The sequence below is a fragment of the Oncorhynchus kisutch genome, linkage group LG1, assembly GCF_002021735.2.
Source record: "Oncorhynchus kisutch isolate 150728-3 linkage group LG1, Okis_V2, whole genome shotgun sequence".
Taxonomy (NCBI): Eukaryota; Metazoa; Chordata; class Actinopteri; order Salmoniformes; family Salmonidae; genus Oncorhynchus; species Oncorhynchus kisutch.
Genome location: NC_034174.2, coordinates 33924549 through 33985843, shown reverse-complemented (window position 1 = coordinate 33985843; position 61295 = coordinate 33924549). Strand labels below are relative to the sequence as shown.

At 42.4% G+C, this 61295-nt stretch overlaps 3 protein-coding genes across 4 annotated transcripts; 1 reads left to right on the top strand and 2 right to left on the bottom strand.

Moving 5' to 3' along the window:
• The first annotated feature begins 6588 nt into the window (after positions 1-6588).
• LOC109895720 (5'-AMP-activated protein kinase subunit gamma-1) lies at positions 6589-28107 on the top strand. Of its 2 annotated transcripts, XM_020489653.2 has the most exons (13): positions 6589-6960; positions 8845-8896; positions 24128-24228; positions 24327-24408; positions 24527-24585; positions 24816-24861; positions 24952-25006; positions 25165-25291; positions 25546-25711; positions 25822-25859; positions 26017-26163; positions 26396-26501; positions 26676-28107. In XM_020489653.2, exons 1-13 carry the CDS (start codon positions 6724-6726, stop codon positions 26684-26686), a joined length of 1227 nt encoding a protein of 408 aa, XP_020345242.1. In that variant the 5' UTR covers positions 6589-6723; the 3' UTR covers positions 26687-28107. The 2 variants fall into 2 exon arrangements, with proteins under 2 accessions (XP_020345242.1, XP_031678198.1); XM_031822338.1 differs by lacking the exon at positions 8845-8896 and having other exon boundaries at positions 6629-6960.
• A 270-nt stretch (positions 28108-28377) lies between these two features.
• On the bottom strand, positions 28378-51809 carry LOC109904641 (activin receptor type-1B). Its single transcript, XM_020501858.2, has 9 exons — positions 51639-51809; positions 34011-34256; positions 33534-33800; positions 33061-33291; positions 32733-32900; positions 32171-32327; positions 31944-32068; positions 31552-31682; positions 28378-31215 (listed from the first exon to the last, which is right to left on the bottom strand). The coding sequence occupies exons 1-9, from the start codon at positions 51727-51729 to the stop codon at positions 31090-31092; spliced, it is 1542 nt and encodes a 513-aa protein (XP_020357447.1). The 5' UTR covers positions 51730-51809; the 3' UTR covers positions 28378-31089.
• A 3709-nt stretch (positions 51810-55518) lies between these two features.
• On the bottom strand, positions 55519-60199 carry ankrd33ab (ankyrin repeat domain 33Ab). The gene is made up of 3 exons (XM_020465561.2): positions 60075-60199; positions 58879-59019; positions 55519-57229 (listed from the first exon to the last, which is right to left on the bottom strand). The coding sequence occupies exons 1-3, from the start codon at positions 60193-60195 to the stop codon at positions 56418-56420; spliced, it is 1074 nt and encodes a 357-aa protein (XP_020321150.1). The 5' UTR covers positions 60196-60199; the 3' UTR covers positions 55519-56417.
• Between the last annotated feature and the right edge of the window lie 1096 nt (positions 60200-61295).

Here is a 61295-nt window from a genome sequence, read left to right as displayed (position 1 = left end):
AATGGAGATTTCGTTTTTTGGATCAACACTGAAAATAAAGTCTCTGTTAAACAGGCTTAGGAGATCTTATATGTTTTGTTCTATGAGATCATATTCATCAGCAAATGTCACTTTTTGGAATTTTTAAGCATTTATATCAAAAAAGCACTTAAATGCTTCATAATTAATAAAGGTCATGTTAACTAACATTATCTCAGAACAAAATGTAAAAGATCGCCTAAGCCTGTGAACCTCAGACCTTATTTTTGGCTTTTATACCAAAACCCAATTCTTTCCCCATAAGAATGATGGCTGAAGGAACCAGAGGTAAATCATTTCCAGTTTTAGGACTACAAGTTGGCGCGCACCTTGATGGTCTTTACGGAGGATTGTCAACTATGGCATAAGGAGTCATTTTGATTAAGACATTCATGAGTGAGCTAGGATTGACGTAGTCAATATACAGTGCCTTGCGAAAGTATTCGGCCCCCTTGAACTTTGCGACCTTTTGTCACATTTAAGGCTTCAAACATAAAGATATAAAACTGTATTTTTTTGTGAAGAATCAACAACAAGTGGGACACAATCATGAAGTGGAACGACATTTATTGGATATTTCACACTTTTTTAACAAATCAAAAACTGAAAAATTGGGCGTGCAAAATTATTCAGCCCCTTTACTTTCAGTGCAGCAAACTCTCTCCAGAAGTTCAGTGAGGATCTCTGAATGATCCAATGTTGACCTAAATGACTAATGATGATAAATACAATCCACCTGTGTGTAATCAAGTCTCCGTATAAATGCACCTGCACTGTGATAGTCTCAGAGGTCCGTTAAAAGCGCAGAGAGCATCATGAAGAACAAGGAACACACCAGGCAGGTCCGAGATACTGTTGTGAAGAAGTTTAAAGCCGGATTTGGATACAAAAAGATTTCCCAAGCTTTAAACATCCCAAGGAGCACTGTGCAAGCGATAATATTGAAATGGAAGGAGTATCAGACCACTGCAAATCTACCAAGACCTGGCCGTCCCTCTAAACTTTCAGCTCATACAAGGAGAAGACTGATCAGAGATGCAGCCAAGAGGCCCATGATCACTCTGGATGAACTGCAGAGATCTACAGCTGAGGTGGGAGACTGTCCATAGGACAACAATCAGTCGTATATTGCACAAATCTGGCCTTTATGGAAGAGTGGCAAGAAGAAAGACATTTCTTAAAGATATCCATAAAAAGTGTTTAAAGTTTGCCACAAGCCACCTGGGAGACACACCAAACATGTGGAAGAAGGTGCTCTGGTCAGATGAAACCAAAATGGAACTTTTTGGCAACAATGCAAAACGTTATGTTTGGCGTAAAAGCAACACAGCTCATCACTCTGAACACACCATCCCCACTGTCAAACATGGTGGTGGCAGCATCATGGTTTGGGCCTGCTTTTCTTCAGCAGGGACAGGGAATATGGTTAAAATTGATGGGAAGATGGATGGAGCCAAATACAGGACCATTCTGGAAGAAAACCTGATGGAGTCTGCAAAAGACCTGAGACTGGGACGGAGATTTGTCTTCCAACAAGACAATGATCCAAAACATAAAGCAAAATCTACAATGGAATGGTTCAAAAATAAACATATCCAGGTGTTAGAATGGCCAAGTCAAAGTCCAGACCTGAATCCAATCGAGAATCTGTGGAAAGAACTGAAAACTGCTGTTCACAAATGCTCTCCATCCAACCTCACTGAGCTCGAGCTGTTTTGCAAGGAGGAATGGAAGAAAAAAAATCAGTCTCTCGATGTGCAAAACTGATAGAGACATACCCCAAGCGACTTACAGCTGTAATCGCAGCAAAAGGTGGCGCTACAAAGTATTAACTTAAGGGGGCTGAATAATTTTGCACGCCCAATTTTTCAGCTTTTGATTTGTTAAAAAAGTTTGAAATATCCAATAAATGTCGTTCCACTTCATGATCGTGTCCCACTTGTTGTTGATTCTTCACAAAAAAATACAGTTTTATATCTTTATGTTTGAAGCCTGAAATGTGGCAAAAGGTCGCAAAGTTCAAGGGGGCCGAATACTTTCGCAAGGCACTGTAACTCTATAGCACTTTTGAAATGTACAGGGACAGACTTCAGAACATTCTACTAAAAATGTCCTTTCTTAGGTCAGTTAGGATCACCACTTTATTTTAAGAATGTGAAATGTCAGAATAATAGTAGAGAGAATGATTTATTTCAGCTTTTATTTCTTTCATCACATTCCCAGTGGCTCAGAAGTTTACATACACTCAATTAGTATTTGGTAGCATTGTCTAAATTGTTTAACTTGGGTCAAATGTTTCAGGTAGCCTTCCACAAGCTTCCCACAATAAGTTGGGTGAATTTTGGCCCATTCCTCCTGACAGAGCTGGTGTAACTGAATCAGGTTTGTAGGCCTCCTTGCTCGCACATACTTTTTCAGTTCTGCCCACACATTTTCTATAGGACTGAGGTCAGGGCTTTGTGATGGCCACTCCAATACCTTGACTTTATTGTCCTTAAGCCATTTTCCCACAACTTTGGAAGTATGCTTGGGGTCATTGTCCATTTGGAAGATCCATTTGCAACCAAACTTTAACTTCCTGACTGATGTCTTGAGATGTTGCTTCAATATATCCACGTAATTTTCCATCCATATAATTTTCCTACCTTATGATGCCATCTATTTTGTGATGTGTACCAGTCCCTCCTGCAGCAAAGCACCCCCAGAACATGATGCTGCCACCCCCGTGCTTCACGGTTGGGATGGTGTTCTTTGGCTTGCAAGCTTCCCGCTTTTTCCTCCGAACATAACGATGGCCATTATGGCCAAACAGTTCTATTTTTGTTTCATTAGACCAGAAGACATTTCTCAAAATAGCACAGTCTTTGTCCCAATGTGCAGTTGCAAACCATAGTTTGGCTTTAATTTCCCGGTTTTGGAGTAGTGACTTCATCCTTGCTGAGCGGCCTTTCAGGTTATGTCAATATAGGAATTGTTTTACTGTGGATATAGATACTTTTGTACCTGTTTCCTCCAGCATCGTCACAAGGTCCTTTGCTGTTGTTATGGGATTGATTTGTACTTTTCGCACCATCGTACGTTCATCTCTAGGAGACAGAACATGTCTCCTTCCTGAACGGTATGACGGCTGCGTGGTGCCATGGTGTTTATTCTTGCGTACTATTGTTTGTACAGATGAACGTGGTACCTTCAGGCATTTGGAAATTGCTCCCAAGGATGAACCAGACTTGTGGAGGTCTACAATTGAGGTTTTGGCGGATTTATTTTGATTTTCCCATGATGTCAAGCAAAGAGGCACTGAGTTTGAAGGTAGTCCTTGAAATACATCCACAGGTACACCTCCAATTGACTCAAATGATGTCAATTAGCCTATCAGAAGCTTCTAAAGCTATGACATCTTTTTCTGGAATTTCCCTACTGTTTAAAGGCACAGTCAACTTAGTGTATGTACATTTCTGACCCACTGGAATTGTGATACAGTGAATTTTAAGTGAAATAATCTGTCTGTAAACAATTGTTGGAAAAATGACTTGTGCAATGCACAAAGTAGATGTCCTAACCGACTTGCCAAAATTCTAGTTTGTTAACAAGAAATTTGTGGAGTGGTTGAAAAACAAGTTTTAAGGACTCCAACCTAACTGTATGTAAACTTCTGACTTCAACTGTAAGCAGACAACGAAAGCTCTTACAATATTCGATGATGACATTTCTCTAAAACAGGCTATAGGCTACATGTGCACCACCAAGTCAGAACAGTATGATAAATTATTAGAGTGAGGCACATGGGCTACTAACAGCTTACTACACAACATACACTTAGTATTACTTTCTTAGCTACAGTATATATATCTCCCTGGCATATTACATAATTTATGCAGCAGCATACAATACATTTGTGGACTCACATTGCTGTGCTGTGCTCACTTGAACAGGAAGGTGGCACGGCGGTCCTTGGGCAAATTTTGTCATCAAACTTTGTCATCAAAGTTTCTCTGGATTTATGGTGCTTTCAAGACAACTGCGAGCTCTAAGAAAAAACAAGGTAAAATCATGATGATGTCAGTGATCTTCAGGTCGGAGCTCTAGAAAGAGGCCCGAGTTCCCGACTTGCAATTCTGAGATGGATGACCGTTCAAAATGTATTTTCCCAGTCGGAGCTCGTTCCTAACTCACTGAAGTCAGAGATTTCCCAGTTCCGAGTTTCCAGTTGTTTTGAGCGTGGCTGAAGTCATGCTGGATTGACAGCATGGCCAATGTTGAATGTTTATCCTTTTAAGCTTGGAAAAGAGACCCTTAATGCCAGAATTCGACCACACACCCACTACACTGAATAGCAGGCTTTGTAATGCTTGCAGTTAGCCACTGATTCCTTCCAAACAACCTATTGTTGAATTTGACATTTCCAACTTGTTGTGTCCAATGGCCGATGAGCACCGGTACGTTTTATTTACAATTTCTCTTTATCATTTCCCTTCATTTGAAAAGGATTTGCCAGTAGATTGTCAACTTGATTTATGATGATGACTGCTAGCTTGCTAGCTAAGATTTTGAAAGTATGATGTTGACATGATCAGTCCAATCATTAGCTACGGTAGATATAATGTGATTTGACGTCATTTTATCTATGGCCAATGATCTTGAGCCTTCACGGATGGGCACTTTTAATGTAACCCTATGGCAGCACCCAAGGGGCTTGAATTTTCTAGCTCTACCCGTAGATTTTGCGGTGACGTAGTGTCCCCGTGAGTGACAGAGCACAGAGCAAATCACAACGCAACTAGAGAACAATACCAACCCCTACACACCGTATTTTCCGTTGGCTGCCCCACCACCACAGAAAGCATTGAGCTAGTCTGAAACACCTGCCTTTTGGAGCTGCCTTACTCAAGAAAGCAAAAATCAGACCATGTTTGTGTGCCGCTTCATTAACCCAATCATTTATTTTCGTTTTTTCATTGTTTGCAAACTGATATGTGACATGTATAAATACCAAAATAACATTGCAAAACAGGTGGGGCTCAAAATGACGGGTCGCCATTCGCCACAGTTCTCTGCACATACGCCCATTCCCGCTCCTTACCCTAAACTCCCAACCTTACCATCTCCATACACTGATACGTCACAGCCCACCCCTCTCTTTACTCACGTTTTGTTTAGTTTGATGTTGTGTTTAGACTGCTGTTTTGTTGTGTTTCTTTTTCCTTTCTATAATTGTAAAGCGACTTTGTGTCCTTGAAATGCTCTATATAAATCCCATGTATTATTATTATTATTATATGCTGCAGATCAACATGACTTGCCTACATTTTTACAATTTGTTATGCAACAAATTTCCGTTATATTTATCCCTCCTCTCCTATTAGGAGCTGGAGTCCAGACAGGCTTTGTGAATGGACATAAGAGAGAATTAGCAAACTCACACACACCCTAAAACAGGAGTGGGCAAACTTTTTGGCTCGAGGGCCACATCAGGATTTTGGAATTCAATCGAGGGCCGCATTTGTTGGGGGACTAATTGTTTGTTAAAATCAATTTGCAGGAGCCTCCTGAGTGGCACAGCGGTCTAAGGCACTGCATCGTAGTGTTTGAGGTGTCACTACAGACCCGGGTTCGATCCTAGGCTGACTGTGACTGGGAGACACATGAGGCAGCACACAATTGTCCCGGGTTAGGAAAGGGTTTGGCAGGCTGAGATTTCCTTGTCCCATCGCGCTCTATTGACTCCTGTGGCGGGCCGGGTGCATGCATGCTGACATGGTCGCCAGGTGTACAGTGTTTCCTCCCACACATTGGTGCCGCTGGCTTCCGGATTAAGCGGGCATTGTGTCAAGAAGTAGTGCATCTTGGCTGGTTCGTGTTTCGGAGGACGCATAGCTTTTGACCTACGTCTCTCCCGAGACGGGAGAGCACACCTCAGACACACGCAAATAATATTTATCCTTTCCTAAAACCATAGGCCTATTCAAAACCTAGGCTCACCTTCAAATGTTGGCTTTGCGATCTGTTACCCATTTCAACAGCCAGGGTTTCATTAAAGGATACTTTTTTATCGCATATTTAATTAAAGTGCATTGCATTTGGGGACGTTAAACTTAAATTCATTGTCACAAAACGTGCGTCAGACAAAAAAATATGTATTTTGTTTCTGGCTGGCATATGTGGTGGTCGCCTAAAGTCACTGTATTAGGCAAGGCCTCATATATATATATAGGATAGCAAACGAATGGTGGAATAATGGCCCAGCCTATGAATTAACCTTGCGCTTCCTTACAGCGAACTGGCGGGGATGTTTGAATGGGTGAGAGCTTCTCTGGTGTTATGTGATCACATTGGCTGGTGGTAAAAATGCAATAAATGTAAATCCTCTGTTCTCCCCACGCCCAATATTTTACAATGAAATGTATTCCATTAGAATGCCCAATGTTAGAATGTTTCAAATCAAATGTATGAATTCATTTAGAACGTTTTCTTATCTGTCTAATTTCCATAAACATTGTGATTGGATGAAAGCAGGGAGGGTTATCGAAACAGGATCAAATCCACTGCTCTCCTCGAGCTCATTAATGATATAATGTTCATATTTGAAGATTGCCAAAAGGCCAGTCTCATTGGCAATGACAAGGAGTGGCAAGGAATGGAATGTTAGCTAAATAGAATGGTACCCAGGCTACCCCTTTTACCCCGTCTCACCCTTTCTTCACGGTCATGCGCAATCAGAAGGAAGTACTGTTAGAGGGGGCAATCGCAATCTCTCGCGCTTCCGGAGGAGTTCCAGTCATTCCAAGGCATCTTTCTCCTCGTTCATTTCACGCTATCAGTCCAGCTAAGTTTAATAAACCGATACCTTGGGAAAAAGTCCGGCGTGAGAAGAACATTTGGTTGTTTACTTCGCTACCTTACAGGACCAAGCAAGGACGAGACAGTGAATGGAAAATGGAGTGTGTAAGTAGCTTACACCTCGAGCAACGTTCAAGCTGACACATATTAGTTAGCTACAGCTAGCAAGTTCAACTTCGTTATCTGTGGTAGTGTTTCGTGACTGGTCAGCGTACCAAGCTCATTAGTAGTGGCTAGCTAGCGTTAATTTGTTGCATCCTTGTCGTTGTCACATTTCAGTCAGTAACGTTCACTTCTTAGCGCTAACTAGTTTACATAATGGATACTTAACATAGCCAACGATGGCCACCAATTTGGTATGTCAGCCAGCGTCCAGAAGTTTTAATCTAACGCTACGTCCAGAAGTTTTAATTTAACGCTACATTGACAGCAGGAACTGAACTGTCTAGTAACGTTATCCTAGCTAGTGTTCATTTTATTTTATTTCACCCTTATTTAACCACGTAGGCTAGTTGAAAACAAGTTCTCATTTAGTGGGATCCAGCTAAGCCTGTTGTTTGCTAACGCCTTAACTTTCTGTCCAAAGGTTCTTATATCTAAATGAGACAAGGACAGTTAGGCAATGACTCCCACGTGTTTGTTGCATATTGGGTTAGGAATAGCAAACCAACATGATTGAACCACTTTCAGACGGCAGTATGTTTGCTGGTTCATATTCCTGATATAAGGAAGGCGATGATTAGCCACGATTAACACATTGGTGGTAATATAAAAAGCACTGGGTTCCTGTAGAGGAAACATAAGTGATTTCATTTCCTTGGCATTTCTCAGCAATTACACGGAACAAAAATATAAACGCAATCTGCAACAATTATAAAGATTTTACGGAGTTATAGTTCAAATAAGGAAATCAGTCAATTGAAGTAAATTCATTAGCCCCTGATCTACGGATTAAACATGACTGGGAATACAGATATGCATCTGTTGTTCAGAGATGCCCACAAAAAGGTAGGGGCCTGGATCAGAAAACAAGTCAGTATCTGGTGTGACCATCATTTGCCTCAGGCTGTTGATTGTAGCTTGTGTAATGTTGTCCCAGTCATCTTCAATGGCTGTGCTAAGTTCCTGGACATTGGCGGGAAATGGAACACGTTGTCGTACATGTCAACCCATAGCATCCCAAACATGCTCAATGGGTGACATGTCTGGTGAGTATGCAGACCATGGAAGAACTGGGCTGTTTTCAGCTTCCTGGAATTGTGCTGATGGTGGCGGATGAGTGGCACGACAATGGGCCTCAGGATCTCATGACGGTATATCTATGTATTCAAATTGCCATCGATAAAATGCTATTGTATTCATTGTCCGTATCTTATGCATGCGCATACCATAACCCCACTGCCACCATGGGGGACTCTGTTCACAACCTTGACATCAGCAAACCGCTGTCCGGGTGGCTGGTCTCAAATGGTCCCGCAGGTGAAGAAGCCGAATGTGGAGGTCCTGAGCTGGTGTGGTTAAACATGGTCTATGGTTGTGAGGCTGTTTGGACGTACTGCCAAATTCTCTAAAACAACGTTGGAGGCAGCCAATGGTAGAGAAATTAACATTAAATTCTCTGGCATCTGCACTGGTAGACATTCCTGCAGTCAAATGCCAATTGCACACTCCCTCAACATGAGACATCTGTGGCATTGTTGTGACAAAACAACATTTTAGAGTGGCCTTTTATTGTCCCCAACACAAGGTACACCTGTGTAATAATGCTGTTTAATCAGCTTCTTGATATGCCATACCTGTCAGATGGATGGATTATTTTGGCTCACTAACAGTTGTAAATAAATTTGTGCACAAAATGAGAGAAATAAGCTTTTTTTGCATTTTTCTGGGATCTTTTATTTCAGTTTATGAAACATGGGACTGCCACTTTACAATGTGTTAAGTGTAGTTAAAATGAATCAATGAACCTATACTCTGACCCTCTTTCAGATGCCACTTTCTGTTGATGATGTGGATTGTAAAAAGGAGCCACTTCTAGAAGGTAAAGAGCCATATTTTACTTTTAATGCATAGCCTAGCTATTTATCCTTTCATTGCTGTCTGTAGCTATCCTTTAGGATAAATAGCTAGGGTATGCATGCTGGTGCAATCTTAATCCTATGCATGGTGAGAAATTGTTAAATGGATGATCCACCCTAGAAATTAAATGTGACGTGCTATGTCATAAGGTACCCGTCAATGGAGATTGTTTGTTATCCCCTATCACATTTCATAACGCTTTTAAAACAACTATCTGCACTCCAGATTGCCAAATCGGTTAAAAGATGGTATGGGCATATCTATCCGTCGATCAGCATTACAAAGTATATATTTGCTGACAACTAAACAGTGGAGCGAATTATTCAGCTCATTTATTCCTTCAAGTACCATTGCGCAATGTGTTTATCCTCCTCCCAGCTCGTCCTCTAGTCTTGAAAACCCGACCCTAGGCAACACAGTGGCTATGGTCTGGTTTCGATGATGGACTCTTTTGGCATAGAGGAACTATGTCTATGGTCATGTTTTCAAGACTACTTGTCCTCTAGCCTGGTTGCCTTTTCTGTTCAGCTATTACATTCCACTCTTGTCATTTGCCAAAGATACTGCCTTTTCGGCAGTTAAAAAAACCCGAACATTAATCATCTCGATGAGGTCAGAGGATTTGATCCGGATTTCAAAACCCCTCACAGCTATCATTTATCAATGTTTATGCAGATTAGTCTCATAGGAAAACGTTTTAACTTAATTAATACATTTGATTGGAAACATTCTAACTAGTGATGCACTGATATAACATTTTTGTCAGATACCGATATCCGATATTTTCCTTGCCTAAAAAAACAATACCGATAACCGCGACCTTTTAAGCATTCTATTACAGTTAAATAGTTAACACACCCATGGACGCAGCGGTCTAAGGCACTGCATCTCAGTGCAAGAGGCGTCAATACAGTCCCTGGTTTGATTCCAGGCTGTATCACACCCGGCCGTCATTGGGAGTTCTATGGCCCAGCGTTGTCCGGGATAGGCCGTCATTGTAAATAATAATTTGTTCACAACTGATTTGTCTAGTTAAAGGTTACACACACACACACACACCACACTGATCAAAAAGTTACTTTGTTGGCGTTTACATATGTCCCCATTACCAGTAAAACATAATCGAAACCTATTTATTTCACTTACTTGCTGTGCTGTTTTTTTCATTTGTTCAGTCGTTTCATTCTCAACCAGGATTTCTATTGGACGCCGTTGCGTGTCAAAAAAGATATATACGTCAAATAACACTATTTGACCCATCAGGACCTGACTATGACTGCACGTCACATAATAATTTAACGCGTTCATACATTTTTTTATCTAGTTATTACACATTGATTACACTCACTTGTATTTCATATGTCGCAACGATTCATCGATGCGTATGACATGATGCTGGTAAAGTTGTCATTAAAAAAATAGCTGGCTAGATCATGGATGCAGGCAATGTTCTTCCCCAAAAACATAGCAAAACAACAATCTGTTTCAGTAGCTATAGTTAGCTAGCTTACTATGTAGCTAGGTCTCATCATCTAAAATAACCCTAATTTATAAGACTGTTCTTATTGGATTAATGGTGGTCGGACCCATCTATGTGAAGCTAGCCACAATAACGATTAGCCACAATAGTGGACTTTGCGGTTAACCTTCAAAGTAAAAGTATGGCATTATTCTATTTGCATTCATTCACTGTCAATGACATGCCTTTTATTTTGAAGGCAAACCTCAAATTCCACTATTGTGCCTAATCCTTATTGTGGCTAGCTTCACAACACATAACCCGGTCCGGTTGAGCCTCACTAGCAAGATGATGCTAGCTAGCTTTGGGCAACAGGGTTAAGTAGCTGGCTGGCTATTTATTTTCATGACATGAAGTTCAATTTCAATAGGTGAACAACAAGTGGCAACCTAGCTAGTACTTACTTCAAAGATTCCTAAATCATTGCTAAGAATAATGAAAATGACTGCAGTTTCTACTGGTCATTGTTTTCAGGCTGGTTGTATTGGTGCTAGCTAGGTGCCAAAGCCAGCTACCCCAGAAGTTGCGGTCGAACAATTTATGCTTTATTACCAACGCGGTATTGTAAATATATCGTTCGTGACCAGTGTTTGCTTATTTGCAGACTTTTTTTTGTACAGCTTTGACAGTGCTACTGTATCTTTTTCGACACACAAAGTCCCAAACGGTGTTCCATAGTATGTATGTTGTGAAGCTAATAGTAGTGACGCTATTACTGTGTAACTCCGGTAGGGCAACATCTGAAAAATAGCGCACTTGGTAGTAGAGGTCGACCGATTAGGATTTTTCAACACCGATACCGATTATTGGAGGACTAAAAAAAGGCCGATTTTATTTATTTATTTGTAGTAATGACAATTACAACAATACTGAATGAACACTTATTTTAACTTCATATAATACATCAATAAAATCAATTTAGCCTTAAATAAATAATGAAACATGTTCAATTTGGTTTAAATAATGCAAAAACAAAGTGTTGAAGAAAAAAGTAAAAGTGCAATATGTGCCATGTAAGAAAGCTAACGTTTAAGTTCCTTGTTCAGAACATGAGAACATATGAAAGCTGGTGGTTCCTTTTAACACGAGTCTTCAATATTCCCAGTTAAGAAGTTTTAGGTTGTAGTTATTATAGGAATTATAGGACTATTTCTCTCCATACCATTTTGTATTTCATATACCTTTGACTATTGGATGTTCTTATAGGCACTTTAGTATTGCCAGTGTAACAGTATAGCTTCCATCCCTCTCCTCACTCTTACCTGGGCTCGAACCAGGAACACATCGACAACAGCCACCCTCGAAGCAGCGTTACCCATGCAAAGCAAGGGGAACAACCACTCCAAGTCTCAGAGCGAGTGAAGTTTGAAATGCTATTAGCGCGCACCCCGCTAACTAGCTAGCCATTTCACATCGGTTACACCAGCCTAATCTCGGGAGTTGATAGGCTTGAAGTCATAAACATCGCAAACCTTGAAGCACAGCGACGAGCTGCTGGCAAAACGCACGAAAGTGCTGTTTGAATGAATGCTTACGAGCCTGCTGGTGCCTACCACCGCTCAGTCAGACTGCTCTATCAAATCATAAACTTAATTATAACATAACACACAGAAATACGAGCCTTAAATCGTTAATATGGTCGAATCCGGAAACTATCATCTCGAAAACAAGATGTTTATTCTTTCAGTGAAATACGGAACCATTCCGTATTTTATCTAACAGGTGGCATCCATAAGTCTAAATATTCCTGTTACATTGCACAACCTTCAATGTAATGTCATAATTACTTACAATTCTGGCAAGTTAGGCAGCCCAAACTGTTGCATATACACTGACTCTGCGTGCAATGAACGCAAGAGAAGTGACACAATTTCATCTGGTTAATATTGCCTGCTAACCTGGTTTTCTTTTAGCTCAATATGCAGGTTTAAAAAATATATACTTCTCTGTATTGATTTTAAGAAAGGCATTGATGTTTATGATTAGATACACATTGGAGCATTGGACTTGATGACTGCTCGTTCCACACAGCAGACATTGGGCTATGTTTGGAATGCTGTGTTGCACAACATTTTACATTGTACCTACACTGAACTTTCATGTGCCTTAATAACAAACTTAATAAGAAACTTGTATGCCACCTGTAAATACAATTGTTAAATTGCGAGCCTAGAAGCGTGCCATGTGTATCTGCTTCTGTCTATTTGAGCTGGTCAGTATTTGTAGGTAATCCCATCTAACGCAGCTTTTAAATTAGTTTTATTGTGTAGTAAAACTGCATAAGTGTTGCTCTCCACTTTCTGGAGGACCCCGTTTTGAAATCAGTGGAATTTGAGTATGATAGCTAAGGAGATGGAGAAAACACCTGTCTCCGGATTACAGCTTCAAACTAAGGCAACCATGGCATCCGACAGGAGAAGCGTCCATCCGTGAATGATGTATATTGGTAAAATAGTCTAGCTAGCAAAATTTTCAGATATTACATAGTTCTAATTTTGACATGGGTTTCATTTCAAATTAGTTTACTGTTAGCTAGCTAGCTAACGTTAGCTTGCTAGCTAATGTTACGTTTATGATCTTATTATTTGTATCTCAGACCCATTTGCTTAGCTAGCTATAGCCTAATATTAGCGATCTAACATTGAACCTGGTTGTTTAGCTGCCTGCAGGGTAGTAACGTCATGAGTTGGGATTATAGTTCATTGGCATCCGACAGGAGATGAGTCCATCCATGAATGATAGTCTTGCTAGCTACATTTTCAGATATGACATGTTACTAATTTTGACAAAGTGTAATTACATTGTTGCCAGCAGCAGTTAGTCACCAACACTGGATAACATGAAAACAGACTAAAATTGTCAGTGGGGTGTTCTCTCATTTGTCTGGAAGTAGCTAGCAAACTAGCCAATGTTAGCCTGTTATCTTGGTTGCTTGACTGCCGTTCTGAAGTCAGAACGCTCGGATCAACCCTACTCCTCGGCCAGAGCGTCCAGTGTGCGCTCTGAATGCTCCAGGGAGCGAAACGCTCTGAATTTACAAACGGGCAATCTGATAGCACAGTTGCAGTCACCAACGTCTGGATAACATAACAGCCTAACCAGCTCGGCAAGGGCGAGTAATGTTCAGTGAGCTGTTCTCTGATTTGTATCTGTAAGTAGCTAGAAAGTTAGCTTGGGTGCTTGACTGCTGCTGTTTAGTACAGAATGCTTGGATCAACCCTTAAAGAGATTCTTCTTCGGTGGGCTTTATCGGCGGTTGGCATCCAACGTTATGGTGCATTACCGCCAGCTGGAGAGACAGGAAGAAATTATATAGACTATATCTAATGATCTTATACTCAATGTACTATTTCTAATCTAATTTCCTTTATCCCCTTCTCCCTCATACTAGATCTCAGCCTCTCTCTTTCCCTCTGATACTGCCCACACTGTAGCAATTCATGCTCCATGGTCTCTGTTTCCTGGCAATAATCACACTTTCCTGTTGGATGCTTTCTTATCACATTTAAGGACTTATTCAACTGGCAGTGTCCCACCATTAATCTTGTAAAAATAGCTTCTTCTGTCCCTTCCTGCTGTCCTTTCCTCTGTACTTGAAATAAATGCCTGCCCTTAGTATCTCTATTCTCCCTTAAAGAGATGGGTAGGGCTAAACCTTAAGGGGGTGTGAACGTTGCCGAATGGGTGTAGGACAAAGAACGTCTCTCCAATAGTAGTACCAAAATATTAAAAGGCAATTTTTTTCAAAAGTGAGTTTACAAGTTTATCAACTTTAAAATCAGAATTACTTTCCCATTGTTCCTCAACTGTAGTGTATGCTGTACCATTTTGTAGCTCAGAGTTTCTACTGTTATCCAATGTAAAAAACACAATTTCAAATTTTCCTACATAAGACCGATTTGAGCCGGTCTGTCACATTTTGGCTCCCTTCATTGTTCCTTCTATCCTTACCAGTCTCCCAGTCCCTGCCTCTGGAAAGCATCCCCATAGCATTATGCTTCCACCACCATGCTTCACGATAGGGATGGCGTTAGATGGGTGATGAGCTGTGGCTGTTTTTTTTCCAGACATAGTGCTTTGCATTCAGGCTATAGAGTTACATTTGTCATCAGACCACAGAATATTTTGCCTTATGCTCAGTCATCCATGTTCCTTTTTGCATACTCCAGGCGTGCTGTCGTGCCTTTTTTTCAGGAGTGGCTTCTGTCTGGCGACTTTCCCATAAAGCCCAGATTGGTGAAGTGCTGTAGAGACTGTTGAGGGTCTGTAGTGACGCCTCTAGCACTGAGATGCAGTACCTTAGACCGCTGCGCCATTCGGGAGCCCCTGTATGTTGACATGCATTGTCAAAAATCTAATTTATTTATATAGCCCTTTGTAAATCAGCTGATATCCCAAAGTGCTGTACAGAAACCCAGCCTAAAACCCCAAACAGCAAGCAATGCAGGTGTTGAAGCACGTTGGCTAGGAAAAATTCCCTAGAAAGGCCGAAACCTAGAGAGGAACCAGTCTATGAGGAGTGGCCAGTCCTCTTCTGGCTGCGCCGGGTGGAGATTATAACAGAACATGGCCAAGTGTTCATAAATGATCAGCATGGTCAAATAATAGGTCTGGGACAGGTAGCACGTCCGGTGAACAGGTCAGGATTCCATAGCTGCAGGCAGAACAGTTGAAACTGGAACAGCAGCACGGCCAGGTGGACGGGGACAGCAAGGAGTCATCATGCCAGGTAGTCCTGAGGCATGGTCCTAGGGCTCAGGTCCTCTGAGAGAGAGAGAAAGAGAGAATTAGAGAGAGCATACTTAAATTCACACAGGACACCGGATAAGACAGGAGAAGTACTCCAGATATAACAAACTGACCCTAGCCCCCCGACACAAACTACTGCAGCATAAATACTGGAGGCTGAGACCGGAGGGGTCAGGAGACACTGTGGCCCCATCCGATGATACCCCCGGACAGGGCCAAACAGCAAGGATATAACCCCACCCACTTTCCATCCTGAGACAAGGCCGAGTATAGCCCACAAAGATCTCCGCCACGGCACAACCCACGTGGGGTGCCAACCCAGACAGGAAGATCACATCAGTTTGTCAACCCACTCAAGTGATGCACCCCTCCTAGGGGCGGCATGAAAGAGCACCAGTAAGCCAGTGACTCAGTCCCTGTAATAGGGTTAGAGGCAGAGAATCCCAGTGGAAAGAGGGGAACCGGCCAGGCAGAGACGGCAAGGGCGGTTCGTTGCTCCAGAGCCTTTCCGTTCACCTTCACACTCCTCGGCCGGACTCAATCATAGGACCCTCTGAAGAGATGAGTCTTCAGTAAAGGCTTAAAGGTTGCCTACATGGGTAGGCAGACTGTTCCATAAAAATGGAGCTCTATAGGAGAAAGCCCTGCCTCCAGCTGTTTGCTTAGAAATTCTAGGGACAATTAGGAGACCTGCATCTTGTGACCATAGCGTACGTGTAGGTATGTGGGTATTGACTGTGGGACCTTAAATAGACACGGTTTATTTCTGAATGATGTTCCAAACAATTAAATTGGCCACAGGTGGACTTTCCTTTTTCTTAATGTAAATGACATATTTCTTTGTTTCATTTTCAATACATTTGTAAAAGTATCATGTTTTCACTTTGTCATTATGGGGTATTGTGTGTAGATTGGGGTGAGAAGTATTTAGTCAGCATTTTTTTTAATTTCAGTCTAACACAACGTGACATAAGTCAAGGGTTATGAATACTTGCCGAAGGCACTATATATTATTAGACCTAGCCTACTCCAGTGCATTTAGGCGACCGCTATAGTCCATGAGCCAGCCCCCCAAATTTGGGCCGTCGGGCTCACTTGGGCCAACGATGTCTGTTGTTTTTCAAGGTCTATGTCCCTAGAGTTGGAAAATGTCTGAGAGCAGTGCAGCAATGGTAGCTTTCTGTGTTATCACTGTTTTGTTCCTCCCGCCCATTTTTATTTTTTACAATTGTTTATCATAGTGTAAAGTCCCAATGTCAGTATACAACATGTTCTTGCTCACGTATAGTTGCAGCAAAGTAGTCAATGGAATGTTTCATTGACCAAATTGGCGCATATTCAAAAAAGTGGATATTCGTAAAATCCATCGTGATTTATGTATTGTAACAGGCACACAATGTGGTTACTTAAGTCCGATTTGGCTATTTTCACTGCTGAACATGTAGAAGTTGTCCCTTTTCAGGTTTAGAAGTAACTGCTAAATGCTAACTCCCGTTCGTATAAGCTGGTTAGCATAGCTAGCATACAGAAATCGGTGGTGGTAGTCAGTCGTTTTAAAATTTAATGCAGTTGATTGGTAACGATGACATGAACATGTGTTAGGGTTGCAAAGGGTCGTAAAACTTTCTGTTAAATTTCTGGAAATTTTCCATGGGAAGCTAAGAACGGGATGTTAACTTCTTGACGCTACCCATCCCCGTTGCCGGATCATTTTCGTCAGCAACCGCTGAATAGCATAGCGCCACAGTCAAATAATATTACAAAAATATTCATATTCAGGAAATCACAAGTGCAATATTGCAAAACACTGTTTAGCCTTTTGTTAATCCACCTGTCGTCTCAGATTTTGAAATGATGCTTTACAGCGAAAGCAATCCAAGCCTTTGTGTAAGTTTATCGATAGCCTAGCATAGCATTATGTACACTTAGCATCAGGATGCTTGGTCACAAATCAGAAAAGCAATTAAATGAACCGTTTACCTTTGAGCTTCGGATGTTTTCACTCACGAGACTCCCAGTTACACAACAAATGTTCTTTTTGTTCCATAAAGATGATTTTTTTATACCCAAAATACCTCAGTTTGTTTGTCGCGTTATGTTCAGAAATCCACAGGAAAGAGTGGTCACGACAACGCAGACGGAAATTCTAAATAGTCTCCATAATGTCCACAAACATGTCAAACGTTTTTTATTTGTTTTTAAAATATATATTCGATAATATATCAACTGAGTGTGTAGGATTTTCAATAACACCGGGTGGGACAATGGCCGCTTTACTCTGTAGCGCAAAACTCACTCTGAGAGCCCCCACCGATACACAATGTGATCTTTCACGCTAATTTAAAAAAATAAAAGCCTGAAACTATGTCTAAAGACTGACACCTTAGGGAAGCCATAGAAAAAGGAATCTGGTTGATATCCCTTTAAATGGAAGATAGGCATGCATAGGAACAGAAGGGTTTCAAAATAGGAGGCACTTCCTGATTGGATTTTCCTCAGGTTTTCGCCTGCAATACCAGTTCTGTTATACTCAGACAATATTTTTACAGTTTTGGAAACTTTAGTGTTTTCTATCATAATCTGACAATTATATGCATATTCTAGTTTCTGAGGCTGAGAAATAGACCGTTTCAAATGGGTATGTTTTTTTTTTGCCATAAAAGAAAATATTGCCCCCTACACGCAAAAGGTTAAGATGTCACAGGCACTATCTGATGTGTGAAGACATTTCACTGCAGCTAATATAGAAGGAAAAGCTGTGTACATTTGCAAATACAGTGCCAAATCATATGTGAAAAAATCAACAAAGATGCAGAATCATCTGGCCATGTGCATAAAGTTCCCTCACCGCTCACAACAAGCAACCTCTGACAAAAGTCCCTTTACTTCTATGAGGTGAAAATGATGAATCAGACACCTTATCGATAGCAACAGCACATGGTCCTCCTGGAATCAGACATAGTCAGAGAAATGCTGATGAATGACTTGCTCGAGCTGTGTATGCAACTGGTTCACCGCTGATGCTCACAGGCAATGTACATTGGAAGAGATTTCTGAATGGTCTCCGCCCAGCATACACCCCTCCAGCCACACATGCTTTATCTACTCATTTGCTGGATGCAGAGTTCAAGTGAAGGTCAAGCAAGACTGTATTGCAATCATCACTGATGGGTGGTCGAATGTTCGTGGCCAAGGAATAGTTAACTACATCTCCACCCCTCAACCAGTATTCTACAAGCGCACAGACACAAGGGACAACAGACACACCTGTCTCTACATTGCAGATGAGCTGAAGGCGGTCATCAATAACCTTGGACCACAGAAGGCCTATGGTGCCGTCACTACCGTGTCTCGCAACCTTAGGCTGGATGAGGGCAAGGTTCTTGGTAGTCTGGCCAAGTACACTTCCAAGCAAGGGCTTTGGGATGGAGATGCAATATGACAGTCGTGCCAACATATCTCATCAGCCACCTGGTGGAAGGGACTTTGGATCTGAGGCTCTTTCCCCTGTTGACTCATCATCCTCCAAATTCCACCAACATGAGCCACCTAAGAGCGCAACTGGTCCTTATTTGGGAACACACACACCAAAGCACGCAACAGGCTGACCAATACAAGGATTGAAAAATTGGTGACCATCCGGGCAAATATGAGGCTTTTTGAGCCTGACAACAAGCCATCCTTAAACTAGATTAGAAGGTGACTGTGAAGATGAAGCCTCAGTCTGATGTTCAAGAGGTGGACATTGAGGAGATCCAGGGAGAAGACATGGAAGACAACCAAAACTTTAATGTCTAGACTATCATTTTACAGATGTAAACTGAGCAAAAACACTGACATTCCTGTCTTGCAGGAAATCACGCACAGAACGAGCAGTATGGCTGGTGGCATTATCATGCTGGAGGGTCATATCAGGATGAGCCTGCAGGAAGGTTACCACATGAGGGAAGAGGATGTCTTCCCTGAAACGCACAGCGTTGAGATTGCCTGCAATGAGAACAGGCTGAGTCCGATGATGCTGTGACACACTGCCCCAGACCATGACGGACCCTCCACCTCCAAATCGATCCCGCTCCAGAGTACAGGCCTGTAACGCTCATTCCTTCAACGATAAACGCGAATCCGACCGCCACCCCTGGTGAGACAAAACCGCGACTCGTCAGTGAAGATCACTTTTTGCCAGTCCTGTTTGGTCCAGCGACGGTGGGTTTGTGCTCATAGGCGACTTTGTTGCCAGTGATGTCTTGGGAGGACGTGCCTTACAACAGTCCGACAAGCTCTGTGCAGCCCCTCTCAGCCTATTGCAGACAGTCTGAACACTGATGGAGGGATTGTGTGTTCCTGGTGTAACTCGGGCAGTTGTTGCCGTCCTGTACCTGTCCCGCAGGTGTTGTTACATGTGGTCTGCCACTGCGAGGACTATCAGCTGTACGTCCTGTCTCCCTGTAGCGCTGTCTTAAGCGTCTCACAGTACAGACATTGCAATTTATTGCCCTGGCCACATCTCCAGTCCTCATGCCTCCTTGTGGCATGCCTACGGCATGTTCACGCAGATGAGCAGGGACGCTGGGCGTCTTTCTTTTGATGTTTTTCAGAGTCGGTAGAAAGCCCTCTTTAGTGTCCTAAGCTTCCATAACTGTGACCTTAATTTCCTTCCGTCTGTAAGCTGTTAGTGTCTTAATGACTGTTCCACAGGTGCATGTTCATTAATTGTTTATGGTCTATGTACCAAAACGCAATGACCCTGTAGGTGTGAGTGAGGCTATAGAATTCTATTTAGTGGTTCAGCTATGTTTTTCGATTGAGACTTTGTTGATAGAGGCACCACATTGCACACACAGCTAGAACAGGGTTTTAAAATGATTTGTAGATAAAGGGCAATCACAGGATTCACAAATTAACCCCACAGAATACTTTTTCCAATATGGCCTTCGAACAACTCAATGGGGAATTGAAAATTGGATCAATTTTGGCATAACCATAGCTGAATGAAATATAATTGTAGTTTGCCCAATAATATCTTAAAATGTTCATAGTGATGTTGAATATTCAACTAAATGTGCCAGATATAAAGATGTTACATTATCCACAGAATTGTGGTAAGAATATGCCCAAGAGGTTGTCTGAATTGCTGATTTTCTAAAGATGTCCTGATCAATAGGTGCAATATTTCAACTTCAAACATGTAAAATGGATATAGTCATGGATGTCAGCTGGAAGGAACAGCGTCCATTTTACGGGCTCCTGACCAATTGTGCTGTTTTTAGGTATTTTTAGCAATGATCTTAGTTTTTTTTGTACCTCATGTTTCCGCCACCGAAAAGAGCTTCTTAACATCAGAACAGCCATCATTACTTCAATTTCTACTTCAATGAGTCGGGGGGCAAAAGGCATTCAGGCCCAAATCCCCGACACGTGAAGAAGGAGACTGCTATAGAGGCCGACATGTGGGTTAGCTGACGAGACTACGTCAGAGTGAATAAACCGCGTCTACCCTCCGTTCTATTGGCGAGCGTGCAATCACCTGATAATAACTTGTATGAGCTCTGTTCGAGATGATCCTTTCAATGTGATCTGAATAACTGTAATATCCTAGGTTTCTCCGAGTTGTGGCTGAACAAAGACACGGTGAATATAAATCTAGCTGTTTTTTCTATACATCGCCTGGACAGAGGTGGCGTCGGGAAGCTCAGGTGAGGGGTTGTGTATCTTCGTTAAAAGCTGGTGCGCAATCTCCAGTATTAAGGAAGTCTCGACGTTCTGCTCACCAGAGTTGGAATACCTCATGATAAGCTGTAGAGACCATACTATTTACCAAGAGTTTTCATCTATATTTTTCATAGCTGTCTATTTACCTCCACAAACTGATACTGCACTAAGACCTCTCTCAAGGAGCTATATAGGGCCATGAGTAAACAAGAAAATTCTCACTCAGAGGCAATGCTCCTAGTGGTCAGTGACTTCGGTGTAGGAAAACCTAAATTTGTTTGACCTAATTTCTACCAGCATGTTACCTGTGCCACTAGAGGCAAAAACACTATAGAGCACCTTTACTCCACACAGAGTTTTATACAAAATTCCCTCGCCCTCCATTTGGCAAATCTAACCATAACTCTATCCTCTTGATTTCGGCTTACAAGCAAAAACTCAAACGGGATGTACTAGTGACAAGCTCAATTGGGAAATGGTCCGGTGAAGCGGCTGCTGAACTACATGACTTTCTTTAGCACAGACTAGAATATGTTCCGAGATTCATCCGATGGCATTGAGGAGTTTACCACATCAGTCACCGGCTTCATTAGTAAGTGCATCGACAACGTCGTCCCAACAGTGACCATACGTACATATCCTAACCAGAAGCCATAAATTACTGGCAACATCCGCACAGAGCTAAAGGCTAGAGCTGCTGCCTTCAAGGAATGGGTCACTAATCTGGACACGTATAAGAAATACCGCATGTGGGGGACCAGTACGAAAAAACTCTGGAAAATGTCTACAAAATAAAAAATGTAATGTGCCAGGACAACCTTCTCCATCAACATCAGCAAGACAGCTGATCGTGGACTACAGGAAACGGCGGGCCGAGCACACCCACATCGACAGGGCTGTAGTGGAGTAGGTCGAGAGCTTCAAGTTCCTCTGTGTCCACATCCCTAAAATATCATGGTCCACACAGATAAGATTTGGCATGGGCCCTCGGATCCTAAAATTTCTTCAGCTGCACTATTGAGAGCATCTTGATTGGCTGCTCATCGCTTCGTATGGCAACTGCTTGGCATCTGACCGCAAGGCACTACAGAGGGTAGTGTGTATGTCCCACTACCTCACAGGGGCCAAGCTCTCTGCCATCCAGGACCTCTATATACGGGGCGGTGTCAGGAAGGCCCTAAAAATGGTCAGACTCCAGCCACCCAAGTCTTGGATTGTTCTGTCTGCTACCGCACAGCAAACAGTACCGATGAACCAACAGGACCCTGAACAGCCCCCCCCCCCCCCATCCTTAAACTGCTAAATAGTTAGTACTGTAATCACAGCCAAAGGTGCTTTCAACAAAGTACTGAGTAAAGGGTCTGATTACTTATGTTTTTTTATTTTTATAACCAAAATATCATCTAAAATTTCTAAACCTGTTTTCACTTTGTCATTATGGGGTATTGATGGGGGTGGGGGGGAAACGTTATCAAATTTAGAATAAGGCTGTAACGTAACAGTGTGAAAAGTCAAGGGGTCTTAAATACTTTATGAAGGCACTGTATGTAGGTAATTTTGTGACCTTTTCAGAAGAACCACGTGTCAAACAAAGATTAAAATGTATCAGGGTTTTCTTTTTAAAATAATCTATACAGGCAATTCTGATATGTACCCTAGAGGTCAAAGGTCAGGGTTCTGTTGACCTGAATATTCTAAAAATGTGACTGACCTCTGTGAATGATAGCTTTCCAAAGATATATGATTTAAAGGATTTACGTGAGCAATAACTTTTTGTATACTGACATTATTTGTCATAGGATAGGGGAAATCATTTCTGGGATGGAGGGATGAGAGTAATACACACAGTTACCATTGCTGCACTGCATTTTCCTACTCTAGGGACATAGACCTTCAAGAAAATCAGAGACTTGTCATTATTTGTCTGACGCACGTGCCAATGAATTGAAGTTGAACATCACCAAATGCGGCAGTTTTAATTAAATGGGCAATAAAGTATAGTGCCATGGCCTATTTAATGAAACATTGGCTGTTATAGCATTACGCTATAATGTAGCCTAGGGCTACTTTCTGATGGACTACAGCCAAGATTTGAGTTGAGCCTAGGTTTAGAATACGTTTTTAGGAGAAAGTGATTTGTGTGTTTGCGACGTGCTGGTTGCTTGGAGTCCTTTTTATGGTGTGTGTGAATTCGCTAGTTCTCTAATGTCCATTCAGAAAGTTTCCTCAAGTAGCCTGTCTGGACTCCATCACTTAAGAGCGACGGGACAAATAATATAACTGAAATTAGCATAACATTAAAAAAAATCTAAGTCCTGATGATTTGCTTAGCTCTGTGTGCGAGGAATGACGACAGGTGCCCGTTTTGCTTTTCTTTTCTCTCATAATTAGGCCTTTCTAGACACTTTGAACGACATGATCTTCCATTGACACTGCCTTCTGACGAGAATGACTGCAGCAGATTGTAACAGTATCGTTTATTGTTCTTAAAATTTAAATTCTATATTGCGCCAAATTTGTGAGCACCCCATGTTCCGTAACGTTGTTATGGAAAATATTAATGTTTCCAACTACCAATCAGCAACTGCGCCGGAAATCCGGCTGCATATTGAACGTTGAAATTGCTTAAAGGCATTCTCTCTGGCAAATGACAGGAGTGGAATGTTAGCTAAAAAAGACTGGTACCCAGACTAGTCCTCCTTGTACTATGTGTTTGAGAGTGTCGTTGCCAAGGCAACACCCACTCACGAGGGAAACGTGGTCTAAACCAGGGGCTCCAAAAACATTTTCATGTGTGTAGCTGTTAGCTTTCCAGCTTGACCAGAGAGAGACCACTGCATTGTGTGTGTTGTAGTAGATTTAGCTGTAATAGATATCCCCAACGATTCTCACGTTGCCCCCAATTGTATTATAACGACAAAATAAAACTTATATGAGAACAACATTTTTGGTGAACATATTAGTTATTCAGGAATGTAAATCATAGCAATTATTGGTTTTGAGTGGATTGACCTTTTTTAGTGAATTTTCACATTTTATTTACTTGAGTTCGTAAAAAGTATTATTGTTGCCTGTGTAGGAAGGAATCCTCAAAGTGTTATATTGTGACAAATGTTAATCTATTGAGGCAGCTATAAAAAAATATGACAATTAAAATGTATATAATGAATGCACAGTAAATTGAACCCGTTTCCCTCTTGTCCTCATTCTCCTCAGACTCGGATTATAATGTCTACACCCGGTTTATGAAGTCTCATCGGTGCTATGACTTGGTCCCTACCAGCTCCAAGTTGGTGGTGTTTGATACTTCACTGCAGGCAAGACCACATCCTGATTTGAACTCTTTCCTGTCAAATTAATTTAGACCCAAGATGCTGCTTTGTGTTTGTGTATAACTTGGTTGATCTCTCCGTAGGTAAAGAAGGCGTTTTTCGCTCTGGTGTCCAATGGGGTGAGAGCAGCACCACTCTGGGACTGTAAGAAGCAGTGTTTTGTAGGTGAGAAAGATGGTCCATTGTTGCCTGAGATTTTGGGTGTTTTATTTTTTGTATTTTATTTTTAATAATGCACAATGAGTGGAGTTGACTCTGTTCTCCTGCTGATCTCTCACTGCAGGCATGCTGACCATCACAGACTTCATCAACATCCTCCATCGCTACTACAAGTCTCCTTTGGTAAGGCCTAGCTTCCAGGCTGCCCTCGTATTCCACTGTTTCTATGTTTGAATGTTTATAGCATTCCCTATCTCAATTTCACATTTTAATCATATCAGTGGTGGTGGAGGTTGGAAAGGTGCGACAAGTGATTTGCAGCACTTACATCATATCTAATGAACAGTTGACCTTCATGCCTCTCACTACCCTTGCTCTGTTAGTCAGCATTTTCACCTGTTTTAATGTTTCAGGTGCAGATATATGAGCTGGAGGAGCACAAGATAGAGACGTGGAGAGGTAAGGGCATTTAGTAACTGTAATAATTAATGACTGTTCATCTACTGGCATAAGGCTAACTAGTGCCTATTCTGTTATCCTTCATCATAGAAGTCTACCTTCAAGACTCCTTCAAGCCCCTAGTCAGCATATCCCCCAATGAAAGGTAGGTCTACTGCCATGGTGAGGGTTGTCACGGTACAGTTGGTCCAAGTAGCCAGAGCTCAATTCAGTTACTGACTGGCACTGTTTGTCTGAAAGGGCCCTGATATGGTCACAAAGTCAAAGGTATTTTAATATCCCCTTTCTCCTTCCCTGTTTCAGTCTGTATGACGCCGTGTCGTCTCTGCTGAAGAATAAGATCCACAGACTGCCTGTGATCGACCCTCTGACAGGGAACACCCTCTACATCCTCACTCACAAGAGGATCCTCAAGTTTCTCAAGCTCTTTGTGAGTCTCTTTTGTAATCCTCTTTCTCACGCTCTCCCTGTTCATCTCTCTCACCACGTTTTATCACCCGCTGTTCCTTGACATCTCAAGGTTGCTTTCTCGGCAGGAGAGAAGTTAAGACAAGCAGTTCTAGGTCTGTAGGCCTTGTTAATGAAATCCACACCTCAATGTTTATTGATTGTGGTGAGGTAATATACTGTGATTTTTTTTTTTTTCAAGCCACTTACATTAGTGTAACCTTGTGTTATTCCCAGATATCGGAGATGCCGAAACCTGCTTTCTTAGGCCAGACTCTAGAGGAACTGGGCATCGGAACATTCCATAAGATTGCAGTGGTGCGTTCAGACACACCTCTTTACACAGCACTGGGCATCTTCGTGGAGCAGAGAGTGTCTGCCCTGCCTGTCGTCGATGACAATGGTGAGTAAGGGGGGGACAGTTTGTTGAATGAAGGGTTAAATAAACAGACTTCTGACCCTGATATGGTATGTAGTACTCATGTGCTCATGTCTTTCTCTCTCAACACACAGGACGAGTGGTGGACATTTACTCCAAATTTGATGTCATTGTAAGTACTGGACAGCTGTGCTACCAATGAGCCGTATTTAAACAGTATAGTCACTGATCAGCAGAAAATAGTTTTTAGCTCATTGTGGGTGTTTGAGAGACAGGCAAAGAGTACTGAAAACAAGCAGCATATAGAAGTAATAATGTCCCCCACACAGAACCTAGCTGCAGAGAAGACGTACAACAACCTGGATGTGACTGTGACCAAAGCCCTGCTGCACCGCTCTCAGTATTTTGAGGGAGTGCTCACCTGCAACACACACGACACACTGGAGTCCATCATAAACAGACTGGTAGAGGCAGAGGTGAGAGAGACTGTGTATACACATTCTATTACTGTTTGGGTCCACAATTTAAACAGTTTCTTGGGAGTTTGTCAAGGTCAATACAAGTAGTACACACAATCATAATGTAATATATACACCGGTGCTGAGATCTAACCTTGCCATTGCTAAGTCAACATCACCTAACTTGAAGGTGGAACAACTGCTAAAGCCTTTAGATTGTGTAACCTATGATTTGTCTCCTCTCGCTCAGGTGCACAGGCTGGTGGTGGTTGATGAGCAGGAGGTGGTGAAGGGTATCGTCTCGCTCTCAGACATCCTCCAGGCACTGGTGCTCACTAATGGAGACGGAGACAAGGGTAAACACAAACCTGCGCTATGCACTGACCTTGATGAATCAAATGAAAACTGTGATTGTCATTAAGTTTCAACTCAGTCCCTGGGAAGCAATGTTTTAAAATTGTTTTGTTGTTTTAAAGGAATTAAATAGTTTAAGGTGAAATAAAGTGATTTATCTGGTGTTTGTATTTCAGGAACTGCTTGAGGGAGTGATGAAGGGAAGCCTCCTCTAAAAATATGAGGATAAATAGAGGGGAGGAGGATCCTGGAGGAGAGGAAGAAATAGGAGTGACGTGGGAGAGGGAAAGATAGGAATCTGTCAACAACCCCTCCTGTACAAATGTACGTCTTGAACATGAGGATCTCTCTGCACAAAAATGTGAATCCCATTGACTTTCTCAATTCAGCAATATAGACACATAGGGACACTTTAAACCAAGCCAAAACCAAACAAGAAGCCGGACCAGAAGTGGCCAATGGAGTGGAGCTGTGTATGTCCATTGTCCACTCTGAGCGGCCCAACACAACCTAGTGTCCCTCCTCTATTGCCGCAGGTGATGGACCAATACAGTGAAGGAATGATGTCTAGTTATGTGAAGGGGATCAATTATCCACTTCTCAGACAGATCCATTCCCTACCCGTTCTCTCCCATTTGGTCTGTAGACACTGGAGAGAGGAGTCGGAAACTTTCCACCCTGTCCCTTAACTGAGCAGCATTCCTTTTCCCCCATCATCCTTATAGGGCTGGAGTCTATAAAGCACAACAAGCCAATCATGGATCAAAAGATCATGTATGTCACAGTGGAACAATATATATTAGTACTGGAAGCTACCACAGCAACTCCGCTGTTTTGGTTACAGTAGGTGAAGTCTGGAATGTCAGAGTTGGCACTGCTGTAGCTGTAATTAATTTTATTTCTAATATCGATGCACAACCACTGACTTATGTAATCACGAGTTGTTTCTGATTTGCTATTTGGCATAGCGTACATTTCACAATGTTTTCTTATTCTTCAGTTTGTAAAGTGTCATGTGAATTTAAGTGTTATGATTTTGCTCAGTGTGTCCTTGTTTGATTTGACACACACATTGTCAAACCCAGAAGACTGGAGACATTATGGCAGTAACACGAGTCTGTGTTTAGCGGTGTTCCTCAAAATCCTTCTAGTGCTAGATTAAATTATTTTTTGAAAGTTTTCAACATGCAGTGTGAGTGTGTGGATTGATCATGGACTCGCTCACAAGTGACTAATTGCCTGTCTTATGATTGGATGTATCCGAGTGCTTCTGAGATATTCATCTTGATTGTGTTGGGGGTAATTCGGTGAAGCAGTTGACATTTTGGACAGTCCCTTTTTTGCCGTGACTTTATTCCATTACCTTATAGGATTCCATTTTAGCCTTTCATTACTACCTGTACTTTCCTTTTCACGTTCCCAGAGGGCAAACCATGTATGAAAGGGACTTCCTTGGGCCATTGAATCAGTACATTTTCAACTTTTCAAAATTAACTTTTGCTCACTGGTTTTAAGGTATGAATAAGATGTGTACACGTATTTAAATGATTTTTTTTCTTCAAGTGAACTGTAATTTAATGCATGAGCAATAAATATTGATTTTCTGCAGTTTCCTGTAATTCGTTTTATATATGTACTTTTTAATGTGTTTTGGTGGAGCAGTAGGGTTGTAGGTCAGCTGGAGGTTGTGGGAAGAGCAGGATGTGATACAACCCTAACTTAGGGCAATGGGATGACCATGGATCAGGGGATAGACCTTTGTTCTGATCTGAATGAGGGGTAGAAAGGTTGCATTGGAAGACTCATCAAAAGGCACTAATGGAAATTGTTTTTGCATTAGATGTACACACTGGTATGTGAGTAAAATAAACACACAACTTAGGAAAACGGTTGTATTATTACTCTAGGCTATATGCATGATTGGAAACTAGTCCTGAAAAGGTTCATGGTTTTAGTCCAGATGTCTGGATAGAGACCTGGGTGTTCATAATTCAATGCTTCATTAAACACAATACATGTCATACCACCCCTTAACAGTGTGTGCTCAAAACAAGGCCATAGACACATCCCAACCATGGCCTATGACATTTGCATAGGATCAATCCCTGACCAAAGACAGGTGGATGTGTGGTGAGATTGTCTAACAGTATGCAGACAAACACCCAGGTCCTGCCTCCCACTCACAGCCATAAACAACCACATTTTCAGGAAGAACATGTACACATGTTCTTGGACATCTCCCAAGAACTATAAAAAATAAAATACAGTACAGGGTCATTAACTAACACAAATAAATACATACAGGGCATACAGTATTTCCTGTGGAACAGCAGTCATAAGTATCAGTATTTCATTTTTCAAAGGTTCAACCCCTGCCTGTATGTGCTATAGCCATACTGAATAAGCACCCTTTACAGAGGGTCTGATGAATCCTCACTCTTACTTAGCTTTCTGAAAATGTGAAATCTGGGAGAGGTATTTACCGATCACTGAGGAACTGTGATTAAAATGCTTACTGAACATATTAAACACCCTCTGCTTTCACTGGTATAATCTGCAGTAAAACAGTGAGGGGTGTTGAACTTGAACGGTTTGGTTGCGATGCTGTGGAGTTAGTAGTGCACACATGGGCCCTGCAGAGCATTTTCTAGGAACTCACAGCAAACTGGCAGGATTAAGAACACAAGGAAAGAGGCTTTAAGTCCCCAGTACCTTTTGAGTAAGTGGTCAACAAAGCAAAAATTTTAACAGTACATAGTTTTCCTGAAAATAACATTTGGTAATATGATTTGACATGAGGTAAATCATTATACAAACTATTTACAATTTGCATATCAAGGATGTAAAATAGGTTGAGTAGAATTGAAGAATATGGAGTATTGACTCAAATACTGTTCTATAGTAATGTGAGACATCAAATTGGACTCAGTATGCGCTTTCAATGACAGTGTACAGTAGTGTTGCTTTATCAGTGGATGATTGACAGCACAAATAAGCCCCTCCCATTGTCTCCCATCCAAGAACAGTTACCAGTGTTAAACTGTTGTCAAATGAAACTCAAATCAAAAAGGGTAATATATACAGAACCACACTAACCATTTAAAGTGAGACTGTGGTTAAGCTTGGCCCGGGAGAATATAACCTGAGGGGAAACGTACATGGAGGTATTGTGAGGAAATAAAATCGAATTCATAACAGCAACCCGCCATTAGAGCGTGTACACACACACACACACACACACACACACACACGAAATGGCTATACAGTCCGTCGTCATGAAATACCATAAAGCCAGGTGTTTGTATGGACCATTCCTGCCTCTAAGTAGGCAATAGGAGTTACAAAACAGCATTGGTTGCTGTAAACCTATGTTCTGGTAACCTGATCTCTGTGACTCACAGACCACTGCTACCATAAATGATACATAACATGCCCACATAAATGAGGAAGACTTGGTCTTCATGGATTTTAAAATCAATTTCTCAGTGTGTATGTACATACAACGGAGAGATCAGTATACAGTATTCAAAGACGGACCTCATCTTCCCCCTATATACACACACTCCCTGACAAAAGAAAACAATTGAAAAACAGACCTCTGCCATCAGTGATTCAACATAGCATCAATACAATATAAAGGCAAACAAATACAAATGTATAGGTACTTGTGAATCGAATAAAAAATATTGTAAAAAATTAAATTACACACATCCTCTAACTACAGTTTTATACAGAGTGTACACTGAGTGTACAAAACATTGTCTTTCCATGACAGACTGACCAGCTGAATCCAGGTGAAAGATATGATCCCTTATTGATGTCACTTCAATTAGTGTAGATGAAGGGGAGGAGACAGGTTAAAGAAGGATTTTTAAGCCTTGAGCCATGGATTGTGTACGTGTGCCATTCAACGGGTGAATGGGCAAGACAAAGGATTTAAGTGCCTTTGAATGGGGTATGATAGTAGGTGCCAGGTGCACCAGTTTGCGTGTGTTAAGAACTGTAACGCTGCTGGGTTTATCCCGTGTGTATCAATACTGGTCAACCACCCAAAGGACATCCAGCCAACTTGACACAGCTGTGGAAAGCATTGGAGTCAACATGAATTGAGGCTGTTCTTAGGGAAAGGGGTGGGGGGGGGGGGGGGGTTCCACCCCAATATTAGGAAGGTGTTCTTAATGGTTTTGTACACTCAGTGTTTATCCTGCCATTGAGATTAACATGGGCATTATCGGGAGCAGTAGTAATATCAGTAATTGCAGTAATTTTAGTAGGAACAGAACAGAGAAGGGGGCTGCAGGAACAGGTTTGTGGGTCAAAATGGTGGGATAGGTTGGGGGCAAGGGATGGACAGGGGTTACCAGTAGTTTTGGCTGAATATACGAGGTAGGGTTCGTCACAACTCAGGCGGTGGTGGCTTTAAAAGAAACTGTCAGGAGAGTCATGTAATGTTTTTTTGTTTGTTTACATTTTCTGTCCTTAGCTTGTGCGTTCTTTGAAAAGACACTGTCCCTCTATCTCTCTCAGTATTTTTTTTAGTGCAGGACAGAGTCCCCAGTGCTCTCCTCAGGTCTTTGGGATAGGGCCCTCTCAGACTTTGATGTCCTCCTGGACACTCAGCTGGGACAGGGTCTTCTTGATGCGCAGGGCGGTGAGGCGGGCGGCTCCGTTGGCGTACCAACACTCCCTCATGATCTTCCCCATCACACGCAGGGTCTTGGGGGATGGGGAGGGAGAGAGAAAAGAGGAAGATAGATAAAGTACAGTGTTATATAAAGCTCAGGAAAATTGGACCAACAGTTGAGCGAACATAAGGAAAATGAGGTTAGAGGAAGTCATATGCACAAGGATAAATAAGCTTATCGAAACCACCAATGCATCCCCAGAGAACAAGCTCGCCAAATAAACATACTTCATTTAAAATACACCAGCATACAATGTAATGCTGATAAGAAACCAGTGACACTTTCATATTAGTGAGTGACTGCTGTGTTTTCATAATAGGATTGTTTGATTGACCTCAAATGAACATGCATATCCATGTGTCCCTACCTCGTAGCTCTGCCACCAGTTGGGCACGTTGGGCCGTAGCTTCTGGTCACACACCAGCTTCCTCATCTCCTCTATGGAGGGGTCAGAGGGCACCAGGTCAAAGTACGGTAGCTGGTACTCCTCATGGATACCTCGGGGCAGAGGTCAAAGGTCAGGTAAGGTTTCTAATCAATTGTGAATTAAAATTTTAACTACAGTGAGATAGAGAGATGCATCTCAAATGACACCATTCTCCTTATATAGTGCACTACCACTTGGAGACCTATGGGCCCTCATCAAAAATAGTGCACTATACAGGGAGCGCTATGGGCCCTGGTCAAAAGTAGTTGACTATATAGGGAATAGGGTGCCATTTGGGACCAGCCAGTGTGCTGAGGGAGAGCCTGTCTGACCTCCAGCGTTGCAGCGGCGTGCGATCTCCCAGTAAACCAGGCCCAGAGCGTAGATGTCTGCACACTTAAACGAATCAAAATGCCTCATGTTGATGCTCTCATCCAGAACCTCAGGGGCCATGTACCTGACAGAGAGAATGTGTGTTTTATTAAGCTGGGGTGGCATGAGGGTTATAAGTTGAGAAACCAAGTACTTCTTACGGTTGAGGACATGTGTGTGTTTGCACCTCTTTGTGCCCACTCTCTGGTTGGGGGCGATGTCTATGGTGTCGGTGGTGGACTCATGGCGCACGGCCAGCCCCAAGTCAGCAATGGCACAGGTACTGTTTTTCTTCACCAGGATGTTCTTAGACTTGAGGTCCCGGTGGGCAATACCAGGCTTACCTAGAGGAGGGCCGAGAGAGTGAGTCTACCTGACAATTACTGTATTCCTGGCAATCAATGGAAGTCATGTAACTGATCATTAACATGTTCGTGTGAAACGTGTATTTTATGCTGTCCAATTCATTTGAATCAAACAATCATAGATATCTGCAATATACCATTGTATACTACAGTAGACAAAAACGTAAATGTTCTTCCAGAATGACATCAATAATTGACCTATCAAGGAACATCTCTGTTGGTCTGAGTCAGTGCACTCAACAGAGATGCTTAAGTTTAGAGGGGCTGCTGTATAAGTCATACCGGGTAGATCTATAACCCAGACTCTGACCAGGCTGAATGGGAGAGCTGGCATTTCCTACCAGCTATGAAGCATGGCCTATATTTACAGAGGCACACCCTCACCCTGTGTGCCCAGGATCTCCATGTGCAGGTGTGCCAGGCCGCTGGCAGCAGACAGTGCCAGTTTGATCATTCCCTCGATGGTGATGGAGTAACGGTTCAGGTAGTCAAACAGAGAGCCGTACTCGTGGTAGTCTGACACCAGCCACAGCTGGGTCCATGTGCCATTATCTATGACAGAAAGATTGTTGGACAATACATTCAGAGACCAATGTTCAGACCCTACACCTAATACGAAAAACTGACCTGAACACCAGAAATCTACAAGCAGTGCTCTTCGAAGGGGAATATTTGTTGTGATGTCATAGAACGACGGCCAGAATTTTGTTACCTTTGTTGTCGGCGGCGATGAATCCCAGGATGTTTTCGTGGCGCAGCATAATGGTCTGGTAGATCTCAGCCTCGCGGAACCAGGAGCGTTCCTCTCTGGACGAAAAGATCTTCACCGCCACGTCTCCTCCTCTCCAGCGGCCGCGCCACACTTCCCCGAAACGCCCTTTCCCTATAATCTCCTGCAGCACGATGGTCCTAGCCACTGTTCGCTGGACAAACAGAGGGAGGCCTGCACAGAGACACAGGACGAAGAGGACCAAGGCATATGGGACACAGAGACAAGGCAAAAAGAAAGACGACTATACAGTTAGACAATCACATTGTGACACATGCCTAATATCAACCACATTTCCCCCTATGCATTTTGTTTTCTTCTATGGAAGACATTATTAAAGCTACAGTCACTAATCTCTTTTTTCCCTGTTTTGTGACTGCTTGAATTGATCAGAGCCCTAGTGTGGCTGTACTGACCAGAGCCTGATCCAGAGGTGGACATGTCATAAATGAGGTCCTGCAGGGTCTTGTCCTTGGCCATGTAGAGATGGTCACAGGAGGGGTCCTCCACCTCCAGCCTCTGCCTGTGGCTGTAGGCTTGCTGGTGGTACTGGAACAGGAACACACCCATGATTAGCAGCACACACAGCAGGCAGACGGGCCCTGCGACCACTGCTACCAGCTCCACTGGACCCCATTTACCATCAGGGCCAAAAACACCCCCCAGGCCCGGCCGAGACGTCACTGAGAGAGGGAAGAGAAAGAATCAGTCTAAATACATATTTCATGAGTGAACATAACACAATTCACTGAACTGTGTTTTGAGACCCTTGTCCTCTATTGTAGCAGACATCCTAGCCCTGTGGTTCGTAACGTGAGGTGTGCAACCTGGGACATGTGCTTGTGTGTGGCGGTATACAGCTTATATTCCATGGTCGAGGTCGAGACACTCACCAGAGGTTACTTTGAGGTCGAGGCTGTTGCAGTAGTTAGTGTAGCAGCAGTGTGTGTAGAGGAGGCCCTCAGCGCTCAGGCAGTAGAAGGGCTGGCCCGGGGGTACCAGCTTGTCCCGGGTGATGCAGATACGGATGTGCTGCTCCAGCCCATTGATGAAGGACGTGGAGGCCATGCAGGCCCCGTCTGTCTCACACTGGGAGCCAGTCTTCTCACACTGGGCTGTGGTGCAGTTACACCACAAAGCTGTACAGAGAGAGAGAGATTATTTCAATACTTTAGAATAATGGTTTGGATAAACTCAAAACATGCTCAAAGCTGTAATGTCATAAGAAGTTGTGCTGGCACTGCCACATAAAAAACATTTCATGACAATTTCACTCCACTGCATGAGATGCAAGTTTATATACAGCAGAGGGCGCTCATCGACAGCAGCAGTACCACACAGGGGCCCTTTGACAATTACATTTCCCTGGCACCAACTTAGTCCAGCGTGATCAAACGCACATCCTTTAGCGGGGTGCAGGGCCAAAGAAAGTTGGTATAAAATGAACAGAGGCCGTACAAATCAGCAGCTCCAGCAGGTATCTTTGTTCACAAAACAACGTTTCGATCCTGCAAGGATGACCTGATGAAGATCTTTGCTGGATCAAAATGTTGTCTGTGGTGGAGCTTCTGAGTGTGCTGGCTCTATTTATTTTATACTGACACCAACTTTCCCTATGATCATGTCAGATAAAGCATTGGACTACAGAAAAAAAAAGATTCACTGTGTTTATTACATTTTTCCTCCAACTGAACAACACCATTTCCCAGAGAATAACCAAACTATTTCAGCTTTTCTCTTGGAGAAAAATCAGACAGACGTCAACACTACTTTTTGTAAAGACACATTGAAATAATAGCCAGTGAGTTTATTAGAAAATAGCCCGAGATTTTAAAGATAAATATATCTCCTTTTGATAAAGCTAGTAGCATGCTCCATCAGGATAGAGAAGGCTCCAGAGAGTGATTCAACATCTTCAGTATTTTAGGTCGCAGGGACTAGGACTAAGTTGACATTGTACAAATCTCTGGTCGTTGAAGAGGTAAACAACCCTTTAGTTTGATGATCCTTTAACAATCTTTTGAACTATACCTCTCAGAAATGTTTCAATTATTTACCATGCCCCAAATGGCATAATTTCACAAAACTAAGCAGATGCAGAAAAGTGTGTTGTTTGAAACCATTCCAGATGGGGACAAACATGTTTTTAACCCAAACAGTCACAAAATTGACCCTATTAGCTAATGGTGTTTTTAACATCACAAGAGTACAACAAGACAGCACAACACCCCTACCCTACAGAGGTGGTTCATCCTGGAAATAGAGTATCAAAGGTAAATCAAACTGCGTGCCAAAGCTGGCCGTTTCAAAAAGACACGTTCATCGGCAGGCCGGGAAACAATTATAGCCATTCCAGAGATGGATTGAGATCTCTACTTGGAAATAACTTGATTTTGCATGGACATTGGCAGACATTGGCAGGCCCCCATTCACATCAATGGGGCTGTAGTGGAGCGAGTCGAGAGTCTTAAAGTTCCTTGCTGTCGACATCACCAAAGAACTATCATGGCCCAAACACACCAAGACAGTCCTGAAGAAGGCACAACTTCCCCCTCAGGAGATTGAAAAGATTTAGCATGGGTCCCCAGATCCTCAAAACATCCTACATTGGCACCTGATGCCGAGCAGTGGCAACTGCTCGGCATTTGACCGTAAGGCGCTACAGAGGGTAGTGCGTACGGCCCAGTGGGGCCAAGCTTCCTGTAATCCAGGACCTATATAATAGCCGGTGTCAGAGGAAAGCCCATAAAATTGTCAGAGAGTCAGACTGTTTTCTCTGCGACCGCATGGCAAGTGGTAACAGAGCGCCAAGTCTAGGACCAAAAGGCTCCTTAACAGCTTCTACCCCCAAGCCATAATAAGACTGTTGAACAATTAATCAGATGGCCACCAGACTATTTACATTGACCTCCCCCTCCCCTCCATTTGTTTTGTACACTGCTGCTACTCGCTGTTTATCTATGCATAGTCACTTCACCCCAACCTACATGTACAAATTTCCTCAACTAACCTGACTCGGTACCGGTACCCCCTGTATATAGCCTCCACATTGACTCTGTACCGGTACCCCCTGTATATAGCCTCCACATTGACTCGGTACCGGTACCCCCTGTATATCGCCTCCACATTGACTCGGTACCGGTACCCCCTGTATATAGTCTCCACATTGACTCTGTACCGGTACCCCCTGTACGTATATAGCCTCCACATTGACTCGATACCGGTACCCCCTGTATATAGCCTCCACATTGACTCGGTACCGGTACCCCCTGTATATAGCCTCCACATTGACTCTGTACCGGTACCCCCTGTATATAGCCTCCACATTGACTCGGTACCGGTACCCCTGTATATAGCCTCCACATTGACTCTGTACCGGTACCCCCTGTATATAGCCTCCACATTGACTCTGTACCGGTACCCCCTGTATATAGCCTCCACGTTGACTCTGTACCGGTACCCCCTGTATATAGCCTCCACATTGACTCGGTACCGGTACCCCCTGTATATAGCCTCCACATTGACTCTGTACCGGTACCCCCTGTATATAGCCTCCACATTGACTCTGTACCGGTACCCCCTGTATATAGCCTCCACGTTGACTCTGTACCGGTACCCCCTGTATATAGCCTCCACATTGACTCTGTACCGGTACCCCCCTGTATATAGCCTCCACATTGACTCTGTACCGGTACCCCCTGTATATAGCCTCCACATTGACTCTGTACCGGTACCCCTGTATATAGCCTCCACATTGACTCTGTACCGGTACCCCCTGTATATAGCCTCCACATTGACTCTGTACCGGTACCCCCTGTATATAGCCTCCACATTGACTCTGTACCGGTACCCCCTGTATATAGCCTCCACATTGACTCTGTACCGGTACCCCCTGTATATAGCCTCCACATTGACTCTGTACCGGTACCCCCTGTATATAGCCTCCACATTGACTCTGTACCGGTACCCCCTGTATATAGCCTCCACATTGACTCTGTACCGGTACCCCCTGTATATAGCCTCCACATTGACTCTGTACCGGTACCCCCTGTATATAGCCTCCACATTGACTCTGTACCGGTACCCCCTGTATATAGCCTCCACATTGACTCTGTACCGGTACCCCCTGTATATAGCCTCCACATTGACTCTGTACCGGTACCCCCTGTATATAGCCTCCACATTGACTCTGTACCGGTACCCCCTGTATATAGCCTCCACATTGACTCTGTACCGGTACCCCCTGTATATAGCCTCCACATTGACTCTGTACCGGTACCCCCTGTATATAGCCTCCACATTGACTCTGTACCGGTACCCCCTGTATATAGCCTCCACATTGACTCTGTACCGGTACCCCTGTATATAGCCTCCACATTGACTCTGTACCGGTACCCCCTGTATATAGCCTCCACATTGACTCTGTACCGGTACCCCCTGTATATAGCCTCCACATTGACTCTGTACCGGTACCCCCTGTATATAGCCTCCACATTGACTCTGTACCGGTACCCCTGTATATAGCCTCCACATTGACTCTGTACCGGTACCCCCTGTATATAGCCTCCACATTGACTCTGTACCGTACCCCCTGTATATAGCCTCCACATTGACTCGGTACCGGTACCCCCCCTGTATATAGCCTCCACATTGACTCTGTACCGGTACCCCCCTGTATATAGCCTCCACATTGACTCTGTACCGGTACCCCCTGTATATAGCCTCCACATTGACTCTTGTACCGGTACCCCCTGTATATAGCCTCCACATTGACTCTGTACCGGTACCCCCTGTATATAGCCTCCACATGACTCTGTACCGGTACCCCTTATGAGCCTCCACATTGGACTCTGTACCGGTACCCCCTGTATATAGCCTCCACATTGACTCTGTACCGGTACCCCCTGTATATAGCCTCCACATTGACTCTGTACCGGTACCCCCTGTATATAGCCTCCACATTGACTCTGTACCGGTACCCCCTGTATATAGCCTCCACATTGACTCTGTACCGGTACCCCCTGTATATAGCCTCCACATTGACTCTGTACCGGTACCCCCTGTATATAGCCTCCACATTGACTCTGTACCGGTACCCCCTGTATATAGCCTCCACATTGACTCTGTACCGGTACCCCCTGTATATAGCCTCCACATTGACTCTGTACCGGTACCCCCTGTATATAGCCTCCACATTGACCTCTGTACCGGTACCCCCTGTATATAGCCTCCACATTGACTCTGTACCGGTACCCCCTGTATATAGCCTCCACATTGACTCTGTACCGGTACCCCCTGTATATAGCCTCCACATTGACTCTGTACCGGTACCCCCTGTATATAGCCTCCACATTGACTCTGTACCGGTACCCCCTGTATATAGCCTCCACATTGACTCTGTACCGGTACCCCCTGTATATAGCCTCCACATTGACTCTGTACCGGTACCCCCTGTATATAGCCTCCACATTGACTCTGTACCGGTACCCCCTGTATATAGCCTCCACATTGACTCTGTACCGGTACCCCCTGTATATAGCCTCCACATTGACTCTGTACCGGTACCCCCTGTATATAGCCTCCACATTGACTCTGTACCGGGTACCCCCCTGTATATAGCCTCCACATTGACTCTGTAATAATAGCCCCCCGGTACCCCCTGTATATAGCCTCCACATTGACTCTGTACCGGTACCCCCTGTATATAGCCTCCACATTGACTCTGTACCGGTACCCCCTGTATATAGCCTCCACATTGACTCTGTACCGGTACCCCCTGTATATAGCCTCCACATTGACTCTGTACCGGTACCCCCTGTATATAGCCTCCACATTGACTCTGTACCGGTACCCCCTGTATATAGCCTCCACATTGACTCGGTCCAGGTACCCCCTGTATATCGCCTCCACATTGACTCTGTACCGGTACCCCCTGTATATAGCCTCCACATTGACTCTGTACCGGTACCCCCTGTATATAGCCTCCACATTGACTCGGTCCAGGTACCCCCTGTATATCGCCTCCACATTGACTCTGTACCGGTACCCCCTGTATATAGCCTCCACATTGACTCTGTACCGGTACCCCCTGTATATAGCCTCCACATTGACTCTGTACCGGTACCCCCTGTATATAGCCTCCACATTGACTCTGTACCGGTACCCCCTGTATATAGCCTCCACATTGACTCTGTACCGGTACCCCCTGTATATAGCCTCCACATTGACTCTGTACCGGTACCCCCTGTATATCGCCTCATTATTGTGTTACTTTATTATTATATTTTATTTTATTTCACAGTAAGGCCTACACTTGTTGTATTCGGCACATGTGACAAATAAAGTTTGATTTGATTTCACATTGAGGGCTTCCACTATTTTAAAGTAGTAAACTAGGTGGGGATTCCTAACTTGTGAGTGATCAGCCAATGATAAAGAGAATTGTATTTTTCTTTCAAATTGGTTTGCCTAGTTTGTAAATTGCTTTAAGCTATATCACCGCCAACTGGTGACACACAAGATTTGGTTCAAGACTCCAGTATTGCAAGTAGCGGTAAATCACAAATATTAGCTTTACATTGTTTCCCAAACATCAAAAGAATAAGAAAATGTACTACTTTAAAAATGGAGATAGCTCTAATGGCGTTGCCCATGCTATTACAGATGCCATAATGGCACAGATACAAAATTGAGTACCTCTTTCCCTCTCTAGAATTCTAATCTCTCACAAGAATACAGTTCTGTTTTAAAAGGCCAGCTTGCTACCAATTTTCATGATTCCTCTCCTCCTAATTTGCCTATTGTCCACAAGTTCCATAACTAGCTAGCTAGTTCAAGCTAACGTTCTAAATAGGACAGAGCCTTCATTTTATTTAGCTAGCTAAGGAGAAAATATAAAGATTTGAGTGATGAGCAGAACTGATTTGAGTGATAAAAATGTAGGTAAGTTACCATTTTCTAGCTTACTTTTGTGACTGACTTTCCTTCACTGCCATAAACTGTTGTTAATAACCTGCACCTCACGTAACTATTTCACCTTGAACGCCTAGCCTGAAACAGGTTTTTGGATAATAATCACACAATATCAACCCAGTTCAGTAGACTTTTGTATGGGGAGTATGAGAGATTTCACAGGTCTGTCAGACAGCAAGGTCAGCACAGCAGGCAGTGAGGTCTCTTTGGGTGAACCAGATCACAGAAATGACACACACACACACACAGAATGAGAAGGAAGCAATTTTACAAGTTATTGCACATCGCAGACATCACAAGAAAGCTCAAAGACATCTGGGTAATTTGATACTCTCAACATACAGGCTCTATAATGGTAGACATACATGATGGAAGTGAGGTTCAAAGACAAAAGGTCTGTCTGTTTAGTGCAGACAGCTTGCTTTTAAATAGTGGTGTTCTACTGACAGTGTTACTATAATCAGAAGTGGACTTTGCCCATACAATTTCATAATCCTTAATCAACATCATATTGGCCCTTTGTGTGGCGATTACAGGGAATTTGACCAACCCAGACTGAGCTGAGATCAGTGGGGGTAGGGGAGTGAACCCAGAATGTAGTTGTTGGGATAAGCCATCCTCCGGGTCAGCTTCTTGTGTACAGGGAGGGGTGATAAGACGAAAGGGGGTAACCCTAAAGTTTTTAGGAGATTGTGGTCTGTACTGGAGGTTTGGGATTAGTCCCAGGCAGCCTAGTCCTGAAAACTAGGACAGGGGAAGTAAAAACAAAGTAAAGGCAGAGAAGAGGCGTTCAATGTGTTTTAAACCCCTGCGGAGAGGGCTTCTTTTTGTGGTAGTGGTTTGTACAGAGGAGGGGGTTGACTTGTTTGAGCAGCTGCAGCTGTCATTAACCCAGTCTAGACAGTGACTGCCTCAGTGAAATTTTGGATAATTGAATTTCATTTGGGCACAGAGGCTGACATGGTGTGAAATTCCGATATATTTTTTTTCTTCCATCATAGTCTGTAAATGACTTCAATGTTAACACCAGACCCTCTGTTGCATTTGCATTTCCCACACAACACACATTCCCAGGAATGAAGGAAACATGAGCTTTTTGGTTTCCAGAAGGTTCGTCCTTTTGCAAATAGATTGATTAATAGGCTTAATGTTGATAGGAGCCTAATTAAAAGTGCAACTAGAACCCTGTGAAGATAAGAGTTAAAAAACATGGATAGCTACAGTAAAGTAGTGAGCGGAAAGAGCTCTGCACGAAGCAGGCAGCACTCAGACAGGGAATAACTGATTAAGATACCCAGACGCCACCAGGCAGAAGAAGAAAAACACACCACTGTACTCACCCCATCCCCTACCTCCCCGACTATCCCACTCCGATCGATACACAGGAAGTGTGTGTGTGTGTGTGTGTGCTTCTGTTATTGTATCTGGGCTCCCAGTCTTCTGATTCTATAGCAAAAGCTAGTTGGCTTTCTAGACACAGGTTCAGTGATCTTAAGCAGGCAGTGTGTTTCTCAAACAGTACTTAATCAGTGAGAATGTTTGGAGGCATGTTTACGTTCACATGTTGGATTGACCATTGAGGCAAGACTACAATCTGGAGAAACTCTAGTATTAGAAAACATGCTAAATCAGATCGGTGAGAACATGTAGTGCTATGCTGGAACAAAATACGTTTCCATGTCGATCAATTCAAGGCCATAGCGAGGTCCTAATGGAGTCTGGCCTCAGATACTCCAAGGACTCCCTAACACAGGTGTCCTTGGAATTCAGACAGGATGCATAGTCTCAATTTGAGGAGGGGAAAAAAAAACATTGAACATGACTATGACTACAGAAGATTCGATAATACAGTTATAGATAATACTAATAGAAAATGAGATAAGGAAAAACAGACCTCTTTCAATGACTGAATGACTCATGTAGTAGAAGATAATGCTGCAAGCATTTTACGAATACACGCCTCTCAATGTAATTACATGGCTGTTTCCCAAATCCCATGACTTACGTTTTCTTATCTCACTACCTCGCCCAGCTCCCTTGTTGTCCAGCTCCTCCCTTCCCATCCTCTATCTAAATCCCTCTCCCTTTCCAAATATCACAAATCCAGGGAACGTGAGTTGGTCACTCACTGTAACCTCTCTTTGTCAAACATCTCAATCATACTGTTTCACACACACCACACACACACACACAATATCCTGTTTGCCTTTAAGCCTCCTTACTCTGATGCGGTTTATCAACAGGCACGTACATGCAAAATTAAAGGCCATGGATTTTTTAAAATTTTCTTTAAAAAAAGTAAACCCTTTCACCTCCCAACCTTGGCACAAGAACAGCTGTGGTTTAAAGCTTCCCCTGGGCTTGAGCGAAGTAATAATTTATTTGGGGGCTTTTATTTGGTGTGGTTTAGAAATTAACACACGCACACCCACCTGCCCGTTTGTGTCTGAGGGGTCTTTCAGTTTCAGCTACTATGCTGTGGGAGTATTCCCACATCAGAAGGGAAAAAACATTTCTTAATGACATCTGTGGCCTTGACTCATACAGACTACACACACACACTGTAAAATGATATCACTAGATTAATGCTTAGGGTTGGAGCCTATTATATATATATTGTTATCTTATACATCAAATCGACCCCAATGTGTACATTTCAAAAGGCAAAGATATGAGTTAGCCTAAATATTACTTAAAATAGACCCATAAGAAAGGCAATCTATGTACAGTACCAGTCAAAAGTTGACACACCTACACATTCAAGGGTTTTTCTTTATTGTTAGTGTTTTCTACAATGTAAAATAAGATTGAAGACATCAAAACCATGAAATACATCTAGTAACCAAAAAGTGTTAAACAAATCAAAATATATTTTACATGTGAGATTCTTCAAAGTAGCCACCCTTTGCCTTGATGACAGCTTTGCACACTCATTACATTCTCTCAACCAGCTTCACCTGGTATGCTTTTCCAACAGTCTTGAAGGTGTTCCCACATATGCTGAGCACTTATTGTTTGAGATGAGTTGGACAACCTCATTTGGGTTGAGGTCGGGTGATTGTGGAGGCCAGGTCATCTGATGCAGCCCTGCATCACTCTCCTTCTTGGTCAAATAGCCCTTACACAGCCTGGAGGTGTGTTGGGTCATTGTCCTATTGAAAAACAAATGATAGTTCCACTAAAACAAACCAGATGGAAGGGTATATCGCTGCAGAATGCTGTGGTAGCCATGCTGGTTAAGTGTGCCTTGAATTCTAAATAAATCAGTGTCACCAGCAAAGCACCCCCACACAGTCACACCTCCTCCTCCATACTTCACGATGGGAACCACACATGCGAAAGACATCCATTCACCAACTCTGCATCTCACAAAGACATGGTGGTTGGAAGCAAAAATATCACATTTGGACTCATCAGACCAAAGGACAGATTTCCACCGGTCTAATGTCAATTGTTCCTGTTTCTTCTTATTGGTGTCCTTTAGTAGTGGTTTCTTTGCAGCAATTCGACCATGAAGGCCTGATTCATGCAGTCTCTTCTGAACAGTTGATGTTGAGATGTGTCTGTTAGTTAAACTCTGTGAAGAATTTATTTAGGCTGCAATGTCTGAGGTGCAGTTAACTCTAATGAACTTATCCTCTGCAGCAGAGGGAACTCTGGTTCTTCCTTTCCTGTGGCGGTCCTCATGAGAGACAGTTTCATCATAGCGTTTGATGGTTTTGCACTTGACAAAACTTTCCGAATTGACTGACCTTCATGTCTTAAAATAATGATGGACTGTCGTTTCTCTTTGCTTATTTGAGTTGTTCTTGCCATAATATGGACTTGGTCTTTTACCAAATAGGGCCATTTTCTGTATACCACCCCTACCTTGTCACAACAACTGATTGTCTCCAAGGAAGGAAATTCCACAAATTCACTTTTAACAAGGCACACCTGTTAATTGAAATGCATTCCAGGTGACTACCTCATGGAGCTGGTTGAGAGAATGCCAAGAGTGTGCAAAGCAGTCATCTCAAGTATATTTTGATTTGTTTAGCACTTTTTCAGTTACTACATGATTCCATGTGTTATTTCATAGTTTTGATGTCTTCACTATTATTCTACAATGTAGAAAATAGTAAAACAAATGAAAAAGCCTGTAATGAGTAGGTGTGTCTGAACGTTTGACTGGTACTGTCAATTATTTTACCATTGGGGTGATTACAATGCTGGACAATGCCATGGCACCTTCTGGTCATTTGATATCCAGTCACAGACCTTTTTTGCACACACACATGCCATGATCCAGCACACATGAACTCAAGAAGGTTGTTATTTTATGTTGTTATTGAATTTGTATAATTTTTGATGAAAGTTTCATAACATCTATTTTTGCCATTAAGTTAAAAGCACTTTTAAAAAGGAAATATGGCTTATATAAATCTAGATGCAAGTCTTTTAGATAAAATGGGAGGACCTTGATGAGATTTCAAATACACACCACAAACTGCATCTGTGTTATTGTACCGGATCTGAGCGCAGATCTGAGTACACACAGACACACCACAAAAGTACACACTTCAAGTGGCCCTGTGCTGAATGTGTGGCAAGGTTATTCACTGTCACTATAGTAAAACATATACAATAAATAGGCTGTACAACTTACAATGTATACACAGACAGGCTAGGCCTTACTTGGGAGAAAGGAGGTGGTGTAGAAGTAAAGTGAGTGAGAGGAAATGTTTTCAACAGCAATGTGTTTTTTCTCTCCGTTTTTAGAGAATGCTGTGATGCTCAAGACTGTCGAAGAAATAGTGTGGCAGAGCAAACACTTGAGGGCCATGGTTGTGTTAAAAGCGGGGGTTTGGCGTGTTACTAAAGTCAAGCACAGTACAGGTATTGTTTGGCGACAGGGCTGTGTGAAGGGAGTGGGGGAGGGAGAGAGGAGAAAAGGGTACAGTAGAGAGAAGGAGAAAAAAGGCTAACTGTGCACATTGTATTGCTTTGTATATTGTGATGTAGCCTAAGGACACTTCACTTTAAATGTATGGCAAACAAAGAAATACAACTCTGTTGACTACTTTTAATGACTACATTGACTACTTTAAACAATTTACACTGAACATTTTACAACACTTTTACTGGAAGAACTGTGCAGATGCAAAGTTTGGTGACATAATTTCAGTAAAATTGGCCTCTGTTTTTTTATGCGACCACATGAAAACTGTTAAAATAGGCCTATCTGCTCCGAATTAAGATTCAAAGATGTCGGCAGAAAGAATGGGGTGTTAGCTACAGATGTAGGATCTTCATTTCAGCCAGTTTGTTACACCTGGAAAATAATCATGTAGTGGTTGATACATTGTTCATTACAGCAAATCAAGTCTGACATTTTAAAGTGGAAATTATAAACTATAAACTTTTTAAACCTCGAATACACTACAAGTTTGCATTTCTTGCTGGGCAGGAACATTCTCAGAAACAAAAGAGTGATCAACATCCTACATCTGAATGACAAGACACCTTGAGGTTGAAAAAAAAAAATATTTTGGTTTATTGAACTACACGCTAAGTGAAGTGGATTTACACCCGGTAACAGAATTGCAGTAACGAATTCCATCATGGGTCTCTGATCTGTAATACACAGAAATTCATAATTATGGATATGAAAGCAAGGCTCTGAATGCAGGGCTCTACAGTGTGACCATTTTACGCAAATATGCACCTGAATATTTAGGAGCACCAGTGCACCAGCGACTCCTGTGGCGGGCCGGGTGCAGTGCACGCTAACCAAGGTCGCGAGGTGCACGGTGTTTCCTCCGACACATTGGTGCGGCTGGCTTCCGGGTTGGATGTGCACTGTTTTAAGAAGCAGTGCAGCTTGGTTGGGCTGTGTTTCGGAGGACGCATGGTTTCCGACCTTCGTCTCTCCCGAGCCCGTACGGGAGTTGTAGCGATGAGACAAGATAGTAATTACTAACAATTGGGGAGAAAAGGGGGTAAAAAAAAAAATTTAAAGCCCAAGAAAGATAGACACCCACCATTTCAGATGTTTTTTTACATTTTTGATTATAATTTGTTTTACCCCTTTTCTCCACAATTTTGTGATATCCAATTTGTAGTTACAGTCTTGTCCCATCACTGCAACTCCCCTACGGACTCGGGAGGGGCCAAGGACGAAAGCCACGTGTTAATTTGTCGAAGGAAACATCGTCCAGCTCCCCTAACCCAGACGACGCAGGGCCAATTTGTGAGCCGCCTTACCAGTCTTCTGGTCACGGCCGGCAGTGACATAGCCAGGGATCGAACGCAGGTCTGTAGTGACACCTCAAGCGCTGCATTGCCTTAAACACCATAGTACCCTCCAAACTCGTCATCAAGCTCGAGACCTTGGGTCTCGACCCCGCCCTGTGCAACTTGGGTACTGGACTTCCTGACGGGCCGCCCCCAGGTGGTGAGGGTAGGTAACAACATCTCCACCCCGCTGATCCTCAACACTGGGGCCCCACAAGGGTGCGTTCTGAGCCCTCTCCTGTACTCCCTGTTCACCCACGACTGCGTGGCCACGCACGCCTCCAACTCAATCATCAAGTTTGCGGACGACACAACAGTGGTAGGCTTGATTACCAACAACGACAGGACGGCCTACAGGGAGGTGAGGGCCCTCGGAGTGTGGTGTCAGGAAAATGAGATGATTGTGGACTTCAGAAAACAGCAGAGGGAGCACCCCCCTATCCACATCGATGGGACAGTAGTGGAGAGGGTAGTAAGTTAAGTTCCTCGGCGTACACATCACAGACAAACTGAATTGGTCCACCCACACAGACAGCATCGTGAAGAAGGCGCTGCAGCGCCTCTTCAACCTCAGGAGGCTGAAGAAATTTGGCTTGTCACCAAAAGCACTCACAAACTTCTACAGATGCACAATCGAGAGCATCCTGTCGGGCTGTATCACTACCTGGTACGGCAACTGCTCCGCCCACAACCGTAAGGCTCTCCAGAGGGTAGTGAGGTCTGCACAACGCATTACTGGGGGCAAACTACCTGCCCTCCAGGACACCTACACCACCCGATGTCACAGGAAGGCCATAAAGATCATCAAGGACAACAACCACCCGAGCCACTGCCTGTTCACCCCGTTATCATCCAGAAGGCGAGGTCAGTACAGGTGCATCAAAGCAGGGACCGAGAGACTGAAAAACAGCTTCTATCTCAAGGCCATCAGACTGTTAAACAGCCACCACTAACATTGAGTGGCTGCTGCCAACACACTGACTCAACTCCAGCCACTTTAATAATGAGAATTGATGGAAATTGATGTAAAGTATATCACTAGCCACTTTAAACAATGCTACTTAATATAATGTTTACATACCCTACATTACTCATTTCATATGTATATGTATATACTGTACTCTATATTATCTACTGCATCTTTATGTAATACATGTATCACTAGCCACTTTAAACTATGCCACTTTGTTTACATGCCCTACATTACTCATCTTATATGTATATAATGTACTCGATACCATCTCCTGCATCTTGCCTATGCCGTTCTGTACCATCACTCATTCATATATCTTTATGTACATATTCTTTATCCCTTTACACTTGTGTGTATAAGGTAGTAGTTTTGGAATTGTTAGGTTAGATTACTCGTTGGTTATTACTGCATTTTCGGAACTAGAAGCACAAGCGTTTCGCTACACTCGCATTAACATCTGCTAACCATGTGTATGTGACAAATACATTTGATTTGATAAACCACTGCGCCACTCGGGAGGCCCCTCCATTTCAGATTGTTCTGAAATTGTTTCTGTAGTTAGAAACAGATAAGATTAGCATTCCTGCAACATTATTTTGTTGAAGTCTAACTTGATCTGAGGAATTAAGATAATTGATTGGACCCAAATTGGTAATTTGAAATGATAGGACTCATAACATTTAATAAATATTGTACATAATATCTGATTTGGACCCAAAGCATTTTTAACAATAGCTAGGTTTCCATCAAATTGGTGACAGATTTTCATGTGAAAGTTTCCCACCGGAAATGCGTTTCCATCAAATTGACTTGAGGATAAAAGGCTTTGCGTGATGACCCAGTGCACATAAATACCTTTTGCGGTTAAATGGGTTTCCATCGCATTTTCATGGTTTTCTCACCAAAATTTTTTTTGTTATAAAGTGAGCGTGCCCACTCTGGTATTGGCACATGTGCTCTAGCCCAGAGTTTCATCTGCAGCCTAATAAACTGCATCCATTTCCAACAAGTTGTAGTGGTAGGTCCACACGTTTTTCGCATGCCTCCAATTTTATTTCGATATGATTGTTATTATTTCAATATTTGAGCATAAAAGCTTTTCCACCGACATTTCTCTCATAATTAATTTTATTGACACAAAAATACCTCATCCTGTCTACTGTATTTTGTTTTGTCGACATTTGGAAAGTTTACCATTAGGCCAGTCATACATTTACGCACTTTACTGGCTAAAGAAATGTTGGATGGAAACCTGGTTAATGGATAAGACATGGGGATTCCAAATAAATGGTCAAAAGCCACCCACACCAATCAGTATGGAGCTGCGGCTTGGAGTATTGTTTCTAGTATTTATTCCTAGTGAATTTTTCCCCTTGTTCAGAGGAATTAGTAATTGACATTGTTAGGTTTATATCCAATCCTACATTCTGAAATTACCAGGTTCTGACCACTGTTCCTGCTAGACGGTGATTTAAAAAAAAATAAGATTCTTGGAGTGGTATCACAGCTCCCCCTTGCAGTAAGTCTCCGTGGCGAAATGGATGCCATATACTTAAAATGTTTCCAAACTTTGCATCGTATTTAGTGTCGCCAGAGTCTGTCAATAGAACAGGAAGTTATCAAACCACAGAACAAGATGAAAATGTGGTTTTAGGCAATGAATTTAAACAATTAGTACTCACTTATAGGAATGGACAGGCCTATTGGAATAGTAAAGTTAAATAATACACATTATATGACTGTTGCCTCACGTTTTAGTTTGTGATGGTAATTACATTTGTTTTTGATGATGATTATTAGGTTGAGGTCGCTAGCAACAGTATCTTCAACCTAGGGTTCGTTCGTAAATTCACTCTGGCTATCTACTCGGATTTCAGAGCACTCTCGTCTGAGTGTGCCAGAGCGCAGAATAACTGATGAATTTACGAACGCTCAACACCCATTGAATATGGCCGGTGTGAGTAAACATCTGAAAAAAAAAGCTTAATTAAAATTGTTTCCAGCAGCACAGTTACAACCACCAATGCTCTGGATAACATGAAAACAGCCTAACCAGCTCTGCTAGCAAGCTAGGGTGCGTTCGTAAATTCACTTTGGGGTGACAAAGAGTGCGCTCTGGTCGTTCGTAAATTCAGAGCGTTGCCAGATTGGCTATTTACAAACTGACAACGTTAGCTTGAGTGCTTTAATGCCGTTGTGAGGTCAGAACGCGGATCAAACCTACTTCTCGGCCAGAGCGTCCAGTGTGCACTCTGAACGCTCCAACAGCGAAATGTTCTGAATTTACGAACTGTCAACCTCTGAATTTACAAATGCCCTGTGCGCACTCTGGCACTCCAGATTGAATTTACGAACACACCTCTAGTCTTGCAGCTCTGTAGCTAGCTAGCTAGCTACTCTGTAAACTAGCTTGACTTGCTAGAAAATTAGATAAACAAGTTGAGGAAAAACTAACTAAACAAAACATGTTTTATTATCACCTGAAACAATGTTTCTTCTGTCTTGAATTTAAAGGTCATATTTTGCAATGTCCCAAAATAAATGCGATCTCTGACAAGAAACTAGGCTCTCCTCCATCTTGTCTTGTTGTGAAACCCTATGCTCTCTGTCCAGTAGTAGCGGAATGAGATTGCGTGAAGATGACGTATAGCATAATGAAATACATCACGATGTGTATGGGGAATAACCTTCCACAGAGTTAAATTATTTTCCAGAGAAGGCATAGAGAAAAATATGCCTAATGTCATTGATCACATCAACAATGGGTTTATCCAACTCATAATGGTAAACTAGATCATCCTAAAGTTAGTTACTTAACTTTGCAGACTCAACAGATAAAGCGTATAGAAAAGGACATGTTTAAATGGGTATATTAGGCTAAGTGACAAAAGTTGAGAAGAGCAATCAAATAGGCCCACAGAAAGAAACAGAATTTAAAAAAACTTGAAATAGGCTGAGACTTTCACAATAAATCACAGTTGTAAAGAGAACCTGTGATAATTTAGTCCAGGCTATTATCACCATTCATTCCAGTAGATTAGATAACAAACTGGAAAATCTCCATTACTCCATTGTTTGGGCATTTTTAATCTCCACACATGGATACAACCAAGCCCCCTGCCCTGCCCAGAGAAAAAGGTCCATATACATGCAATCTGTATTTACACTGTTGGCCACTCTTTTGAAGCCACAAGCGCCCAACCATATCATCCATGTTATTCAAACATTAGGAGTTCACGATCAAGGGCTTTTTTTAAAGAGACTAGGACTGAGTGTCTATAGACCTTGAAGCCTCTTTTCTCTACATGTACGAAACACGCTAAAGGCCATAGAGAGAGAGAACTGAGGCCGAGTTCTGTTTACTCATTTATGCTTTTCATAAATGTATATGTTATCCAGTAATGATAAACTAACTCAGGCTGATTGGTAGAACAACACACAATGGCCCGTTTCGCAATGTACTCCAGCTCTTCGAAGCTAAATAGGTCAGCCTCAGACACCAGCTTGCTAAACCATTGTGTTGTAGTCTCAGCAAAAGCGTTTAGGGCTGCACTTTAAAACCACAACACTAGCTATCTTGTTTGCAGAGTTTACAGTTCACACACCAAAATAAACTGCTAAAAAAACTGATTTTCACAGGAAATGACGACAAAAACATAAAATCAAATTTGGGAATAAGGAACTCATACCTTACTTGATGAGGAATCTGAGTGAGCACATTTAAATGCTTTGATATGGAATATTATGAGGTAGTTTATGATAAATAAACTAATATTTCCATATTCGTTTTTGAGAATACAGCAAATTAATTAAACTTTGATTAGATGACTCAAGTCAATTTGTTAAACCACTGCTTTTGGATTCTTGTGAATTGTATCAAGGAATGGTGGAAGGTCCTTGGTAGACAACCTTGGCTGTTCATCCCAAATCCTAAAAACGGTGCTATGTCTGAGATGTTTACTAACGCGATCCAAGTATCCATCCAATTAGCTTCTAGCTGGCCAGAGAACTAACGTTATGATATTCTCAAGCAGTTAGTTAGCTAGCTATAAAGCATATTTAAACATAACGTCAAACAGTGTAGGTAGCTAGCTAGCTAGCTGATTCTCTTATTTTCATCTCTATTGCAATACTATTAGCCGTAAACAATCAGGTTCAATTAGCTAACTCGACTTGCTTTATACCAAATCCGTGAGCCATGTTGTGCTATTACTAAGCAATGTAAATTCCATTCACAAACAGAGCAAGTAAATAGACACAGGCGGGAATAAAAACTTAATCGGAAAAACATTACACTTACCATCATAAGTTCCAAATATGCAAACCAGGACGAGAAAAATTAACAAAATTAGATTCTTAGCCATGATCGCTATATTCCCATTGCATTGCATTAATATTTGGGCTAGTAGTGTGGTATTGACAGCGGAGCGGACAAAAACACACAGCTCCAGTCAGACAACAGACAGACACGTTGAAGGGGGTGAGTGGAGGATTTAATTAAAGGGGAGTAACGGCTAACTTGTTCTTATTATGAAGTATGTCGATAAAATAAAGTTGGTAGGCCCTCTAGAAAACACAATGTAAGGCTTGTAATTATCTGGTCAAGGCTTAAAACGTAAACTTTTAAAATCAGGTGGTTTACATATTGAATATGCCTTTAACCTTGTAGCTATACACCATGTACCACACACATAATATAACCTTACATGATCTCTATGATACCCATGGGGGACGGTGGGCGCAACTTTCACTGGGGACGGGAACGGGGGACATGGCTCCCCCACATGAAATTGCATTTTTGTGTGCCCTATCATTGCACTTGTGATACAAATCTGAGGGGTACTTTAGGACCATGCGGACGCCTCAGAGCGGTCTGGTAGGTTTGTGTGCAGATTTAGGACCGCGCAGACACCACCTGTGTGAGGGCAAAGCTTCTGAAAGCCTGGCGTATAAGGACCAGCACAGGAGAGATGAACAGTGGCAGCTGTTGTCTGTGTTGTGCTTTTTCTCCGAGTTGAAAAAGCAATGAGATCAGAAACTGCCTACTCTTTAGTTGACTGATCTAGCAGGCAAGGTAACTGCAATTTGACAGAAAAAAAGATTTATTCCCAATGATGAGCTAGTAGTGTAACTGACATTTTCATTCAGCTAACGTTTCATTTCGACTGAAGTGAATGAACTACTAGCAATTCATTAAATTGTATAATATAATTAAATTATATAAATATTTAGCTTCTATGTGTCAAATAGAAATCATAGAGATCATGTGTTTATAGATTGTGTATAGGCCTGTCTCCCAAATTAATATTCTCTTAATGCCAGACTGGGTTCAAATGCCTTCTGTTTAATATTTCTGTATTTATTTATCAGTCTGGTTGAAGGTGCTACACAATATTGATTATTGAATTATCATAGATCTAGTTCAGTCTTATCAATAACTTAAACATATTTAATAATGATCTCTTACCTAGAAGGGCCATGGGTAATAATATATTGTGTAGAAATGCAGACAATTAGCTTTAGATGTCAGACAGATACCACATCCCTTAGCAGACTATGCTACTGAACTTCTGAAAAATAAGCAGTGTGAGTGTATTGACATTGACACTATACATTTAGAAAAGAGGACACAGAAACCAAATCCATCCTTCCTCCTAGACATCCCTTCCTCCTAGACACCGAAACGTGCCTTTAGGCTGGATGCAGTACAGTAATTAGTCTGTTCTCATGGTATTGTGTTACACTGTAGAGGCATCAGAGTTACCTCATACTGTCCTTCCACTCAGCCCCACCTTGAGTTGATGTATGCGTTGACAGTAGAAGAGGGTGTGGCCCTGCACACGTAGGTCACCCATGCTAGTTTTATCCAGTTTATTTTATCCAGTTTATTCTATCTATCTATCTATCTATCTATCTATCTATCTATCTATCTATCTATCTATCTATCTATCTATCTATCTATCTATCTATCTATCTATCTATCTATCTATCTATCTATCTATCTATCTATCTATCTATCTATCTATCTATCTATCTATCTATCTATCTATCTATCTATCTATCTATCTATCTATCTATCTATCTATCTATCTATTTCACACAGAAACAAACAAACACACACACACACACACACACACACACACACACACACACACACACACACACAATTGCTGCACACATTCAAAAATAGTTTTTCACTTCATAGAATGTATCCAGTATTACGCTATTTAATGCAGTCATAAAGAACAGTATAGTGTTCAATGCAATGCACCTCTGTCTTGCTGTATGTATCCTCCCAACATTCCTCTCGGAGCCTAAAATATGATTACCATCTAGATGACAAACACAGTGAAGCACTCGTGATCTTTTTCGCTCTCGTTTTTTTTTTTAAATAGAAGGAAGCTATTTTTTACTCTGTAACTCTCCATGTGTCCAGCAGTCAAAGAAAGAAAAGTGCAGCAATTTACTGAAAATAAAGTTTGTAATCTCTTTACTTAATTAAATCAGTCATCCATGATTATTGACCCTACTATAGACTAATTACATTTGCAAGTATTTGCTTATAGGTTGAACTCTTTTGAACTAGCTCTAGACCATAATATAGTGTGTCCTCCAACTTGATAGGGTTATTGGTCTGCACATCATGAAGGCGCATTGCCCCTGGCCCCCCGTCAACTCCCAGTTGCCAGACTGACCAGACAGGCGGAGTCTTTGAAGGGGTATTATCTCTCTGAATTTCACTGAATCCCACACATACTGTACAGATATATACAGCCATACCCCAGACATAATACTGTAGTATACTATGCTCTAAATACAGTTGTATTTTTATAATTATCTACTATAGTATTCACTATAGTGTTTTTGCGGAAGTATGCTATAGTATTCACTGTAGTGTTTTTGCGGAAGTATACTATAGTATTCACTGTAGTGTTTTTGCGGAAGTCTACTGTAGTATTCATTTTCATGTTTTTGTGGACTTTACTGGAGTAAAATGCTATAGTATGCACTACATGATCTAGGGATACTACAATGTGGAGAATAGTATTCTCCAGTATACTAATATTATATAGTAAGCACTACACGTCGAGGGATACTACAGTGTGTAGTATAGAATTCTCCAGTATACTACAACATTCTAAAGTAAGCAATACATGATCAAGGGATACTACAGTGTGTAGTATAGTATTCTGTAGTATACTACAAAATTATATTGTAAGCACTACAGAATTGAGGGATACTACAGTGTGCAGAATATTATTCTACTGTATACTACAACATTCTATATAGCAAGTACTACATATAATCAAGGGATATTACAGAGTGTAGTCTACAGTATACTAAATTTGATCAAAGTTTACTACAGAATACTATGGAATTCTATAGTAAGTACTATAGTATTCTATAGGAAACTGTACTATGTTTCTATGTGGGAGGCCTACACATAGCCTGCACAGAGCGAAGGGTAGAGAGCAAACACTGCCTTCAACCCCATACTGACCAACTGTAAGACACACTATGGCTGATGAATAGGAGTGTGAGACTGAAATGCAAGACTTTAAAAATAGAAATGTAAGGGTTTGAGTTCTTAATAGAGAACATTGAATCCAACAAGCCAATGTGATTGATGTATAATTATTTCATTAGTGTTGTGTATTACAGTCTGATCTTCAAAGTATTTTGTATTCACTTATTGTACTTAGGCCCTCTTACCCTGATCGTATTTACAGACGAAGTCTCAAGTAAAGCAATGAGGAATGTAAAAAGAGAAACAAGGTCGCTCTCTGCTGGCAGGCTTGAGGTAATGCGTAGGCTAAGTGAAATCTGTTTTTTCTACAAAAATAAAACGGTGCCAACTCTGCACCAGCGCGTGCTTATGTCTGGCTCATCCATCAGATTTGTTTTTAGATACTTAACGATGGTATGGCCAGAACTAACTTCCCATTACCTTTGACTTCGTTCCCCATCTCAGACTGAGATTTTGTAGTTTGGAAGTTACATATCTTGAAAACTTGATTGCTGACATGCAAAACATTTTGGGAATATATCAACAATGGACTAATGAAACAATTACCAAAGGGTAGTTTTTGGTTGGAGTTTTCCTTTAAGTTGTCCCAAGTAGTCTTAAAAATATCTTCAGCACCACAGTAAACAGCACATAATCAAATCTCTTCATAAAATCACATCATCCCACTATGGTTTATTTAAAATATTTACAAAATAAAAGGACCAACACATTTATCAACTAAATCAATTCATTATATCAGTAGTAAGATAGCTATTGTTTGAAAATGGCATCCAAATTTGGAAAAATACAGACAGCAGAAATGTCCAACTGCAACACCACCCAAAGTGCCTTAGTTTCTATATAAGCATTCAACAAAACGCAATATTTTTGCACACTTGCATAAGCCTTTAAACATTTGCAAAAATGATCATTTTAGCACTGTGATTTGATTTAAGTTATCCCTGAGGTGTAGGCCTAGTATACGTATACGTGTTTTTGTCAGTCTTGAATTTCTGAGAATTTACAGAAAGGGACTAAGCCTATCCTTTTCCACAATAAACTTGTACATACAGTAGGTCTATGTGTAAAGAGAAATTACCATCTAGGATGATGATTTAGGAAGACTGGTCTCTTTCAACAGTGAAAGAGACAAAGGCAGTTGAAAGTTCCTTGTGATAGTAAATCAGTAAACCCTGAGTAGTACATTTGTTTTAGATACAGCAAAATCGTATTTCTCCATTGACACCCATGCCAACAAGACAAAAAGACAGCATTGTATTATCGGTATACCCTGGATAATAGTTTAATCCATCCCCTAAAAGTCAAAGAAAGTTTCTAAAACAGTTTTTACAAAACTAAATATTTACAAAGCAGTATGAATGATATGACCTTAAGAAAAACTTTTACTGCGTTGGCCAAATGATCTGGAGTTCAGCCCTTCTAGTACTGAGCAGTACTTCAGAATTCAGATACAGTCAAGCTCACAGTGTGAACGTGGCATAACGTTTTAAGTGTAACTCTAGGAAAAAAATATTGGGCAGAATTAAAAATAAATTGGCATTGTCAGACACCTCACTTCTTCTGTTTCTTCTGTTTCTTTTCCTTCTTGGTTTTCTCTTTTTCTTTCTCTGCCTTCTTCTTCTCCTGCTTCTCTGCCTTGTACTTCCATATGGGCGGCTCCAGATGACCCTTGTGCCTCTTCCTCTTCTTCTCCTTCTTAGGCGTGGGCTCTCCAGACTTGACTATCTGGATCTTTGGGATGCAGCCAGAGGGGAACACACTGTTCCTGTGGGCCATGTGCCTGGGGATGAAGGTGCGCACCCCGGTAGAAGCTATAGAGATTATGCTGCCCCTGCGCTCTGTGTCCACGCAGCAGGACGTGGCGATGGTCTCGGCTGAGTGGATGTGGGGAATGATGGAGGATACGGAGCTATTGCTGTGGCACACAGAGCTCTCCCCCAGCTCCTTCTCTGAATGCTTCTTCGCCAGCTCTGGCACGGCCAGGCGCCTCTTCCCCACTTCAGGGGGGCTGGTGGGGCAGAGGGGCCGGCAGCCGGTGGCCACTAGAGGGCTGTGGATGCTGGTGGTGATACGCACCATGTGGTCCAAGACCCCGTTTTCCTGGGGATCTCGGGGAAAGTTGAAGCCGAAGGTGGACTTGATGCGCTGGGTGATCTTCTGGCTGGCGCTCTTGTTGGCCATGGCCTTGGCCACCAGCACCTTCAGCTCTGGCCATTCGGGGACGTAGCTCTCAGCGAACTGCTCAGCTCTAGGCCGCAGGTTGAGGCGGCGGAGGCGGTTCAACGTCTCGTAGCGGCCTGTCTTTAGTGCCCAGTCCCGCGCACACTTCTGCTTCGTAGAGTCTACAGCATTTAGGTCTGCACCTGGGAGAGAAATAGCAGAGAAGGAAAACAATTGCTTTCAGGCCACAATATTTATCCATTGAAACACTTTCATTGATGTTACATTGCATATAACCCTGACCTATTCATTGGACGTGCTACCTGTCCCAGACCTGCTGTTTTCAACTCTCTAGAGACAGCAGGAGCGGTAGAGATACTCTCAATGATCGGCTATGAAAAGCCAACTGACATTTACATCTGAGGTGCTGACCTGTTGCACCCTCGACAACTACTGTGATTATTATTATTTAACCATGCTGGTCATTCATGAACATTTGAACATCTTGGCCATATTCTGTTATAATCTCCACCCGGCACAGCCAGAAGAGGACTGAACACCCCTCATAGCCTGGTTCCTCTCTAGGTTTCTTCCTAGGTTTTGGCCTTTCTAGGGAGTTTTCCTAGCCACCGTGCTTCTACACCTGCATTGCTTGCTGTTTGGGGTTTTATTGTGGGTTTCTGTACAGCACTTTGAGATATCAGCTGATGTAAGAAGGGCTATATAAATACATTTGATTTGATTTGAAGGCTACAGCTAGCTGAACATGTTTTCCTCAACTCTTTCAGAGTATTGATAAATGTGAACTGGCATTGAGAGACTGTGACTCCGTTGGATACTACTGATCTTCCGCAGAGGCCAAAATAGCTAAATAACCCTGGATAATCCCCTGGCAACCAAGACGAAGGAATCAAAGATTATGGCAGAGTGAATTAAGGTAGGTTGATGTCCCCAAATTGATCCCTTAAACCTGGCAGCCATCAATAACACATTCAATCAACCAGGGAAAGCTGACCTCAAACATGGGTAGTCACACCACAGGTACATCCATCCATCCCAACCCAACTACATTACTATATACTTCCTATAACCTTAGGCCTTCAATCAGTATGTTCATGCCAAGCCCCAAATGGAACAGAAATGAATTAAGACCATAATTGCAAATTTGCTGACTGGGGAGCAAAGCATTGGGTAATCCCATTATTCTATGTGTACTACTATCTCTTCCTCCTCTCTCCTTCTCTGGTCCTTTTTTCCAAATCTGCTTAGAGGTATGCCCTTTGGAATCTGGAGTAATTGAATTACTTCACCTAGTGGGACCTAATAGATGGCAGTGGACACAATCAACTGTAGTGTGTCACTATCAGGGGCGGACTGGGACCAGAAATCGTCCCCGGTATCTATAACACACCAGCCCATTTTTTCCTTGATGCCCCCACCGGCCCATCTTTTTCCTCGAGGCCCACCACATCGGCTCATTTTTTCCCTTGAGGCACCCATATTAGAAGGATAATTATCATTTTTAGCAAAAAACCCAAGTTAGACAGGCCTACTTGGCTAAAAATGGACCAACCCATCTGGCATTGGCCAGAAATGGCAGATGGCCAGTCTGCCCCTATTTACTACGAACACTGAGGAGCCTCTGATAATACACACATGTGAGCTATTTGCCATTGTGAATGATGCACAAACATATAATGTAGGCTTATACCCAGTAAACACAGGTAGGTAGATTACATTTTTGTACTTCTAAACATCTATTTGTTTGGTTGTCTAAACACTTCTAAGATATTCCCTCATGTATACAGTAGGGTGTATAGTAGTGTTGAAGTGGAGGAGGCCTCTCACACACCGGCCATGACGAGGGAAGACACCACATCGTCTCGGCCCTGCATGGCAGCTTTGATGAGTGCAGTGAAGCCACGGCAGTCCCGGATCTCTGTGTCTGCTCCGGGGTAGTAGTTGAGGATGTAGGTCACTGTAATGGTGTGACCTGGAGAAGGACACAAGGTGATAATGGGTTTAGGAGATCATGAGATGCCATTGAAAAGATTAAAGGCCTGTGACAACTGAACAAAAATATAAATGCAATATGTAACAATTTCAAATATTTGACTGAGTTTCAGTTCTTATAAGGAAATCAGTCAAATAAATTCATCAGGTCCTAATCTATGGATTTCACATGACTGGGATTACAGATATGCATCTGTTGCTCACAGATATCTTTTAAAAGAAGGTAGGGACGTGGATCAGAAAACCAGTCAGTATCTGAGTATCTGAGTCAGAATGTGAGTATTTGCCCACTGAAGTCGGTTACAATGCTGTCAGGTCAAGACTCTGGGGAGGACAATGAGCATGCAGATGAGCTTCCCTGAGACGGTTTCTGACATTTTGTGCAGAAATTAGTTGTGCAAACCCACAGTTTCAACAGCTGTCAGAGTGGCTTGTCTCAGACGGTTCCGCAGGTGAAGAAGCCAAATGTGGAGGTCCTGGGCTGGCATTGTTACACGTGGTCTGTGGTTGTGAGGCCGATAGGACGTACTGCCAAACTCTCTAAAACGACGTTGGTAGAGAAATGTACATTCAATTCTCTGGCAACAACTATTGTGTACATTCCTGCAGTCAACATGCCAATTGCAGGCTCCCTCAAAACTTGAGACATCTGTGGCATTGTGTTGCGTGACAAAATTGCGCATTTTAGAGTGACCTTTTTATTGTCCCTACCACAAGGTGCACCTGTGTAATGATCATGCCATCAGGTAGATGGATTATCTTGGCAAAGGAGAAATGCTCACTAACAGGGATGTAAACACATTTGTGCAAAACATTTGAGAGAAATAAGCTTTTTGTGTGTATAGAACATTTCTCTGATCTTTTATTTCAGCTCATGAAACATGGGCCCAACACTTTACATGTTGCGTTCATATTTTTGTTCAGTATAGTACTCTAGAAAGGGTGGTGACATTTGGGACACAACCTAGAAATCTTGCTAGTGAGGCTTGTTTTACTGTGTAGTATTTCGTAATAGGTCTGGTGAGAGTGGCTAACCTGCTTGTGAAGCGATCATCAGTGCAGTGTTGCCATCGTTGTCCTGGTGATTTATGTCCAGGTAGGGACAGTGGTGAAGATGTTGCACAATTTCCAAAAAACCCTTATAGCACGCCACCATCAGACCGGTCTATTGGGTGAATAATTAGAATTAGAATGATATTTAAAAACTCGCACCGCAACGGATTCAAGGCTGCAATTAAATCCAAAACCAATTCTGCATGGCTTTAATGAAAGCATTCAGTGTCTATATACAGGGCATGGTGCTCCTGGTATTTTAACTAGTAACCCTCGCGACACGCTGGATCATACACCACCAAAAGGCATCCCAAATGTGAAATAACAAGAGACCCATACCCAACCATTGTGGTCCACCTTCATGACCTCCTCTTTGGTAACCCCTCTCTCCAGAACCTTCCGGAGTGCCAGGGTGTTGTTCCGAGCACACGCCTCATACAGCGTGTTGGCGGTGCCCCGTGAACCACCTTCCTGCTGGTAGTCTGGAAGCATTGAGTCATCTGAGAGGACACTCCCAGAATCCGACTCACTTTCTGACAAAGACACCTCTGAGGTGTCTTCGTCAGGCCCTTTGCCTAGGAGGGGGTCCTCGGACACAGAATTCTTCACGGTGGCCATCTGTTGGCTTCGAGAGACCCGAAAGCAGAGTGGAAGAGACGGAACTGGACCCTCAGTCTACATCCCAACTGGAGCTCTGAGGAATAGAACCAGAGAGGTCAAAGGTCAAAGACTGAAACAGTCTGGCATGGGCCCACACCTAGAGATCTAGGGAACTAAACCAGTGGTCAGACCAGTGTGTTCATTGTGTTAGCATTGAAGTTGAGGCACACCCATAAAGATAGATAGAGGACGCAACATTGAATCTGTCCCATTATGGCGTCTGTGAGACACCATTTTGAAGTAGTCAATTTTCTTCTTCTACTACTTCTATGAGTTGGTTAATAAACTGAAAGAGTGCATATTGCCACCTGGAGTGTGTTTGAACAGGTATAAAGCCAAGGTTGTCAATTTACTGCCACCTGCAGTTATGGAATGTTTCCTCACGAGTATAATTCATTGGCTGATCCCTCCTGATGACCTGTATGGAATTATTTGATCCTTCCTTAACACATAAGAAGTCTCATTGAGTTGATTACTTCAAAATGGTGAAAGTGCTCGATGTCACTGCCCATGCTAAAACAAGCTTTTGTGCACTAGAGTCCT

Excerpts from the sequence above, each read along its gene's own strand:
- ankrd33ab (XM_020465561.2), bottom strand. The coding sequence starts at position 60,195 with ATGGTGGCGTGCTATAAGGGTTTTTTGGAAATTGTGCAACATCTTCAC. Across the intron at positions 59,020-60,074 it reads GATGATCGCTTCACAAGCAG|GTCACACCATTACAGTGACC; the intron begins GTTAGCCACTCT and ends GTCCTTCTCCAG. Across the intron at positions 57,230-58,878 it reads GTCTTCCCTCGTCATGGCCG|GTGCAGACCTAAATGCTGTA; the intron begins GTGTGTGAGAGG and ends TTTCTCTCCCAG.
- LOC109895720 (XM_020489653.2), top strand. The coding sequence starts at position 6,724 with ATGCGCAATCAGAAGGAAGTACTGTTAGAGGGGGCAATCGCAATCTCT. Across the intron at positions 25,007-25,164 it reads AGCATATCCCCCAATGAAAG|TCTGTATGACGCCGTGTCGT; the intron begins GTAGGTCTACTG and ends TCCCTGTTTCAG. Across the intron at positions 26,164-26,395 it reads ACAGACTGGTAGAGGCAGAG|GTGCACAGGCTGGTGGTGGT; the intron begins GTGAGAGAGACT and ends CCTCTCGCTCAG.
- LOC109904641 (XM_020501858.2), bottom strand. The coding sequence starts at position 51,729 with ATGCAATGCAATGGGAATATAGCGATCATGGCTAAGAATCTAATTTTG. Across the intron at positions 33,292-33,533 it reads CACCTCTGGATCAGGCTCTG|GCCTCCCTCTGTTTGTCCAG; the intron begins GTCAGTACAGCC and ends GTCTCTGTGCAG. Across the intron at positions 32,328-32,732 it reads GGAGATCCTGGGCACACAGG|GTAAGCCTGGTATTGCCCAC; the intron begins GTGAGGGTGTGC and ends GCCCTCCTCTAG.